The 72,089-nt window shown below is 33.1% G+C and overlaps 2 protein-coding genes and 2 long non-coding RNA genes across 4 annotated transcripts in view; 3 read left to right on the forward strand and 1 right to left on the reverse strand.

Moving 5' to 3' along the window:
- Positions 1–19,339: 19,339 nt before the first annotated feature.
- On the reverse strand, positions 19,340–25,150 carry LOC139492426 (uncharacterized). The gene is made up of 3 exons (XR_011656832.1): positions 24,979–25,150; positions 20,765–20,852; positions 19,340–19,462 (listed from the first exon to the last, which is right to left on the reverse strand). It is a non-coding gene; the product is annotated as an uncharacterized lncRNA (long non-coding RNA).
- A 20,351-nt stretch (positions 25,151–45,501) lies between these two features.
- On the forward strand, positions 45,502–48,432 carry LOC139492767 (uncharacterized). Its single transcript, XM_071280917.1, has one exon. It carries the CDS (start codon positions 45,502–45,504, stop codon positions 48,430–48,432), a length of 2,931 nt encoding a protein of 976 aa, XP_071137018.1.
- Positions 48,433–65,154: 16,722 nt separating this feature from the next.
- On the forward strand, positions 65,155–70,424 carry LOC139491162 (uncharacterized). Its single transcript, XM_071278582.1, has 2 exons — positions 65,155–65,202; positions 68,872–70,424. The coding sequence occupies exon 2, from the start codon at positions 68,876–68,878 to the stop codon at positions 69,872–69,874; it is 999 nt and encodes a 332-aa protein (XP_071134683.1). The 5' UTR covers positions 65,155–65,202; positions 68,872–68,875; the 3' UTR covers positions 69,875–70,424.
- Positions 70,425–71,470: 1,046 nt separating this feature from the next.
- LOC139491163 (uncharacterized) overlaps positions 71,471–72,089 on the forward strand; it is a 932-nt gene continuing 313 nt past the window's right edge. The window contains exon 1 of the long non-coding RNA XR_011656471.1: positions 71,471–71,656. This is a non-coding gene — a long non-coding RNA (uncharacterized lncRNA). The remainder of the gene's footprint in view (positions 71,657–72,089) is intronic.

Consider the following 72,089-nt stretch of genomic DNA (forward strand, 5'->3'; position numbering starts at 1 on the left):
AAATACAATACAAACAGGCTATGTTTTTATAGATAGGTTGCTGAAGCATTGTAGTATCTAGTATAAAATATCTGTATAGAAAAACCTAACAACGTTCTTTAATGAAATTAACGAAAGTCATTTGAATCATGATACTGTTTCACAATTTTTTTATAAACTTCTTTATAACACGCATAGGTCAACCCGTCTGTTTTGCTGATATATTGTTTACCTAAAAGCTTCCTTTATGTGATTAACTATAATTAATGACATGCGTTTTGATCAGCTATCACACATATACCAATTATAAACATATTAGGCACTTTTATTGAGTAAGCTTCCTGATCACAGCTTAATACGCCTTGTTACTACAGGAACTTGTCTCAGAAAAGCAATAACCATGATAAAGTTAACACATATAATACATTTTAAAGGGACAAGTGCCTATGCAATACTCCCCGTCATTTTCTGAACTCTTCTCCAAAATGTAAGACACGAGTTTAATATTAGTTGAATAGGTTACGTTCAGCCTGTATTCGGTACCTAGTTATTTTAACCCGACAATCTAGTTATTAAATATAGATTATTTCCTCTAACTAACAAATTTAAACTTGCCGTGTGTCATTCCGTTTACTTGAACTACAGGCCTTTTTGACACAGGACACCCTTATTGTTTGCCATACACCTCCTATTGTGTCAATGAGTTTACCAATCCATGGCTTTCAAATTTCGGGTAGATAGATTGAAGACGCGTGCTTGTCAAATATTTGAAAGCAGTTAAGTTGGATAGGTTTTTTTGGCGAAACCTTAAGCTAATTCAGCTTGAATAACTACATAATGTAGCTTAGATATATTTATTATGTATGCTAATGCTCTTTATTTTTTAATACTATTGGGTCGAGAATACTGCTACATAGCACATGTATTGCAATTGGGACAACATCCCATCGTCAAAAGTCACGTGTAAAGAAAAAATCTCTGTGTAGTGATATTGGACATGTTTCTTTTTTTTACAAATGATTAAACTTTTTGGTGATTAGGAAAGTAGAGGAACATAGAATAAATGTGTAAAAACTATGGAGCTATTAAATGTGTTCAAAGCATTAAATTTTCAAAGAACTTATTGTGTTAAAAAGGGGATATTTTACCACAAGGAGCCGCATCACAAAAGGATGTTCGGGGTATGCTAATTTACGGAAAATTAATCTCACTTCGTCATTTATTTGGCCTTTTTTAACTTTTTTGGATTCGAGCGTCACCGATTAGTCTTTTGTAGACGAAACGCGCGTCTGGCGTATATACTAAATTTAGTCCTGGTATCTATGATGAGTTTATTTCGTACCCCGAAAATTTAACCACATATGTGAAAATGTCACAGCTTCGAAACGAGCTATCATACATATCCAAGTTTACGATATGGACTGAGCTACAGGAAAAAACGTTACCATTACCGCCTATGTAAAAACAATTAAAGATATTGACCCAATTAATTTCATTCCTACTTTTTCATGTTCTTTTCTGGCTATGTTTAGGTTCTTGGAGACCCGAACGATTTGATTCTTATACAATACCTTTATAACCAGAAACTAAAAACATTTCAAAATCAAATCATGAAATTTACAAATAATACAAATAATAATCGAACCTTTCAAAAAAGATTTGAGTGTTCGCATTATCATGAATTGACGTCAACGTATGTTCATGTCAATAGGTAACATAAGAAAAAACCGATCTCCGAGATTCAAAAGGGAAAGTCCCTAAGCAAATGCCAAAATCAAAATTAAGCTCAAACACATCAAACGAATAGATTCCAACTGTCATATTTCTTACTTGTTACAAACATATTCTTATGTAGAAAATGGTCAATTAAACCTGGTCTTATACAATGTTATAGCTAGCCAAACTTGTTACTTGTAGGACAGTTGCTTAAAATTACATTATATTGACAACAATTTGTGAACAAAACAAAGAGACATACTAGGTAAAAAATGTCAAAAAAGGAGTACCGCAGTGAACATTGTGTAAAATCTAAAAAAAAAATGTTTTCAGAAGAAATAACAGTAGTTATATTTTTTAAGAAGTATTAATGATTTCGATATCATCTGATACTCATATTTGGAATTCCGTTTCGTTATGATTAGTAAAATGTAGTAATTAGATAACGTGCAGAGTGTGTGGCACTCTCTTTTCACGAGGTTTAGTATTTGACTTTAACGTTTCGGACGCAAGAAATTATTAAACGTGTTGTTTTCAATTGTTTACATCACTGGATCGATACCTCTGCTGGTGGACCCGAGGGTATCATCAGCTCAGTAGTCAGTGTTTCGGTACTGACATGATTTAACAAACTTTACTAAAATTCTCCGTTTATAAATTTATAAATTATTCAGAAACTAAGGTTTCAGTTCACTCAGGCAAAGTTGGCTTTAGATGAATTTGGCGATTTATTTTAGGTATTTTTGGCATATAGCTCTTCAACAGTTTCGGTACTTATACATCTTCGGATTTAAAATGTTTGGTTTTGAGCGTTCTTGATGAAGGTAAATCCAGAAAAGATTTGTAGTCAAGATAAACAGTATCAAGTCATTACTCAATGCTTGGGCTTATAGAGAACTTACATATGTTGGAAGGGTTGTAGTTACTGAACTTTATCACTTCCCATTTTAGTTCAAGTTCTGACTGTCCCTCCTAACCCCCAAGAAGAGGTTTTGTAGGAGATTCAGGATATATATTTCAACTTTTTATGGAAAGGTAAACCGCATACGGTGAAAAAGACAGTGATAATGTCCGAACACTGTGATGGTGGTCTAAAGATGCCTAATATTTATTATTTTTGCTAAAGTGTAATATGCCTTGGCTGTATAAATTGTTAGACCCCCAAAATTACTCTTCTTGGAAAGTCTTGCTACTTAGTTATATACAACAATTTGGGGGGGGGGGGGGGGTAAAATTTTACACTTAAGTCAAGAAGAATTGCTTTATTTAGCAGACAAAGTTAATCTATTTTGGCATGATGTCCTGGTAAACATGTCCAAGTAAAAAAATAAACTTCAAGCTGAAAAAAATGCTGAAATTCTGGCCCAGTCCAATTGGCTGAACCCGAACATCAAAATGGATGGCAAGGGGATTTTGAGGTTTAATTATATTGAAAATAGTATATTCTTCATTAATGATCTGATGTCAGATAATAATACATTATTCACATATGATGAATTTAAAACAAAAGTATGATATTAATATTAATTTTGTAGAGTTTTATGTTTTTTTAAGTGCGATTCCGAACAGATGGAAAAGTATAATAAAAGGTAGTTGAAAACTGGAAATCATTGAAAATAAATTAATAGATAAAGTTAAAAAGGAACCAAAATCGTGTAAATTTTTCTATACATTATTTTTGGAGGATATCTCTATCTTCCCGTGAAAAATGGGAAAGAGATTTAAATATACAGATTGAAGATTGGAATGCTATTTATTCCATGCCCTTCATTATAACCAGAAATTCTTTTTTACAAAACTTTCAATTTAAGATTGTTCATAGGATTCTACCATGTAATTCATTTTTATTGAAATGTAAATTAAAAGAAATTGAACTACATACATTTTGTTCAAAAATTAAAGAAAATATTTTTCACATATTTTGGGAATGTAATGTATCACAAAACTTCTGGCTATCCGTTATAGATTGGATTAAAATTTATGGCATTCTCCTGCCTTTCAGTGCAAAAGAAGTCATTTTAGGTGTGTCGGAAGATTTTGTCAACAGTTATTTGTTGTTATTCAAATATTATATATACAAATATAGATATAAGAATATGACCCCCATAAAATATGGTGGAATAGAATATTTAAAGTATTAGATTAATATAGAAAAATACTCTGTATGTTTCTTAACCCCTGTACAAAAAGTAAAAATGGATCAGAAAGGGAATTTGTTAGAAGCAGCTTTTATTTAATTAATTAACAAAATCATTTGTAGTATTTATATTTATATCTTATTATATCCTTATGACTTAATTAATTTTTCAAATTTTTCAAGTATTACTTATTTTTTTATAATGTGTATCGAATATTGTATGTAATATCATATGTTTCATGAAAAATAAAATAATTATAAAAAAAAATACAGAAAAGCGCTTGGGACGCAAGAAATTATAAAACGTGTTGTTTTCAATTTTTTAACAAGTTTTACTTTTCACGTTTGTTTTTGTTACCCTACAGTGTTCCTGTTGTTCCTTTGTTTTCTTCTTATAGCTGATGTGTTTCCCACGGTTTTATATATTTTAGTATTTAACCTGAATTTGTTTTTTTTTTCTTAATCAATTGATGTCTTTTAAACACCGATATACTACTGTTTTATTTACTTTATGAACGGGAGTAGTATTCTCTACTCCAGGCAGTGGGGTATATCTTTTTAATATATAAAAAGTGTGTCTAAGAATAAAAAAAAGAATAAGTAATGGATGCTGTGAACTTTGAAAATAATGTAACCAATTCTTCAATAATTCCTTAAATCAGAAGGATGTTTCAATGAATTAACCAATAATTAATATCCCTATTACTTACTATCTTCAAATGTGCAATTTCACGCATGTGTACAGGTATAGCAGTGTTGTCTTAAGTTTAGATAGAGTGGCTATCGTAACATACAAAAAAAAACTTATCTGACGGGGCTGAAGCATTCAACATATTCTAAATTGCATGTTTGAGCGCGCTGTTTTCCTGGAAGCTAGTGACGATAGTACCAGTGATTGGTTGGTTGTTGTTTGTTATAAATCCTGTTGGTGCAATTTCACGTGTTAAAGACTCTTGCAAGTCAAAATAATTAAAAACCGATCTCTCATCGGTCCCGTTTTCTGATATGTCGCGTGGGAGCGACACATCAGAAAGCGGGACCGATGAGAGATCCGTTTTTAATTAGATTGCTTGCAAGTCACAACTACTATCTGAGGGGCCCGCAACAATCAACCAATCATTCGTATTATTATCAGATTAACTATCGCAAATTGAAAGTCTGATCTAGTACAGTACGGTTGCAATAACGGGTTTGGGAGACAACATACTTTTGAAAATGTAGAATGCAATTAAATTTATGACATAAAAGACAATTTGAGGATTTAAAGAAATTAAGATTTGAAATTTTAGAAATAGTTTAAAATAATTTCGATTGGTTCAGCAGCTGATTCTGTGTATCGACATTGAACAATTAATTCTGTATAAATAAATAAAATGTATAAGTTTTAGAAGGATTTACAATTTAAATTTTTTTTTTCATAAAATGATTGAGTAGTACGAAACAAAACGAACTTCAAAGGCCATGTAAATAAATAAATAAAAATAGCATGTCTCGAAAATCTAAACTTTAAATGAAAGAAAAAACTAAGAAAATGTACGAGACTTACCTTAACTTCAGTCTGGGAACAAGCGATATGTTTGCTTCTATTTTATACGTTTTTTTCTTAATATGATATATTTGCATCTCCTGACCAATAGAATGCATAGATATTTTTGTGAATGGGATCGTGAACAGGTGGCTATTTTGTATTAACGCATGGAAATCGACGGGATTTTAATGATACTTAATGATGCATTAAATAATGTTCTTTTCTTCTGTGTACTGAATACGTTTAGTAATAGTCTTAAATACAAAAGATAGCAAATCATTAAAATAGCCTTTTGTTCTATGCCAATAAGAGATAATTATTATGTTGGGGTTTTTTTTATCTAATTTTCTTTTATAGGGTATGGATTGGGTTTCCAGAATAGAGAAAAATGAACATTAAATACAGAATAAAAGATAACGAAAATATCAAAAATAAGAAATTAGAGATAAATAGAAAAAACAAATAAATTTAATATAAAGAATACAGAAAAATGGGTACAATAAAACATCAATAGAACATTACATAATGACATTGATTCAGACCCTCATTTGAAGATACAGGGCAACATTTATTTATACCAATTTTAACACTCTTAGAGTTAACATAGAAGGCATTGAGGGAAATCAAGCATAATGTTTTTGTTACTTTTTTATCCTCGTAAGTTACTGTCTCATTTTTTTGAAGCTTCACATCATTCAGCTTAAAATGCTTTAGTACGAAACATAACTATTAACAAATTCTTTTTCTAAACATATCCGACTTGTTTAAGTGACTTTGTGTTGAGAATTATAAGCAAAACGTGTAAAATATGAAAACAACTCGTTATAAATAGAACACATCGTATGCGTTTTTTCTGGATTTATGGAGCTACCATTTGTTTTTTAGGGGGTGTGTCTATAAGTAGACGAATGGTATACTTCTATAACTAAGCCAGCCAGTTTATTTCTGTTCCCTTAATTTCACTCTACAAGACTGAATGATAATAGTATGGCGAACATGAGATAATTTTATTGGAAATTTTTCAACACGTGACTGAATAACACATTTATTCGCGAGTTCGCAAAGCGCATGAGTTATTGTCAATGTTTCTGGTACATGTATTTTTTTTTTAATGTAATGTAAAAGTTTTATTTATTCATTTGTAAATGATTGTTAGAGTAAGTTTTAAAGCAGAAGTGTCTCATAAGTCAGTGATGGCTGGATACCGATATTTTAACTTCGATTTAATTTTCTATTTGTATTTTTATACTTACAAAATGTATATTATGATTAATTACACCTTATGTAAGAATCCGGGGTTTTCATTGGTTAATAGCCAGTGTATTTTTCACCAATTTACTGTTATCAAATGAATATCGTTCATTTTTAACGCCGTCGGGGTATTTGCTAAAAGGATATGCCTTTTTTTTCCCTCACTGCCGTGGTATTCGCCAAAAAATACTCTATCCGACTGGACGCTTGTAACGTCACGATCATCAATGCGTTTTAGTACATTAACATTCGGTGTAATTAAACAGATATATCATGTTATTGAGGGGTATTTGCGAAAAATACCAGTCTTGAGAATGAATTTCCCTCGCCTTACGGCTCGTGAAATTTAACATTCTCTCGACTGGTATTTTTCGCAAATACCCCTCCTTAACATGATATATCTGTTCAGTATGATATTGTTCTGTATTGATATGTGACACTATAATAAAATATTATGTCTGTCTGTCTGTATACTATTATGTATTTAAATGGACATTTTGAACTGGTAGATAATTTGTATTTTAGTACATAGCAAAATTGAGAATGGTAATGGGGAATATGTCAAAGACCCAACAACTCGACCAAAGAGCAGACAACAGCCGAAGGTTTCAATGGGTCTTCAATAGCAATGTATCAAAAACGTATTTTGGTGTGTTTTTTTTGGTGTATTTTTCAAATATGTTTTAAGATAGATATATTTAAATGTTAAACCCCAAATGAAATGTACGAAAAACGTTTCAGGCTGACCCATTTGTCGTCCAACTGAGGGGTACAACTACATATAAAAAAGAAGATGTGGTATGATTGCCAATGAGACAACTGTCCACAAGAGACCAAAATAACACAGAAAAATTAACAACTATTATAATAGTTTACAGTACGCCCTTCAACAATGAGCAAAGCCCTTACCGCATAGTCAGCTATACAAGGCCCCAATATGACAATGTGAAACAATTCAAAGAAGAAAACTAATGTATGTTTAATATATGTTTGACGAACACTGTACTAGGTATGGACCGCGTCAGGAATATGACAGTTGGTGTCCATTCGTTTGATGTGTTTGACCTTTTAAGTTTGGCCATTTGACTAGGGACTCTCCGTTTTGAATAATCCTCGGAGTTCAGTATTTTACTCCTTTTTTTTATTCCCACGGAATCCCGCAATAAAATAATGAAATGACTTTTTCAAAGAGATACTTTCATTTTTGACTCTATCGTTTACTGATGATATCTGATGCGCCATATCGTGTATTTATATTGCCATATCAACGTCTTAATTATTTTCATGTACTCGAATCATATAAACTCATCAATAAAAATACGTTGAATGTTTATTAACTGATACCTCTTTATCACTAAATTATCAAAGTTATGATCATATTAATAATCTTTATTGTCATATAAACAAATTCAACAATGTCATGTTTGTAACAAAAAAACATAGAGTCATGTAATTATCTTACCTCCTATAGATTTATGGGGATATGACTTGGTAAAGGACTATACGTTTTCCACTTTTTTCTCATGATATCACTATTTAATTCTCTCTGATACCCGCTTCTCTCCCCTGACTCCCATTCTCTATACTATGACTTTTGCTACCCGCCCTATCATTTCCGTGTTCCCTTACCCCTCTATGCCTTTATGTTTGAGTCACAAAATATGTGCATCTGCAATATAGTTTAGTGAAACTATTTCATGAATGGACAATGAATACTATCACGTTATTTGTTTCAGAAGGTAACATAAATGCATGTTTTAAGGATATACAAATGTAAGCAATCAAAATAAAAGCACTCATTTCGTATTATTAGTGCAGAAATTATACGGTCATTTTCTTTTTTCAATTGATCTTCACTATCTAAATATCGAATATTGTTAAACAAATGTTTACATCAAACATTTTGGGTTGATTTAGTTGTCGAATTTTCATTATCGTCTTTCCAGTGAAAGTTATGTAGAAAACAAGAATGTGTTCAAAGTACACGGATGTCCCATGCGCCCTATCATTTTCTATGTTGAATGGATCGTGAAAATGTGGAAAATTTGGCATAAAATCAGTAAGATCATATCACAGGGAACATGTGTTCTAAGTTTCAAGTAGAGTGGACTTCAACTTCATCAAAAACTACCTTAAACAAAAACTTTAACCTGAAGCGGGACAGACGGACGGACTAACGAATGGAAAAACGAACGGACGAACGGACGAACATACGGACGCACAGACCAGAAAACATAGTGCCCATAAATGGGGCATAAAAATAATCTCATGGATGAATTTGAGAATGGAAATGGGGAATATGTCAAAAAGACAATAACCCGAAAAAAGAGCAGACGTTTACAAACTATTGAAGTTATTAACAATATAAATACACTGTTCAGAATTTACATGTTCATGATTATTATTTTTACGTAGATAATCACTGGAATTTTTAATTATGAGAAGAGCTGATAATAGAATTCTAAGTAAAATGAAAATGTAATTTGAAAGTAGATAATATGTAAACCACAAGTAAAAAATGTGATGTTATGCCTAGCAGACGAAGACCTTGGTTATATCATATGAAAATTAGAAGAAATATAAGTACAAGACAGCATTAATCTTTTTGTTTTGTTTTTATTTTCTAGTCCATATGTGTTATAAAGATTTTTCGAGAGCACTTGTTAATTTTTATCTTCAGCCTCGAACTGGTATTTCCTTTTAGCTTTATTATTCGAGCATCACTGATGAGTCGATCATTTGTAAAAGAAACACGCATCTAGCATACAAAATTATCAGCATGGTATATTTAATGCTTTTTTACCGGTTTTTAAATTTTATAAATCGATAAAAAGACAAATTAAGTTAGCACACAAACACTAAAGAAATCATGTGATTTCCTAAATGACCACGACTGAATTCATCGAAAGGTTAAAGGTTGAGCGTCTCATGTCATGCATGCTTAAATAGGAAAAACACGGGAAACTTGCAGATAAGATATGTTTCTGGTTTATAAAGATCAGAGACTAAAAACAAATGTCGTTAGGGAGTTCAGATATGGACACGCCATATCGGTCAAATAATTGGTGATGGTGACCGTTAAACAAACTTTAAAAAAAGAATTAACAAACTTTCCTAAAATTGTCCGTTTATAAATTTTGAAATTATTAAGAAACTAAGATTTCAACTCCCTCAGGCAAAGTTGACTTTAGGTGAATTTGGCTATCAATTTTAGGTATTTTTGTCATATAGTTTTTAAACGGTTTCGGTACTTATACATACTCGAATTTAAAATGTTTGGCTTTGAGCGTTCCTGATGAAGGTAAATCTAGAAAAGCGCTTCGGACGCATTGAAATTATTTAACGTGTTGTTTTCAATTTTTTAAACTTATGCAGTGTCTATTTCAGTCGTTACTCCTCAGTTAAAACAATTTTTGTGTAAGGGATCTATTCCTGTAAATGAAATGCACGAGCATGACCTATATCAAGTGTAATATGTAGACACCATTAGATGGGGTAGAGGGTATGTTACTGCTGTGAAATGAGAAGTTGACTATTGGAAAGTTAAAATCATAACTTTTTTTGGGTTAATTGCAATCCGACACGACAGGATCTGCTTACCCTTCCGGAGCACCCCCAGTTTTTGGTGGGGTTCGTGTTGCTCAGTTTTTAGTTTTTTGTGTTGTGTCTTGTGTACTATTATTTGTCTGTCTGTCTTTCTTTTAATGTTAAGCCATGGCGTTGTCAGTTTATTTTCGATTTATGAGTTTGACTGTTCTTCTGGTATCGTTCACCCCTATTTTGTCAAATATTCTAATCTAAAGTCGTCCATCCATGTCAATATCGGGAAGGGAAAAACAATACATGAAACAAACCTTTTATATTCGGTAGTATTCTTTATCTTTTTGTCCTCAATGCGCTTCAACTTCGTACTTTATTTGGCCTTTTTATCATTTTTGATTCGAGCGTCACTGATGAGTCTTTTGTAGACGAAACGCACGTCTTGCATATATGAAATTTCAATCCTGGTACCTTTGATGAGTTTATTTATCCGAGGTTCACTGAGTTATAAGAGATATAAGCTCTCGTGGAAATGTGATTATTTTTTAACTGTATTTGGTTACATCGAACGCCTCTTGAGTTTTTTTTATGTATGTGTTTTTATCATTTAAAGATGATGTTGCTAATGAAAAATATTTTGCTTGCTTCTGTTGATTTTTTTTACCAACATTTGTAGACCTGTAATTGACATAATAGTACACTGACACCATCTTTTATTTCGGAATAATTAATAATGGAGTTAATGCATTTCCAAATGACTCCAAGTACATAATATTACTGTCAAAAGTCATTCATCTTTTAGAGATTATCTTTATTATCGTCTGTAAGCAATTAAAGGTAGTCTTTATTACTGTCTGTAAGCTTTTAAAGGTAGTGTTGATTATTGTCTGTAAGCAATTAAAGGTAACCGTACGGCCTCCTTGATTAATTAGAAAACCCCACAAGCTGTAGCATAAACCTAGTGTAGGTAATAATTATACAAAAGTACAAGCCAGAATAGAAATTCGTTCAACTATCGAACAAAGACGCTAAAAACATCTGCCAACAACAAAAATATGTGATTTTTTAACGTTCAGTCACATTATCTATGATGAGTTTATTATATGACCTGTTTTAAAAATAAGAATATAATTCATGGAAGCCGTATATATGTTTGAAATTTACACATGGCCTAGGCTGTAATATTCGAATTTTATCCTGAGTCTTATATCCTGAGTAAATTTACAACAAATATATGGCTTCAATGAATTATTTCGATTACAATAGGACAAATACAGTCTCTTAAAAAACTGAAGCGATGTTGAGTATACCATGGCGATGGGTGTTGCTGTTTTATTTTACTCATGGTTAGATAAAGCTACTAATAAATATGTGGCGTGCATGAATTATTTCTTAAATAACAGCTACATTGTAGAAAAATGTGTTTAATTCTTTTAATTCTCAAATCAAACATTTTCCATTTTTAATTTTAATTTTTATTTCATAAGCTACCGTCAAATCCACATTTCGTAACTGGGAAATTTTGACATATAGACATGCTGAAATCAGTGAACTTGCGAATAATGCAATATAATAAAGAGAGAAAAAAACACCTATCCCAGAAATCTATTTTAATGCAATGTAATCTGAAATTCGATGGTTCACGTAACTGAATAACCATCAACTTTAGCGTTTTTATTTGTATAACGCTTGGGATAAAATAATCGAATATACAAGTAAATGCCAAACCCATAGTTAAATTAAGAAATATATATACGCCTGCCATGAATTAATATTATTTCTTAAATATCTTATTTGCATATGCCAAGTCAATCATCACGAATAGTAAGGAGTGTATACTTTGTATTGCATTCTTAGTTTGTTTCTTGTGTAAATTAACTGACTCAGACAAGTGAAGTTGTGATGTGCTGTTTATGGCCTACAACGTATCTTTTTTTATATATATTTTTCCCTTACCGATTTGTATCTTGATGGTTTTATTTTAAAGTGTAATTCCATTAATAATAGAAAAATTATGCCATTGGTCACTTTTTCTTGAATGTCGAAATATAATATGAATTGTTTGGGTTATGTTTTATATCTCTTCTGTACAAATGAAATACTTTTTCAGTATTAGTATTAATTTGGAGAAACCACAGAAGAACATTGATAACCAAACAAAGTAAAAAAAACTTATTCTGTATCGTTTAGTCTCTTATGCATGGTTGTTTTTCTTATATTAAATAATACAAATAATAAATCTACCTCCACTCAGCTACTATAAGTTTTGGGTTGTTTTTTAAATAACTTTGGAATTTACGTAATTTTATAAACAAACCCCTTTTGCGTCAGCATATTGAGAACCATAATTCGCATGAGTAATTCTAAGTTTAAAACTAATTTGTTGAATCAACCAAAAGCACATATATACAAGTTTCAAATGCACATACACATTCGTACAATCATTGGGATAGTGCAATGAACTTTTCTCTGTAAACGAGATAGAAAATCCAGTCATTTGTACTGCTCTTAATTTAATATTATAAAGTTTCAATTCTGAAAAGTCGTCTGAACTCTTGTCAAATTTCTGGTATTCTCCAATCATATATAAAAGGATTTGAAAAAGAGTTAATCAGAAATTGGACCGTAAGTAGGAGTCATGTTTGTAATGTTCATTCTACACCGAAAACATCTCTATCCAATAAGACGCCACAAACGTTCTTGTCAATGTTATTGTTTGGAAATCAATAATGATAGGTGTTAAAAATGCTCTGATCTCCCATGTTTTCATCATGTTTTCATCATGTGAGTATGACATGATGAAGCAGCAGAATTTTTAGCATAAAACGATGTAGCACAAGTATAAGTTTTGCGCGGCATATTAGTCGCATCAATGTTCCTGTTTTCTATTGTTATGCTGCCATTTTTTCAACGTCTGAATTCCTATGAAATGTTTCCTGCACGTCCGACACACAGCTTGGTGTTACTCTTTGACCAAAGCAGTCACTGTTGCCAATTGGTGATGGCTTCTTAGTTGTATTGATAGTCGTACATTGAAGGCAATTCGAGACATTGTGATCTTGACTCCATATAGTCCGACATGTAAGTTCTTTTTCGGGGATGTCACCGGTATTTATATTGACCTCCACGTGATGAATTTGTATACTGTATTGAAATGGTTTCTACCTCTTCTTCTCCTGCTCTGTTGTGACATGTAACTTTCTGAGAGCCTTGCTCTGTTGTAACGATAGTTGAATCCATACAATTAGTATTTTAATTTTCCTCGCTTAATATTTGCAACGGTGCAACTGTTCCCATTAAATGTATTTTCCATAATCGAAAACTAGTAACTATACAACGTTACGGGTATTAGAAAAATCAACAAAAAGTGAAGTAAATAGACAATAATCGTGCTTTGACTTGACATATCAACGATTTAAAGATTCGGCCCTAAACAAAAATAGTTAATTGTTGTAATTGTGTAGTTGTTATTTGTTTGATTTAAATTTTTGGGGAAATCCCCTTATTAAAAGGCCTCATACCTGGCGGAGAAATATACATCACAATGAACATGACACGGCTGGTAATCTACACACGCAGAACAATTGGTTCTGCAATGAAAACCGTGAGAGGATTTTCCGGTTGTGCTTGAGTGGAGTAATGGACCGTATACGTATACTCGTACGATCCGACCATACGCGTATGGTCGGACCGTATGAGTATACGCGTACGGTCCAGCTGAGCAGACATCTTTTGGGATCATATGGGTTAAATTTAAACAAACATTTATCAAAATCTTTATTTTTAGTTATACAAATTGTTATTATTACAAATAGATGAATAAAGTGTATAAGCGAACAATTGACATTAAATATTTGTTTAATTGTATATCTGAATCCTATTTTGTTACTCTGCACCAAGGTGACACTTGCTACAAATGTACCACAAGGAACGTCATATTTTCTTTTACATTAACATGGTTTGTTCATGCAAGTTCCTTTGTCTTTTTTTGTAAAGGTCCTAAATATTCTATAACAATTTTCTCCCCACATTATGTTTACTTCCGATAACTTCAATTTCAATGAGCATAATGGGCTGCATGCAGTTAACGAATTACTGACATGCTAAATACAGGAGATTAACAGATTAAATAAGCGTGATTATTTTAAATAGTTAAAATATTAAGTTTTTATTTCCATTACTATTAAAATTTGTATATTAATTTGAGACATAAGTTCTGTTGATATGTTATATCTGTACATTTGTATCTAATAAACTTGACTAACTTCTTAATGTTAATCAGACCGTACGCGTACGGTCCGACCGTATGCGTATTTGGAAAAAAACGCATACGGTCCAGACCGTACGCGTACGGTCCAAATACTCATACGGTCTGAAACATATATACCTATCTATTTTAATTTTTGTATCAAATTAGGCAAAACGACCAAAAAATTGAAAATCGTGATTAAAAGATAATTACTCCAATAATGAGTTTTCCGGAATTTGTCTTCTATGATATTGTCCTGCTGTACATGTTTGCCATAATGATTATTAGTTTCTCTTTATCTATTACGATTTTCAAAAAGTAAGGAAAAAAACGAAAAAAAATCGTTATTTCAATAATTCAAATAATGAGTCAACTGATGATTTCAATCATTTTTATAATTTGTCTTTCTGACAATTTTTGCAATTTAAAGTTTCTCTCTATCTATTATAGTTTTAAAGATAATAGGCTAAAATGATAAAGTTTGTCATTTAAAGGCAATAACTCTAAAAGGAAATCGTCAGTTTTAACGTATTTTAAAAATTGTTAGAACTCAACATTCTAAATAAATTATCCTATCAGATTTTCTCTATTGATATATGTAACGGTTTTCAGAATAATAGACAAAACTTGCATTTTATCCCTATGGTCTATTTTCAGCTACGTCCTAGTGTTATCCAATTTAGATCTTTGTTTAGGGGCCAGCTGAAGGACGTGTGCGGGAGTTTCTCGCTGCATTGAAGACCTATTGGTGACCTTCTGCTGTTGTCTGTTCTTTGGTCGGGTTGCTGTTTCTTTGGCACATTCCCCATTTCCATTTTCAATTTTATTGGACCTGGACTTGGACTTCTTTTAAACTGAATTTCACTTTGCGTATTGCTATGTGTTTAGCTAGAAGTATAGGGAAGGGTTGATAACTAACAAAAACGGAATTAAGTGTGACGTCCTTTTTTCTGAACCTATACACATTTTTGTTTAGGACTTGCTGTAGCCCGCCTCTGGGTGAGAGATTTTCCCGCGAAGTTACTATAATCCAGCAGCAATGCGTTAAGAAAACACAAATATACCCCAAACCCCTTTTATAAAAAAAAAATCGAGCTTATACTTGAATTTATTTTCATCGCATGGTTTTAAAATCTTCCTATCATGTGTTTGCCTACAATAATAATTATATAAGTATAACTTTTTTATGTTTCTGTCAACGTCGATTTTTAGCCAAGAAATTGAATAAACGAAAAACAATTGTGTGTCTTGCCAGTCTCAGCCAAAATGGATGGCAAAATATTGTATTTATAACATTGTTATCATTTAGGCCGTGTTCACACCAAACGCCATGTACAGTAAACTTGTTTACAATTAGTTTAATGTACTGGACATTGGTTTCACATTAAATTTGTTCACGTCTATACACCTTGTTTAATTACCTGTACATAAGATTTGTTCACACTTGTAAACTCTATCAATGCATTACATCGGTACAGAGATTGAAGGAGAAGAAGGAATGATATATATTAGGGATCACTATATTCCTATCTTTTCTGTTTTTTCAAATGGTAATACTTCTCCAAGGAGTATTTGGCAAAGGGAGGGGGTAATGTTTTTTTTAGTTTTAAGGGTAATTTAACGGATCCGAGATACATGTACTAGACAAACAATACATTTACCTCACACTTTTTAAGTAATGCATTTATGAGTGAATCTTTGTTTGAGTAAAGACCAGTGGCAAACATTTCTGTGCAAGTCAAGTCGATTCGGAAAGACCTTAATTTTCAAATGAATTATGTGTTCGGCAATGGTGCTGCTTTGAGTCTTGATAAGGGCTTAATAAAGCTACGTTAAGTTTAAAAAATATATAAATATATATATATATATATATCAAGTTTAGAAAAATATTTCTGGAAAGAACTTTATTAATAATTGTTATAAATATCAATTTTATTCAAAAATTGTTTCTTCCTTAAATATACACGGTGAAACTAATGTTTTAAATGCCTAGTTTTGTGTACACTTAATCTACACCAGGCCTACATCGAGTATCGACTGCATGTAGACAAAACAGTTTTTACACTACATGGAAACATTGAATTTTATCAATGGGAACGTAAAACAGTCTCCGGGACAATTTTGCAATTCCGCTGAGTGCAAAAGTTGTCACCTTAATTTTTGGAGTAAAGTCAAAATGCAGTTGATAACTTGGTTGGTATTGGTTCCCTGATATTTGTCCTAAAATTGTTTGGCTCTAGCACCACTGTTGAAAAAGTTATGCCCCTTTTTTCAACAATTTCCTCAGAGGAAAAGTAGTTTTCCTCAAGGGAAATCAAATTTCCCTAAAGGAAAAAGATTTTTCCTCAAGGGAAATTGTTTTTTCCTCGAGGGAAAAAGATTTCCCTTAGGGAATTTGCTGCATAAATATTTCCTTTGAGGAAATTCTATTTCCTTAGGCCACACCAATTTAATTTCTTGTTCTACGGATTTTTGGACTCCAAAATTTGGGGCGAGCGAGCGATTTGAAAATTTTAATAAAAAAATATTTAATTTGCAAATTTTTGAGGTGAAGCTTGAAAAGTAAAGGCGAGCGATTTAATTTTTTTTGTAAACATAAAATAGTAGGTTTTGACAATATTAAAGCTTGATTTATCACTTGTACTTTGACATTTCTTTAATTTCTGAAGTATTTTTTCCCTGTTCACCAAGAAATAATTAAATCTGGTCTATGTATGTGTGACTGACAATGAGACAATTCTCCATCCAAGCAAGGATTTGTATAGTTAGTGTATTTGTTACTATACAAATCCTTGATCCAAGTCATAATCAGTTTGGGACAACCCCTTAATGTTATAAATATCCCTTTTACATGTTTTATGAGGGATCAATATAAGTTATAACATATTTGTTTGTACAAAAGGGCTCATATTTTCTCAAAGAACTATATATCTATCTGTTATTAAATGGTCAAAACATGTCCAAGAATTTTGTAATATTCCTGGACTTTAACCATGTTAACACATTTACTTTAACAGTTTAATATTATTCAAAATAAGTGGACCCCTCTTTTAGAAAAAGTTGTTTAAAATATGATGTAACTCTCCTCTTTTTGAGTACAAAATTCTAAGTTTTCAAAGGTTTTGTATAGAAGAACTATACAAATCCTTGGTATTTCTATTTTCTTTTCTACATCAGTAAAATGACCCCTTGTCTGAGGGAAGGTTGTTCTCAACCTGATAATAACAAACACAGGTCAAAGTACGGCCTTTTACACGGGGCTTTGATACAGACCAAACAGCAGGCTATAAAGGACCCCAAAATTATTAGCGTACACAATTCGAACAGGAAAACCAACGATCTAATTTATATATCATGTATATCCAAACGGGAAAATACCAATGAACAACATCAACAAACGATAACTGCTGAACGACAGGCCCCTTAATCAATCAGGACTGGTGCATAAACATGCAGCGGCTATGGATAGTTTTGTTTCGCCAGCATACAATATAATTGCAGTTGAAGGAAAATCCTTCAGAAGTTCTTTGTACTTTATTCTAACAACGAACATTTTTTGATAGGGAATATAAGTAAGGGGGAAAGTAACCAAGTTTTTGTTCTTTACAGGTATATAAATTTATAACGGAGCACTCCCGCTTTGGATAAATAAGTTTCATGCTGAAACAAATATTCTCACAGATATTTACAAGTGTGGTGGGGTGCTTTTATGTTTAAAAATCGTTATATACAGGTAACACTGTGATTTTAAAAACAAATGTTGATATCTTTTTATAATATTTACAAAAAAAACGGTGCGGGAAATGGACATGATTACATTTCCGGATGCGGGAAGCGGGAATATAAAAAAAATAAAAAAATTCTGTTTTGAAAAACATAGGTGCGGGAGGGTCCGTCGAACAAGGACTCAAATTGGTGTGGCCTTAGAGGAATTTCTTTTTCCTTTGAGGAAATTCTTTTTCCTTTGAGGAAATTTGCGGCTTCAAATTTTCCTTTGAGGAAATTCTATTTCCTTAGAGGAAATTTGCGGCTTCAAATCTTTCCTTGAGGAAATACTTTTTCCTGTGAGGAAATTTGTAGCTTCAAATTTTCCTTGGAGGAAATACTTTTTCCTGTGAGGAAATTGTTGACAAACACTTTTCCTTAAGGGAAAATTCAAGACAACAAATTTCCTCTAAGGAAATCATTGTTCTTCAAATTTCCTCGAAGGAAATTTCGGAACATCAAATTTCCCTTATTTTTAAATTGTTAAACATTTCTTCACTATACCATGTATACAAACAGTATGAATATAATTTTTACAAGACTGAATAATTGATACAAATGATATTTAAAACTTTAATAAATGTTTGACTCAACATTTTAATGACATTGAAAATTAATACAGTCTGACTGTTAAGGTCTAGGTATTCAATGTTCATACTTTTTATATAACTTTAACTTTGATTTATAAAAAAAAAATTGTAGCAAAGGATTCTGTTTTCTTTGTAATTGTATCAACGCACTACATTAATAAGTAACCAATTTGAATGTCATACCATTTGTAGTGTTCTAGAGAATTTGTTTATATTTGCAGATTAAATAATAAAATAAACACTTTTCCTGTTATTTTAAATTAAAATTTTCTTCTGTTTCAGCTTGTGTACAGTTATTCAATCCACTAGTAAGAATTCAGTGAATACATTATTCCACTCACTAAACATTTTCCTTCAACTCTAAGAGAAACATTTTTGCAAATTGTTCTTCAATGATCTTCTTCTATATATATTTGATATGAGGGAGCAATGTAACTGAGTGGATAAAACTGGTGTTCCTTTTTTCAACAACAAAATAGTACTTTTTCTGCATTTCTCCTTTATTTCGACTAATATATAAATTATATTGTTGCTTTTATACAATAGTGTTTTTGTGTACTATGATAGAACTCCATTTTATTTAAGGCCATTATCATGTGATTATGATGAAATTTCCTATTTCTTTTTTTGCAGGAAAGCACACATTCCAGTTCAATTTCCTCTTCAGTATTGACCTATTGATCATGAAAACAAAGATGTCTGATCACCTATAAATACACAAAATAAACAAATAAAATGTTATAAATGGAGAGAGAAACAGCAATAAAAGTTTATTTTGTCATGTTTATTAACATTTTAAATATATTTCCTTTCTTACTTCTGAATGCTTTTGTCTATAGTTCTTATATTAGTTGATTTTGTGCATTTGTCAATCTTTCAAGTTGACGCAGTTTGTTTGTGTCTTTTCAATTTAGGGAAATGTATAAATTTCTTGCTAACTGTAAACCAACTTATTTTCGCGAGCGATTTATTTTCACAAGCAATTTATTTTCGCATTTAGAAATATAATGTGCATATAACTCGTCGCCAATGTTTTTCATATGTATCTTCCCTTATTAAAATACATTAAGCAGAGAGCCGTGGTGTAGTGGTTAGTGCATCGGACTTTTAACACAAAGGTTCCTGGTTCGATTCCCGTCTGGGATGAAAATTTCAGGAACTGAATTTTCGTCTCTCCCTTGACACCATTTGCGAGTATGGTCTCGAGGAGACGATGATAGTCCGTCGAAGGGGACGATAAATCGCTGATCCGTGTTAAGAGAGATCCATATCTCTTGCACGTTAAAGACACCCTTGTAGATTTCGAAAAAGAGCAGGCTAATGCCGCTACAAGGCAGCACTCGCACCCGCAAAGTGGAAAGGGATTAATATAAGTTGCAAAACTTGTTTCCCAATCCACTATAAATAAATATGTTTAAACTAATACATTAAGCAAACTTAAAAATTGCGAAAAATAAATAGCTTCGATGTAGACTAGAAAGTATAAAACACAAAAATAAAGTATTTGCAAAAAATTAGTTGGTTTACAGTAGTCCAGTCTGTGTTTGCAGGAAATTTACATCATTAGTTGTCTGGTGGAGAGTTGTCTTATTGGCAATCATGCCACATCTTATTTTTATATAATCCTATAGTGCCTGTCCAAAGTTCAGAGCCTGTAGATTTTGTCAGTTTTTTTTACTCAGACACTTAAATTTAGTGGTTGTTGTTGTTGTTTCATACCGGTCATATTTATATTTTGTATTTTATTTTATTATAAACTAGGCAATTAGTTTTACAGTTTGGATTGTTCCAATTTTTCATCTGAGGGTCTTTGATAGCTGCCTACTTTGACTATAGGGTATGGATTTTCTCATTATTGAAGGTTGTCACAGGCCAATATTGCTTTCTCAAAACCATGATCAATAGTTTTCATATCTAATATACCACATCTTTTAACTTTTATAGTAATCATGAAAATCATCTTTCAAGTTCAATAACTTTAAAAAAAAAAATAAAAGTGGCGCCCTTACCATTTACGTTTAGTTGGCTTCTGCAAATTTTAAATTGTCTATCATTTCTGCTGTTTATAATTTCTCTGTATCTTCTATAGTTCTTGTCCTATACATAAAAGAGTAAAAGTTATTATTGAATGACATCTTGCATCAATATTTTTTTGCTGTTTAATGTACATGATGTATATTAATGTGTGTTTAATAAAAATCTGTACCATGTGTGCTTGATAAGCTTGTTGCCCTTTTTGCTGGTCTTTATGCTTTAAATGAATTTTAATAATCAACCAGAAAAACTATGAGCACTGCGCAAATAAGACCCGCCCCCCCCCCCCCCCCCCCCCCCCTCAAAAAAAAAGGACATGCACACACAGTGGTATTCATTGACATAAAACATGAAGATAATTTGGCTCCATTTAGAGATATCTTGTGACTACAATTTTAAGGCTGTGTTTTTTTAACAAATATTAATTATTCAAAGTTTTAAAGGAACATAACTGAAGAACGTAAAAGATTTACTACCAAAATTTGAAATTGATCTGATTTTGTGGTAAAAAGTATTGTTTTAAAGTTTAATAAAATTTGGTTGAGGTAAACTTAAGTTAGAGGACGTAAACGAAAAATTTATTATTTTTCCATTTTTAAAGAATATAACTCTAGAATAGTAAAAGAGACACTACCAAAATTCAAACTTAATCTGTATTTTGTAGTGATAGGCATTGTGTATAAGTTTCATAACATTAATGGTTGAGACAAACTAAAGTTTAGAGAACAGGAAACCAAAAATTCAACATTTTTTCCCCATTTGTAAAGGGGCATAACTCTAGTACAGTAATATTGATATCACCAAAATTCAAACTTGGTCCGAGTATTGTGATAACAAGCTTTTGTAAAAGTTTAATTAAATTTGGTTTAGGCAAACTGTACTGTAAGAGAACAAAAAACAACTTTGGGACAGACGGACAGATGATCAAGTGTTAAACTAAAACTGAATGCCCCCTCCACTTTGGGTTATGAAAATGAAAAGGGAGTTTATGTCAAGATATAAAAACAATTCACCAAAGTTTCATAAAAATTTGTGAAAGCATTCTTGAGACTATCCAAATCCCAATAGTACAATGACATAAATCAGAATTTTTTAAAATTGAAAGGAAAATCATCATGATTATGTTATACAAAAATAATTCACCAAGTTTCATGAAAATTGCTCAAAGCATTATTAATAGTATACTGGGAAAATCCCCCCTTTTATGAATAAAATTCCTAACTTTAAATTGCCAAATTTAAAATCTTTAAAAATTAAAAAGGAGCTTAATAGACAACTTTCGAGTTCGATGCATTTCCGTCAAAAACTCTGGTTTTAGTGAACGTCATTTGTGCGTTTAGGGGCGTCGTCACTTCCATTCCAATGTTGAGCGAGTGGTTGGAAAACTATAATTCTATATTGTACGAATTATACGACAAATTGAATTCTCAAAATTGACAATTAGCATTGATGTCATTAGGGAATTGTCATTAAGTACCTACAGAACAACCATTATTTCTAGTTTATCCTGCACAATGACGATCACCAAGACGCTTGATGAACGTAAATAGTGCAGGGATACAGGCGACCCCCTCTATCTGGTAAATGACGTCATAAAGGCGCGTATAATTGACGAGTTTTTTCCAGTGACGGATGAACTCGAAAGTGGTCTATTATATCAATAGATAATTCACCAAAGTATTATGAAAATTTTATGATTAATGTATTCTAATTCCAAGACTACCTAAGACGTGGTTTGTTTGAATTAAAAAGTTGGAATAAAGTACCTGCTAGAATTCAGGAGAATTAAGCAAATCAGGCTATCTTCTAGAAAAGGAATGTTCTTTTTCTTATTTAGCTATTTGTTTTCTCTGTCCTTAATATCTACTGAACTGTGCCAATTTTTTCACATATTTTTTTTGTCTTTTCTCTAAAAATGTTATTTAACATAACAAAAACAAAAACAAAGAGAAACTGACAATGCCAAGGCAAAACACAAGATGCAGAAAAGAAAACAAAACAAAACACTAAGCAAAACCAACATCACCAAAAAAGTAGTGTTGAATTCATGTGCTCAGTCAGTCAGTTAGAGTTGGCAGATCCTGACCCACTATATTTATGCTTAAAAACCTAAATATCATAGAGTACTAGACATATTTTGTAAATACTTGATTAAAATGTTATCATAAATAGCATAGATAGCTCTTAGTCATGTTAGTCTTGAGAACCACATGTGTTAATTGTGTGAGTATAATCATGATGATAATCATGTACAAGATTTGACTTCTAAAAGCCTGTATATTAAAATTTTCTGAAGATCTTGCACGCATTTATTAATATGACCAATTTTAAGAAATGCACAAAGATGTGAGATGATTTATATAATTGCAATTTCAGGAATTTACAGAAAAGGCTTTTAACCCCACTGCATTTTGCACTTTTCTACATGTCAGGAGCCAGAAGTTATGGCCATTGTGACCTTTGTATGATTTTTATTTTAGTTTCTTACTTTATATTGAGGAGCATGACGTCCATTATCATTATCACTCAACTAGTATACATTTTTGTTTAATGGCAAGCTTTCAATGACAAGCTAAAGCTAGCTCACAGACACGGATCCAGGGGGTATGACGGTTGGAACCCTCTTTTATTTTTGACGATCAATGCATTTGAATGGGGAATGTTGTTCGAACCTTAGACTTCTTGTTGATTTCGTTTCACATTTCGACTTCGTCGTGGGAAAGCGTCCCAGTAATAAAAGCTTTCGTATCGATCCGGCCCAACGTCGATACGGCCCAAGTCGATCCGTCCCACATCGATCCGGCCCCACGTCGATCCGGCCCATATGTAAAGTCGATCCGGCCCCAATAAAAAAAAAATATTTTTAAGGAATAAAAATAAATATATATTAATTGTAATTCATAAATGTTTATTATTTTTATTATAATGTTAAATTAAAGGTGTACGGTAAAAAAAGTAAAAAAGGCCTTTGAAAAATATTTTCTTTAGATCAGTATAAAACAACTAGGTTGATTATGTCTTTATTACAAGTTTTCAAGATTATTGGGTATAATTATATTAAAACGTATATAAAAGAATTCAGACATCAACATTAATCAGCAGTAATTAGCATTTTCTTTTAATTGACTGTGATCCTAACAAGTCTTTCATCTTGTGTAACATATAATAACAAATAGTTACATACATGAACGGTGCAAGCCAATCCCCAAGCTGATACATATAAACTTTGTTTTTCTTTTTAAGTTCTTAAAAAATTCGAAGCTATACACATGAATGAAAATTCTCACAAAAATTTATGAGAAAAAGTACACTTTAGTCGTGAACATTTCAGTAAAACGTGCAATCATTTTTTATTTTGTCGCATCGACTTATTTAACAAAAAGTTTTCAAATCAGAGAAATACTTGTATGTCATAAACATTTCAGTATATCTACCTAGCAATATGTGTATGAAAAATAAGGTTATTACATTTAGAAGTATTGTGGGAGAATGAATAGTATTTTCTCGAATCTCCAACAGAATTGCCTGGTACATAGGCATGTGATGAAACTAGTATATATATTGCATTGAAACTTTTCTTTTACCATAATTTGAGAAGAACAAAAGAGAGAGAGAGTGAGAAAGTAGTTGTCCGACATATATGATGGATGGCACACAAACATGTAGCAGCTAGCTCCAAGGTATTAATTTACAGACACTCCCCGCTCATTCTAGAAAAAAAATCAACCAATCAATCTGCTGTGTAAAGTAGATCTTTGTTTTATTTTCGCAGAACGCCACAAAACATAGCTTGAATATTAATTTTTACATCGCGATGACAGTGAGAGAAATATTTATATGCATTCAAATCTGCACACGTACAGAAAATTTGTGTTAACGCATACGCAAGAATATCACAAGAAAGTTTTTTGGGAAAATATGAATGTCTACTCAAATCCAATCTATTGGAAAATCGAATTGTTATAGAAAAGTGTCCACCATGCACTTGAACTGAACTTTTATTAGAATCGTAGAATAATATACACCGTAATAAAATAGCCTTGCAAGACTTCATAATTATTTGGACTAGGTTTTCACCACCATCAACATAATTTTTTTGCTAAAGATTGTCGCACTGTTTAAGAAACGAGTTTGGCGCGTTAACAAAAATATAATATGTCTGTGCTGACAGGTTAGCATGTGTGCATACCAATATTTAAATTTTCTAAGCCTTCTTTCTGCATATTTTGTCCATTTCTTGGTAAAATACTGTCAGACCTCGAGTGTTGTTGTTTTACAAAAACGACCAAGTAATGTAGGGGAGAGAAACTAACTTAAAAGACTAAACTAATTAAGCCACAACTTATGGGGGTCTCATTGGGGTTTTGTTCACGGATCCCGCTTAGTTACTTTTTTTTTTTTTAGATTCCCACATCCAGGGCCGTAACTACATTGAGGCAAATGAGGCAAATGCCTCATGTTGGAAATTTGAAAAAAAAATAAAAAAAAGTAAATGAAACAAAAGATTGTCTTCATATCAAATTGTTTTCACGGAAAGTGTCTTGCAAGAAGCAAGTTCTCTTCCCTCTCTGATGTCGCCTTTGCATGTTTTTTGTGATCCATGTTCATTATTTTACTTTTTTTTCGCAGAGTTAATGGTATATTATTTGTACTTCTGTGTCCCAGGTTTGTCTTTCGTTCATTTATTGTCCTACTTATGACTATAGTCTAAGCGTTGATTTTCATCTGTAAACATGTGAAATGTTGCATGTCCACCGATGTCCAGCCATAATCATTGTGCGGGGAAATATTTTAAGAATATACAATGCTACTAGACACAGGAAAAAATGGTCGTTTCTGCATCGAGAATTGAACTTGATATCAAGGAATACAAAACTGTCTTTTTTTGTATATAAAACCACAGGCGCTAGGGTATATGATACAGATATTTTTGTTGATTTAAATATTCAATTTTTTATATTTATAATACCTATCTATCACATCTGTGCATGTCTCATCTAGTTTCAATGATTTAAACGACTCCGAGAAAATACTCAATTTTTCTTAGTATGGATTGCGCCAAGTGCCTGTGGATAAAACTAGATAGCTGACATGGTTCAAATTAAAGTAAGACCACATATTTTCCGGTCTCATATCATTTGAAAAAAAACAGCAATGTATTACCATATAACCTTTTACATTGAAGGGTTAAACCTGCATTAAGTCATGTTCAGACTCTTTAATAGAAAATAAAGGAATATGGAGTATACGTGCACGGGACCTAATCGAACACAGAGTCAAAGCATAGAAAAAATACAAAGGTTTTTATTCCTGTTCTTCATCTTGATAGTTGCTAGAGGGTCTTCAATAACAAAAGAATCATAAAATACCATAAAACAAGGTCAAGATGTTTCCTAGTGTCGACCTAAGCAGTACTAGTACTTAAAGTATATTACTGCACTGTCACTATATTAAAACTTAGTCATAAAAAATCACCAAAGTCAGTACAATACAAGACAAGAACAGACAGACAGATCTGATATTAATTATTATGAGAATTACGATTTTTGCTTTATCCTACCAGAGACATATAATATATAATGTATTATATGTCTCTGATCCTACATACAAGTCTTTTAATGTTGTCCCTAAATCTTTTAAAGTCTTAAATCTATAATACAATGAATCATGTTTTTTGCTTTCAGACCAGAATATTGTCGAAAAAATAGCTAAAAAATATTTGCGTTTCAATGTAAGAAAGAAACTGGGAAACGCTCAGAATGCATGATTTTGCGTTATTTTTCTCAGAGCTGCTGGGGGCCTTGAGCGGCCCCCACACCCCTCGCCATAAAATTTTCGCCTCACTAGGCTCAGCGAATATATTTTGCCTCAATTTTAAAAGAGGCTAGTTACGGCCCTGACATCCCGCTTACACTATGAAAGTAAGCAATTCTGATAGTTTTGTATTGTAATTTCCCGTGTCCCGCAAAACTTCCTTTCCCGTTTTCACGGCACAATAATTTGACTTTCATGTGTCCACTTATCCGCCTGGACAATCCCGCGTCCCGCTCAGACCCCCCCCCCCCCCCCTTATAGGTACATAAATAGTTTACTATGCAGTCAGTAGCCAAATACACATGTTGTCAATGAGCACCTGTAACCCGGTACTGCATTTTTATTTTGCACGCGTCAAGAAACAGTTAAAATTAAGTGTCGGGATCTGACAGAGCTTTGATCGAAAAGCTTATTTTCTCGTATGATCTATGTCTGTTACTGTGAATGTATTATATATATTTATCACAAAAAGCTAGTGCTATTTTCTTTTCTTTTAACATAAATTTAAGCCCACCCCTCCTCCAGCTTATCTAATTAATTTACGATCGCTCTGAATGAAGAAAGTAAGAAAGTCACAATTCTTATATATCAGGTATTTTAAATTCTGGTCGATAGTTGTCTCATTACGAATCATTTAATTATTTACATCTCCTTATTTTTTTAACAAGATAGCTTTATTTAGATGCGGTATAGTGATGAATGTGTATCATGCAGCATATGGTTGTAAATAATTGTTAAATGCAGCACAAAAGATACATCATATATCACACTCAAGTCAATCCGCATGTAAGAAAAAAAATAACCTACCAAATGACTAGTCTATAAAAAAAAATCAACTATAGCATACCAAAATATATAATTTGTAAAGACTTGCATGCAATTAGGCCTATAGCCCTATATTCCTATAGATCTCATAACCATACGGGAAAAAAGGCAGGTTATGTGTGTGTAAGTTTTTCAGAAAATTTCAGAGAGACACTTCCTAATCAGGTGATATCAAAGATCATCAAAATACAAATTTACAAATACAGATCTTCTGCCTGTTTTATATTGCTTACTTTGATTGTATATTGCCAAACTCCCACATTTAACCATCTTCGCTAGCCAAGGGTTACGATCCACTCCCGCTCTCTCTGGAGAGAGCGGGAGTGGATCGTAACCCTTGGCTAGCTCTGGAGAGAGCGGGAGTGGATCGTAACCCTTGGCTAGCGAAGATGACATTTAACAAATTACATCGTAAATATACAAGTCATGTTTGGTGTGGATGGCAGAAATTCAAAATTGATCCTTCAAGAGACAAGTGAATGTTGGAGATACTCGATCATTCCCTATTGTTAAATACTGATTAATGTCGGGTGCGCATAAACAGTACTAAAAAAAAATAATGTACATGTATGTTCAGGAAGAAAACAAATTAACAAAACTAGTATCTCAATTGTTTGTAAAACAATTGAAAGGTCTTTCCTGTAAAAGTGATGTTTTCGTAATGTTTTTTGTACGACCTTTCGTTTGATATACGACAAGCATACCTTCTTAAACTTTTCGTTTTTAACACTTAATGACCTCATCCGCCTATATGTTTGAGATCGGAATTATGATATATGTAACATAAAGTAAATGAGCTTTCATTTGATATGCCACAACGCCATGTTCTAGAAAGTTTGATTTTTGCACTTAATAACCCTATCCAACTTATTTTTGGAGGTCGGGAATTTGATGTTTCAAATGTACACATCATGACCTTTCATTTGATATACAACAACCCTATTAAAAAGAATTTTTTGTTTTTTGCACTGAATAACCCTATCCAACCCATTTTTGGGGGGACGTCAATTTGAAATTTGAAATGTACGCTTTATGTTCTTTCATTTGATATGCGACAACCTTACCATCTGAGAAATTTTAATGTTTGCACTAAATGACCCCACCCGTCCCCCTGGGATGAAAAGGTGGTTTAAAATTTTCATTTTTAAGTAGAGTTTATTAAGACCTTCAATTTGATATATCAGATGACCCCATTTGACAAAGTGCAAATAATGATGCAATATCAACTATATAAATAGAAGTTATGAAACTTACAAAGTCAATGCAAAACTTGAAAATTTCAAATTGAATTCTTGGTGTTTTTTTTCATGGAATGTTTTTGGAATTTGGTCAAACATATAACTATGTTAACCTCTTCAATTTCTAAAACATTTTAAGAGGTAAGCTCTTGTTGATTCAGAAATACATGCCTCCGCTCGCAAAACTTTAAACTGCATTATCTCTAAAACGACAATAGATATTTCAAATCTGTTAAATGATAAATGATCTACAGTTGAAGGACAACATTATAAAAAAAGAAATGGGACAATTTCAAAGTTCACCAAGGTCACAATTAATCATCAAATATTTGATGCAATACCAAACTTAAGAACCGGAAGTCGTAGAGACATGGGACTAGCACCATTCAACTCAGGACCACTTAACCTTTCAACTATCACAAGGTCAAGGTCATTGTATACTGTGAAGGTCAAGGTAAAATTTCATCATGACCTGACATTGACCTCAAATTGAAGGTCTTAAATTACTGATCATCTTTGCAGTTTATAGTAGGTTGATATCTGTTACCTTCAAAAAGATATCCACAAAATACTATACTTTTAAGAATCATCCCGTTGTAACTTTTGAACAGACAGTCGGACATTTTTGGAATTATCATATAAAATGTAGAGCTCGTCGAGAGGAACATTTTATAGGCTGTATGTATGCAGATAAGTCTTGTCGTTTTCCTAATTAAATATTTAAGCTTGAAATTGCAGCGTAATTTTTTTTTGCACTCAGTGACCTTTGACCTTGACTGCATATTAAAGGTCACATCAATTACAGATTATTGGTGAAGGTCCCAAGTCTCTACGACTTCTGGTTCTCGAGATACAATTTTTCAAAAATTGTGTATATTTTTTCAAGGGAAATAACTCCTTATAAGGGTTAACAACAAAATGATTGTATAAGTTTATTAACATTGCCATCTGGTCTTGTACATGTTGCCGTTTTCAAATCGATTCTATCTTGAATACTTTTTGAGAAAAATATAAAAGAAATAGCTTCAAGGGGACATAACTCTCATAGGGAATGACGAAATTCTTAGCAGCCTCATATGGTATTACATCTTGATGTGTTCTAACTATTGTCCTAATAAGGTCATGATATCTTCAAAAACAACGAGAGGGGGCTATGTAGAAAAAAAACCAATAAAAGGGAGATAACTTCTAAAGGGGATGATGAAATCCTACACAGCCTCATCTGGTAATTCCTCATGACAAGGCCTATTGATGATCCATATTTGGTCTTGATGACATCAATAGAAACGGGGGGAGGGCATTTACAAAAAATGTTGGAAAAAAAAACATTAGAAAAACAGTAAGGTCTTTCCCATGTAGGGGAAAGACCTTAATAACAATAAATACGATAGGTAGGTCTTGTAATTGAGACCGCCCGTAATACGGTCGGAATATTTTCGCCGGACTGCCACTGAAAAGGAATGGACAGAAAATTGGCATTATACCAGGCTACTAATACAGCCGGGTTCCGTAGACATACCGCAAAGGACCTTCTTAGTGCACTAAGAACAAAAACGTGCACTAAGGACCTTGACATAACGACCTATAACTAACATACGTCCTTTCTTGACATCAGTAATAAAGTTATCTTTCATAGACGACAGTTATTATTTGTATTCTCTTTTTAACCAACTTGAAATTATACCACGCTAAACCGTTAATTAATCAATTAGTAACGATCAAGAGACAATTGTTTTTTGGATAAGGTTTATTGAACATGATGATTGGGAAATTCCGAATTTGCAATAAGCCGTTGGTCACGCGCAGATTAAAAAGTTATTTAACATCTTTTGATTGACATCAAACTTTAAAAATGTGAGGTATTTATTCATATCCTCTTACATCCATGTTCTTTGGGGTCTTATAACATCATTCAAGAATCAAAAACTGCCAAACAATATTCAGACGAAGTTTCTCAACTTAAATCTAAACTCAGTGATAGTGAAAATTTTGTTAACATAATAACAGGTCTTAACAAGCAAACTCAAACATGGATTACAGAACAGGAAGAAAAACACAAAACCGAAAAGGACCGACTCATTTGGCGTCATGATGAACTTTATAAAACTATTCAAATATTATCGGATGAAAATTATCGCTTAAAATCAATTCAACAACAGACAAATGGTCAATCATCTAATAACAACAAACTTTTTCGAGGAAACAGACATTACCGCAAAAGATAGTTTAATTCAACCACAAAGCGGGGACGCTTTGAATTTCAAAGGGGAGGGAATCTGTGATAGGGATAATTTGTGTAAATTATGCTTCTTCATTCGATACTATTTTAAAATTGTAATCTTCATAAATCTGATACTTTTGAACTTTCACTGACAAACTGTTCGGTCATAAATTGTCATTATATTGTTAAACTATTCATTATTTTATCGTAATCATTTTATTTGCAATGTTTGTCCGTCAAAGTAATTTCATTATGATGTAACGATATTTTCTTTATAAAGCTTTTTGTATTATAAGTAATAATTAAGTGTCAAGTATATTTTCTTAAAGTCAGAAATTTGTTTGAAGATAATTCTTTTTGAAATAATAGATAAAGTCACAGCTTTACATACATTTTTACATGTAGTTCTTAAGTTTTCTTATGTAAAGATTAATTAATACTATAAATAGTCATTTCAATTACGGCGCTATTTAGCCTAAAGCTTAAATGACAGATTTTTGTTATAATCTTTTGTTAATTCTTATCGTATTATTTCATTGTCATTTAGTTATCTCCTTTCTATTATGAAATTGTCACCATGTCATTTCTTGATTTAAATATGTTTTCTGAAGTTTGTAACTTCAGTGAGAGTCGGGCATTCGTACTGACAACATCCGCTCAATTTGTATCAATGTGTATCAATTTGTAAAAGTACATCAATTTGTAAAACTACATGTATTCCATTCTGAATCATTAAATTGTTAACTACTGCACAGGACTTGTGTCTAATTCTACAAGTGGAGTTAAAGCGAGTATTCACATGGAAGTGACTAGATCCTAGTCATTATCTAATGTTGGCATCGCCAACATCTGCAACCGGTCGTGGGTTGCAGCTCGTGATCAGCTTCAAATCAGTAGCCAGTCTCCCGGTTACATATCTCTGATCTCTAGGGATCTTAAGATGTCTACCCATTTCTATTAAAGAGTGTGTTCGCTAATTCTGAATTTTGTAAATAGTTTCTGGAGTCAGAATGATTATGTTTTGGGTAAAGTTCTTGTTTCAAGTTAATCTTAATATTTTTGTATAGGAAACTTTTATTACTTTTTTTTCCAATAGATTATTGAAAAAGACATTGCAATTCGATTTAATTTGTTTTTTTATGTTATTTAATGCTGTACCTTTATTTTGTACAGTTGTTATTATTTCTGGATCAATATCTAGTTCGGTTAAATTATCAGTAAGATAAGTATACCATGTATATAATAATGGACCAATGAATTTGGGAAGAGGAAGAACATATTTTGATTTTTTAAAAAATTCAATGGAGTGGTTCACGTGATTTATTTATTCAGGAAACCGAAAATTGTAGAAAAATATTGATTTCCCCTATATATTCAATGTTATTTAGTACCCTATCGGAACATTTTAAAAATGACTTTTTCTTGAAAACGAAGTCTGTGACATATACTTTTTTTTACATTTTCTGATGTATATTTTCAATATCTAATTGAGTTCTTAATTCGAAAAAAAATCTATGGACTGGTCATTTACTGATCTTTGACCTTAACATACATCTACAGAAAGTACCTAGAGCATTTTATGACAATATCTCTAAACAGGGTCAGCTTCAGATTTAATATTTTTTATATACCTTGGTTTTGGTGAGTTGTTTTTGGTTTTTGACTATTTTGTTGTTTATTCTTCACTAACGGCTGCTTTCAGGGCCAGTTTGGTCAGCTTGGCAGCCCGCTAGCCTCGATGATGGAGTACTGGTAGATGATCTCGGACGTAGTTCGAAAGATGACAGGAAGCATTATCAGGACCAAAGCCGTGAGGCAGTGAAATGAAGGTCGTATCACCCAACAGCCTAGGATACAGCCCTCGGACGTTAATCGGCATAACACTCCCCATAATACAATGGTTTTGGAGTGCATGTTAACGCGGGTACGCCAACCGCTACGTCTATCTGTACGGCATGGATCGGTTTCTGTCATCTTAAGTAGTAAGTCGTTGATATCTAACTGTAAACCCTAATGGCAATCTTAACTATCTATTTATATGAAATATAACCTCTTGCAGAATTTCAAGCGGTCTGTCATACTTGTTGAAAATGGGTTGCCTTGAACCCCAAGGACGCCACATTTTAACTCTTATATTTGAAATAAGTCTGTATAAATTTGTGTCTATTCGTGCAAATATTAAACATGGGGAAGAATAAAAAGAAAGAAATAGACTACAATATACTCCGCTTCGAGTAAAAGCCAATTTCTATTGTTTTTACTATATTTCCGCAAATCTTTTATTTCGAAAAGCGCAAACAAATACTTTTCCAAAAATAAATTTCTCACAAAGCATCACAGAAAACAGACCTTTTATCATTACTAATTAGGAACAAAGAAAATAATTTACTAGTTAAAAGATAATCCCTCAGAATTGATTGGACCAATTAACAAGGTGATCAGACATGCATTACACGTGTAGAGCGCGTGTCACGTTAAAATGTTAATAACTTTTAAATCTCTTTATATCATGGAACCAACTTTTAACATATGTTTTTCAATATAATGATTTATCTTAATTAATGATCTTGGTGCATATTTAACCTTTGCTTCATATCCTTAGTGCAGTATTTATAAATTCGTCAAGCTTCATTGGATTCAATCAACAATATATGACACTGGACACATTACACAAAATCGGCGCGTGCCATATAAAATGTTAATAACTCTTTTATTTCTGAATATATTTACACTAAAATTTAGATATATGCTCTTTATTCAAATCTGTATGGTACTGAATGACCTTGGTGCTTATTTGACTTGTCCGGCATCATGGGCTGAGTGCACTTCCTGGAGCTTAGTGCACCAAGGCGGCCTAGGTGGTGTTTAGACGTACCGTTTGAATGGGAGCATATAGTTGACCCCCCCCCCCCCCCTTTTTTACCCTGGGTTGGGAACCCCCCTTTTTAAAATGGCTGGATCCGCCACTGATAATTTATTTGATATGACATGAATTAAACAATTTTTGTTGAGGGAATTAACTGTTTGTCCATACAACGTGTATGTTAGTAGTATTTCACATGACTTATAATTGTTTTCGCCTTGAAGTGCTGCTCATTATTCAGAGAGTTTCAGACAAGATGATGAAAATAATAACGTGCAAGATACTTTTTTCGATCATCGTGAAGTGATAATTTTAATTCCCATTTCTCCATGCACTCTACCCCTGTTCAATTGTATATTTATAATTCCTCGTGCTTTAATATACCCCCTCTTTGTGATTACCGTTATGCCAACAGAACTCGGGACTTGATTTACATGTAAAATCAGGGGCGGATCCAGCCACAATAAAGGGGGTTCCAACTACATGTCTCCATTAAATAAGGGGTGTCGTAAATTGTCGCTGGGTATCTGTTAGCCCACCGTTTTCATATAATTTAGATTTCAAAAGTGTATAACTTTTCATATATTGTGTAGGTTAAAATATGTTATCTTTTCCTATATTGTTTGCTTTTTGCTTGGTGAGTAATGTAACAGTGCACTGTCAGGGGCGGATCCATTTAAAAAAGGGGTGTACAAATAAATGTCCCCTATTCAAATGCATCGATCGGCCAAAACAAAAGGGGGGTTCCAACCCCCAGAACCACCTCCCCCTCCTTCGACCCGCCACAGAATATAAATATACAGTGTCGGATCCAGCCATTTTAAGAAGGGGGTTCCCAACAAGTAAAAAGGGGGGGGGGGGTTACAACTATATGCTCCCATTCAAATGAATTGATCGGCTCAAAAAGAGGGGGCCCAACCCCCGGACGGACCCCCATGGATCCGCCACTGATATAATTGTTATTTAAAAGTCATTTACTAGTACTAGATCCAAGCACCTGTTTTGGGATATATATATGTCTAATTTACCGTATATAACTGCGAGAAAATGAATAATACACAAGTCGATAATTGTCTCTTCTCTGCTTATTAATGTGCATGCAATATTCACTCTGATTTACTTGTGAGACCACCGACACTAATAATCACCTCAAAGTTAAAGGTGCTCCGTTACTGGGAAGATCATATCGGATCCGACCAATTTATTGGTTCCATTCCCCCAATTATAAGTCAACGTTCGGCTCCTTAGAAAAAATGCATTGCAATGCGTCATAATTATCTGGACTACAAAGTACTTCCACATATATTATATAACTTCGAAAACAGACAATAATTTATTTCACTGGATGAGACTGGGCTGACGGATTTTTTAATGGATTGGTAATTTTTATTTTTTACACAAGTTTACATGGCAAGATTCTTCACCTTTTTCACCCTACAAATCAAATGGTTGCCTTACACACAGGTGCTTGAGGACAGGATCCTGTATGAGCCCCAAATAGTCCCTCCCCCTTTTTTTATATATTTTTTTTTAATCATAAATCTCAGATTTTTCTATATATATCCCTTATTTGTACTTATTTGTACCATATTGTTACGGGACGGGGGTGTCCCATAAGTAAAAGATATTATGATGAGGTTAACACACTGGTTACTATATTTCTGGTAAATTCTGATATAGAACTGTCAACTCTGGTGCCGAGTTAAAAACTCAGTTATACTGGTAGCGTAGCTGGCAAAATGGTTAATACAATGGTAGCGTAGCAGGCAAAACGGTTAAGGCACTGATCTAAATATGGTAGCACAGAAACTTATTAACATTGACTTACTAATTACATGTACAACAGACAATAAGATTAATCAAGCTTCACAATTTATTATATACAAACAATCAATACTATTACAAGCATTAATCCCATGAAAAACCACCAGAGCACTTAATAAAATATACAGAGACCCCCCTTTTTGGTACGTTAATCGTTTGTCAACAACGTAGTAAGCGTAGTAAAACATCTAGGTCAATCATGGTTTGGTCCATTTATCCAACGGGGATGCAAAGGTACATGTATTGCATCGACTGCGGCACTTTTGGTTTGCTTTGCCTTTGGTAAGTTTCCTTGGTATGAGGAGTGACTGCCCTGGTAGCGGGCCGCAGTCTATCTGAAGACTGTTGTGCACTTGCTTTTATATCTCTGTCCCACCAACATCTCGTGCCCCTATGGAGATGGTGGGCAGATTACGTTATGCTGATTGGATGCTGATCTCAGGTCATTAGGTCACTGACGTCAATAAACATAGTGATGCAAATGGCGGCGATCGGAATGTTGACATTCTGTCGAGTCGGGAAATGGACAAACGGGACTTATCTAAGCTTACTCTTAGCATGTATGGACCCCGGTTACAATATATATGCCTAACGCTAATAAAATAACAAGGTAATAAAGCGGGAACGTGTGAAATAAGAGTAAACAGAAGGTGGGAACAGTCATTCAGTCGGGGAACCCCCGTGGTCAACCAGTGAAGACGAACTCTATAGTATTATTCCCAGAGACATAACTAACAATATTTACATACAATAACAATATATAAGTATACACAATGTTCATCAAATGTCTTTGTATACGCGTTGGCTACCAGTAAACGACGAACGCGAAAATAGAATAGAGTGTTTACTGAGTAGCCTGAAACAGTCGTATGTACAAACCTACAGCTTATACCCTAAACCGTAACACTACCCCCAACCCAGGAAAAGAGTTCGTCCTCGAACTTAAAAAAAAAAATAGGACATCTACCTAATAAATACCTACTTATCAACCTACTAAAAAAATAAAACCGGATCTTCTTTGTGTGGTTGCTGGCTCTGTCGACATGGTAAATTAATCACAATAATCATCATTAGTTCTATAGTGTCGATCTCTGGTACTGAGATCAAACATTTGTACTATAATTCTGGTGTCAATAATATGGTGTTAAACATGGTATAATGTTGTTTCTCTGGAATTGAGATACTAGCAACTCTGGATATTAGAATATATCTGGTTTCAATGTAAAGTGTTTGCTCTACTTGGTGTAAACTTCATGGTATAGTTGGTTCAAATAAATAAGTGGCGAAATAAATGGTACTTTAAATTGTGCATGTCACCCGTCACAAAGACACGTCAGTGAATCACAACAATACCATATGAAAATATTCCACAGAACTTCCATCCGTCACACAGACACGTCGATGAGTCACCTGAAACACTGGCAAACTAAAATTGGTAACATAAATACTGCTTGGTATTCCACAGACATTCCACCCGTCACTTAGACACGTCGGTGAGTCACCGGGACAATACCAAATACAAATATTCCACAGACCTTCCATCCGTCACACAGACACGTCGATGAGTCACCGGGAACAGTGGTAAAACAAAATATATAACAAAAAACTGCATAGTATTCCACAGACATTCCACCCGTCACTTAGATACGTCGGTGAGTCACCAGGACAATACCAAATAAATAAATTCCATTGACATCTCATCCGTCACTCAGACCCGTCGATGAGTCAATCAGAATATTTCTGTACACTAGTAAATAATACTGTAGTCATTAAAAGGTCCAACCATACAACTCTGTTTATCATACAATGGTCTATAAAAAGGTTATTCATTGGTAACATGAATGCATACATAACACCACCTCAGCAGTTTCAACTGATAGAACAATAAATATTTAACGAGGTGCAACTCTTTATAAAAATACTGAAATATTTAACGAACTCATTTTCCGGTATCAAAAATTACTACTAGTATTACTGGTAAAAATTTCATTTTCATAACAAATATATATATATAAAAAACATGTTCACATGCTAACATTCATGGTATCTGAATGTAACAAACATTAACGATTAAGTTCTCTTAGGACAGTCTCTAATGGCGTGTCCTTTCTCATTACAGAAATAACAGGTCTGGTTTGCCTTGGCATTTATACAAACAGACGTTTCAAATTTTGGTTGCTGTCTAAACTTTTTCTCTCTAGCCCTAAAAGTTTCACATTTCAGAGCACAGTACAACGCTCCGTCAATTGTTTCTACATTGCTTTGTACAATAGCCAATTCTAAATCATGATCATTTAGTGCTTTTCTAAATGCCCTATAAGTTAAATAGTCTCTGGTATCGAGACTTGCGGATGGGTAAGCCATTCTGACTAGCCTTTTTATATTATCCGCCAGTTCCTGCAATGGTTGACCTGGTTTTCTAACACAAGCATCAATTTGTGACATATATACATCTGTCAGGTTTTCAGGAGCAAACCTTTTGGTTAACATTTTAACTAAATAACAATATGTTGGGATATTATCTATCTCAATATCAGCTAAAGTCGACAAAGCAGCACCATTCATACATGTAATAAGCTTTAAAACTTTTATATCTTCAGACCAATTATTTAATTTTGCAACAGCCTCAAAATGTAACTTGTACTCAAGCCAGTTAGTGGTCCCATCATATTTTGATGGTTTTGTATACCCAATAGTCTCGATGCATACTGGTTCTCGGTTAGACAACTGGTTTGATTCACTTCTCCCGCATACTTTATTGGTAACATTAGAACTTGTTTTCTCACATGAACAATCATTGGTAACTTTTGGTATTTTATCTAAAACACTCATACACAAATTTGCCACCTGGTCTTCTATTTTCGAAATACTACTTAAAAGTGATTCAGAAAGATTTTCAAGCTTTTCTACTTTTTCATTATTAATCTTTAACTGTGTTTCAAATCTATTAATACGGTCCCCTAGGGTATTCAAATTTCTACTGAACTGGTTCACTATATTTGTATATACCTCAACCTTCTTATTCATGGTATTTACTACATCATCTGGCCTTGATGCACAAGATTTATCACTAACTGGGGTAGATGCACGACTGTCAGGAACAAAATTTTCTGACGGGCTAACGCAACTACTCATGTTAATTGTTTAAATTAAATCTGTTGTACAAGTAAGTCAAAACAGTTCATCAATAAAAAATACTGGTTCAAGTCTCTACTCTCGAGGTGTGGTTTTATGCGTATCCCACCGCCGGACACCAAATGTTACGGGACGGGGGTGTCCCATAAGTAAAAGATATTATGATGAGGTTAACACACTGGTTACTATATTTCTGGTAAATTCTGATATAGAACTGTCAACTCTGGTGCCGAGTTAAAAACTCAGTTATACTGGTAGCGTAGCTGGCAAAATGGTTAATACAATGGTAGCGTAGCAGGCAAAACGGTTAAGGCACTGATCTAAATATGGTAGCACAGAAACTTATTAACATTGACTTACTAATTACATGTACAACAGACAATAAGATTAATCAAGCTTCACAATTTATTATATACAAACAATCAATACTATTACAAGCATTAATCCCATGAAAAACCACCAGAGCACTTAATAAAATATACAGAGACCCCCCTTTTTGGTACGTTAATCGTTTGTCAACAACGTAGTAAGCGTAGTAAAACATCTAGGTCAATCATGGTTTGGTCCATTTATCCAACGGGGATGCAAAGGTACATGTATTGCATCGACTGCGGCACTTTTGGTTTGCTTTGCCTTTGGTAAGTTTCCTTGGTATGAGGAGTGACTGCCCTGGTAGCGGGCCGCAGTCTATCTGAAGACTGTTGTGCACTTGCTTTTATATCTCTGTCCCACCAACATCTCGTGCCCCTATGGAGATGGTGGGCAGATTACGTTATGCTGATTGGATGCTGATCTCAGGTCATTAGGTCACTGACGTCAATAAACATAGTGATGCAAATGGCGGCGATCGGAATGTTGACATTCTGTCGAGTCGGGAAATGGACAAACGGGACTTATCTAAGCTTACTCTTAGCATGTATGGACCCCGGTTACAATATATATGCCTAACGCTAATAAAATAACAAGGTAATAAAGCGGGAACGTGTGAAATAAGAGTAAACAGAAGGTGGGAACAGTCATTCAGTCGGGGAACCCCCGTGGTCAACCAGTGAAGACGAACTCTATAGTATTATTCCCAGAGACATAACTAACAATATTTACATACAATAACAATATATAAGTATACACAATGTTCATCAAATGTCTTTGTATACGCGTTGGCTACCAGTAAACGACGAACGCGAAAATAGAATAGAGTGTTTACTGAGTAGCCTGAAACAGTCGTATGTACAAACCTACAGCTTATACCCTAAACCGTAACAATATATATACTAATATACCATATTTATACTCTAAATATGCATGTTTACTATCAACGTGAATCTCGACTATAGAGCGAAGCGAAAGGTTGCCAACTTCGTTTCAAGAAATTGGGGCAATGGTCAGGAAAAATTGTTTTAAAATCTAATAAAATGTCTCTTACCGGTCTAATCAACGAGTACTTGCTGTTCCTACATAATTATCCTTATCGAATATCAATATCCAGACATAATATATTACTGTTTAAACACTTTTAATTATTTTTTTCGCTGGCGGTGTTGCTGTTTTTTGGTCCATTCAACTTCGATCAACGGAAGTTACAAAACAACGACATCTGTGTGGTCTTCAGCTCAAGAAGGATAACTCCACATGAAAACGCGGGAAATTAGATGAGTTCCGGGGTATATGCTGGATAAGAAAACATAAGAGAATTTCGAATGTAAACATTTCGAAAATCTCTGACTTTTTCTACCCCGGAACTCATCTAATTTCCCGCGTTTTCAAGTGGAGTTATCCTTCTTGAGCTGAAGACCACACAGATGTCGTTGTTTTGTAACTTCCGTTGATCGAAGTTGAATGGACCAAAAAACAGCAACACCGCCAGCGAAAAAAATAATTAAAAGTGTTTAAACAGTAATATATTATGTCTGGATATTGATATTCGATAAGGATAATTATGTAGGAACAGCAAGTACTCGTTGATTAGACCGGTAAGAGACATTTTATTAGATTTTAAATCAATTTTTCCTGACCATTGCCCCAATTTCTTGAAACGAAGTTGGCAACCTTTCGCTTCGCTCTATAGTCGAGATTCACGTTGATAGTAAACATGCATATTTAGAGTATAAATATGGTATATTAGTATATATATGGTACAAATAAGTACAAATAAGGGATATATATAGAAAAATCTGAGATTTATGATTAAAAAAAAAAATATAAAAAAAAGGGGGAGGGACTATTTGGGGCTCATACAGGATCCTGTCCTCAAGCACCTGTGGCCTTACACATTGTTACACCTACACGACCTAAAACATATTCATGTAAACATTTGTTTGGTATCATTCATTTTCTGTGACAACTCTTCATCAGTGACCTGAGTGTAAGGATGACAGTGTCGGATCCAGAACTTTTCATTTTTTTTGGGGGGGGGGGGGGAGGGGGAGGGTTGCTTGCTCGCTCCAGTCATGCTTCAGTGATTCTCGATATAATCATGATAATTAACAAACTTTTCACACAAAAGGGGGAGGGGGGCTTTCCCCTTAATTAGAAATCTCTATTTTCAGGCATAGGCTCATATACATTTGCCTATTGAAGAACTGAGATAAAAACATGAGACGGCTAATGAGTTTTCAGCTGCTTTGCATCATTGTACATTAAAATACATCATGAACATACATTTTGCAATACTTAAATAATGTAGGATCAAATCTGGATATATGTACCGGTAGTTGAAATTGTTAGCCTTAAACATTAAAAAATGAACACCCAAAGTTTAAAAATAAGAATGACCATATAGTCTTTAATGTATGTGCTATTGCTGGTAAACTGTCATCTATTCCCTTAAATCTGAGTTCACAGCCAATTATTAATTAATCAAAATTAGAATTAAAATTAGTCAAGTATATCTACTCTATTAGGTCTCTAGTTTGGATAGTGTATAACTTGCAAATTAAAATCATACTCCTTCCAAATTTATTTCTTAAAATATTATGGATGAAATAGCAAGTAAGGGATGAAATTAAATTGGATGAATGTGGCAACTTTTTTTAGGTAAAGTAGTGGTTTGGTATAGTTTGAAAAGGTAAAATATTAGTATGTCAAACTTAATTATAGACCCTTTAAAGATAAAATTATCCTTATTTTGAGTCATAGCTTATAGATTTTTTTATAATGTTGATCAGAGGCGAATCCAGCCATTTTAAAAGGTGCGGGTCCAAACCAAGAGTAAATGGGGTTACAACTATATGCTCCCATTCAAATGCATTGCTCGGCAAAAGAAAAGGGGTGGTTCCCCCCTCCTTGGATCTGCCAACTCTGTTGTTGTTCGTCGTCGTCTGTCTGGTGTTCTCTTCTAAAACTACCTAACCAATTTCTACCAAACTTAAGCTGAATGATCCTTCATGTTATATCTATGGGTATCTAAAACAGTTTTTGTCGAGCCTGCAACTTTTGTTGCAGAAAGCAAGCTCAACATAGGGATAGTGATCCGGCGGCGGTGTTAGCTAACTTCTTAAAAGCTTTATATTTTAGAAGGTGGAAGACCAGGATGCTTCATACTTTGTATATATGGATGCCTCATGTTACAAAGTTTCCGTCAGTCACATGTCCAAAGTCCTTGACCTCATTTTCATGGTTCAGTGATTACTTGAAAAAAAAGTTAAGATTTTTTGTAATGTTAAATTCTCTCTCATTATAAGTAATAGGATAACTATATTTGGTATGTGTGTACCTTGTAAGGTCCTAATGCCCGTCAGACAGCTTTCACTTGACCTCAACCTCATTTCATGGATCAGTGAACAAGGTTAAGTTTTGGTGGTCAAGTCCATATCTCAGATACTATAAGCAATAGGTCTAGTATATGCGGTGTATGGAAGTAATGTAAGGTGTACATGTCCAACTGGCAGGTGTCATCTGACCTTGACCTCATTTTCATGGTTCAGTGGTTATAGTTAAGTTTTTGTGTTTTGGTCTGTTTTTCTCATACTGTATGCAATAGGTCTACTATAATTGGTGTATGGAATGATTAAAAGATGTACATGTTAAGCTGGCAGGTGTCATCTGACCTTTACCTCATTTTCATGGTTCAGTGGTCAAAGTTAAGATTTTGAGTTTTGGTCTTTTTTTTTCTAATACTATATGCAATAGGTCAACTATATTTGATGTATGGAAATATTTTATAATCTATATATCAGTCACCTAGGTTTTATTTGACCTTGACCTCATTTTCAAGGTTCATTGCTCAGTGTTAAGTTTTTGTGTTTTGGTCTGTTTTCTTAAACTATAAGCAATAGATCAGCTGTATTTGTTGGGGCAGAATCAATTTGCGCCAATTGCAGTTTTGAAAAGGTATTAATTGCCACTCTCTTTTATTTTAATGGTATTAATTGCGCCAATAAATGAAATGAAATTGCGCCACATTTACCTGTAAATATTTTTTACCTATATCATAAACTGTACATGTTTTACCTATATCATACTTGTACTATATTCAACCTTTCCACTTAAGATTTAACTGAACACTCATCAAATTTTAGTAAACTCACCAAAAAAATTAATTGTTTAGTAATAGAATATTTTTTCACGAGTCAATATGTCAAGATGTACAGTTAAGTCGTGTTGTGCTAGTATATTCACAGATGAATCGTGTACAATTATTTTGAATGGAGAATTAGATCATATTCATACAACTTTATTCTATACATGGCTTTAACATGTTTAAGAATGGACATTATATTCCCTTAGTATGTTGTCTGTTGCCGTCAAAATCAGAAGCGTGTTACAAGAAAATGTTTCCCTTACTTCATTTGCAAGAAGATTAATCTGACCTCCAATGATACCACCATTCATCTAGATTTTGAAGATAAAATGCACAAAACAGTCAGAGACCTCTTTCCAGACTTTGTTTTTAAGTCATGTTGATTTGATCTTGCTCATGAAAAGTATCAACAACTAATGAGTGGATAAGTAAGCAGAAGGGAATATATGTATTTTCAGCTACAAATACCAGCCTTTAATTCAATGATGAACAGAGACATTTTTATGGTTTTTAAAAACTATATATGTACGAGTGAAAGTTTTAATTCAGCATATGTTTTGTTATTAAAATGGCTTTAACCCGCCAGTCGGTAAACTGCCGGTCCAAGCCCGTATAAAAGAGTCGGGAAGTCAATCATTACGTTGTTATATATAAATAAAAATAAATAAAATTGGCGAAATAAGATGATTATTTTATTGGCGCAAATGATACCTATAGTTTTGAAAATAAGGTGGTGCAAAAGAAGTATTGGCGCAATTAAGTTGTGGAGCAAATGAGTTACTTTTTGGCGCAAGAAGATATCACCCATATGTTGTATGGAAGGATTATTAGGTGCACATGCCTGCCTGGCATGGCTCATCTAACCTTGACCTATTTTTCAGGGTTCATTGGTCAATGTTTAGTTTTCTTGGTTAATGTTAAATTTAAGTGACAGTTGTAATAAACAATGATAAAGCTTTATATTTAGGACTATCAACATAATATCAATGATTAGTAAAGAAGGCGCGACATTTCAACGTGTGCACTCTTGTTGTTTTGTTTTCTTTTTCGTCAGAAAACATTGTGATCATGGCTAAACATATTAAATAAAAACATAGGAGGAAAGGTAGTTTTGGCTTTTATCTCAAACCCAAATTAAAGGATTAAGAGCAAATCTGACACAGAGTTAGTTGTTTATTATAGGTGAATTTCTATCAACATTAAATTTTCAGACAAGTTGTAACAACCCATTGTTGGGTTGCTGCCACTAGATTGGTGATTTTAAGGAAATATTGCAGTGTTTATACGACCGCAAAAAGTTTTTTGTGATCATATATCATGGTATATTGGTATCGTGTAGTCGTTGTCCGAAGCCATTTGGTTTTCGCATAATTACTTTAGGATAAGTTAATAGAAATCTATGAAATTCAAATAAAAAGGAAGGTTGGGATTTATTTTGGGAGTTTTTGTCCAGAGTTTAGGAATTATGCATTTTACATGTTTTTAGGGACCAAAAGGTTCCAAAATTAAACATTTTTTGATTTTATAGAAATTGAATTATGGGGGTTCTTTGATATGCCAAAACTAAGGCCACGGTTTTTTAATTTGATGGTTTACGGATTTTCCCCATGAAAAAGTCGGGTCGGTCGGTCGGGGAAAAAAAAAAAAAAATCTTCTTTGAAGACAGAAAAATATGCAAAATCAATATATATTTCACCTTTCTAACAATATGTTTGTTGTGCTATTTTATCATCATTTCTTCAATTTTAGTTCGATGAAATAATATTGCTCAACTGTTATAAACATCGCATGACATTGTCTAATAAAAAAAAAGGGGGGGTGCACGGACAAAGACGAAATTAAATCGTCATTTCAGAAACAAGAAAAATAAATTCGCGTAGCTCTTTATCAATCCAGAAAACTTGGTGAATAATGATCTTCAAGCACGAAAACTGATAAAGAAAAAAATGTAAAAACGTCGTACGAAAATAAGTTTCAACACACGTGTCAAAAACCTAATAGACTCGTCCATATGGCAACTTAACAAGGTAGATTGGGAAGAGTGGAAACGTGTCACAGAAGAAAGGTTTGGTGAATGGTTGGAAAACAGGCCAGCAAATAACAACTCAGTTGACCATATTTACCAGTCATTTGCTGACATCATAAATGCAACACAAAAAGAAATGATCCCATATAAAGAAATTAAACCAAGAAAACACCAAAAGCCATGCTGGTGGAGTAGCTCAGTAACATCTGCCAAAAAACACCTAAATCACTGCCAGAAACAATACAGAATGAGGAACATTCCACAAAACAAACAAAGACTCATCATTGCAGAAGACAACTTTGACAAGGCAAAGGAAGATGCACAAGAAGAATGGAGTAATAACCTCGTAAACCAACTAAATCAGGCTAAAAACTCAAAAGACTTCTGGAACACGTACAAAAAGATGTCCAGGAAAACAGAAGATAACTCAGTACTCCCATTAATTGTTGAAAATAAAGATCCAATATTTGACAACAAAAGTAAAGTTGAACTTCTACAAAAAATTTTCTTTGGAGGTAGCCACCTAAAGGATGAGTCATTTGATAAAGAATTTTATGATAGTATCAACAAAGAATACAAAGAACTAAATAACATGTATCAGGCAGCAAATGAAACAGATCAACATAGAGAAGGCTTTGATAGAGAAATAGACAAAGACGAGGTAGAAGCAGCGATATACCGCCTTCGCACGGGGACTGCCCCAGGACCAGATCAGCAGTTTGCTGAATTCTATAAGCATGCAGGTGACAAATTTACAGAAGCCTTAGTAACAATGATGAACATCATATGGCAAAAAGGGGAATTACCAACAGAATGGAAAATGGCAGATGTAAAATTTCTAAGAAAACCAGGAAAAACCAGCTATTACTCATCCTCTTCTTACAGACCAATCAGCCTAACTTGCATTATATGCAAACTAATGGAGAGAGTCATCCTAGAACGCATTGTGGCATATATTGAGGGTCACAGATTGATTGATTTAACTCAAGAAGGGTTCAGAAAGAATCACTCAACCACCAATGCTCTACTTCGGTTAGTCCAAACAATAGCTGATGGTTTCAATGAGGATGAATCAACTCTTGCATGGCTAGTGGACCTTGAAAAGGCATATGACTCAATATGGCGTGAGGGGTTAATGATCAAGCTGCATAAACTTGGGATAAAGGGAAAAACCTGGTTATGGATAAACAGCTTTCTCACAAATCGAACAGCCAGATGTATGCTGAATAACTTCTTTGGAGAACAATTTGATACCAAAATCGGCTTGCCACAAGGGTCAGTACTATCACCCACCTTGTTTAACATATTCATAGCTGATATAATGGATAACACAAAAGGAGAAAATTGCAAGTTTGCAGATGATGGCACTTTATGGCATAAGGGGAAAGACATAAAGGAAATGAAAGAAAGAACTTCAGAGGATGTCAAAACTATTTTAAAATGGACAGAAAAATGGAGAATTAATGTAAACCTGGAAAAGTGTGAAGTATGCCTATTCTCAAAAGGCAACACAGATGCAGAGCAGAAAACATTAAAAGTCAACTCCTTCTCCTATAGATATAGTCCAACACCGAAGCTACTTGGAGTAACTCTAGACGAGAAGCTTAAATTTGACACCCACATCAATCTGATGCAGAAGAGGGCAAATAATGCAATATATGTAATTAGAGATATTAAGGGCATGGGAGGAATATCAAGATCAAAACTACTCCAAATATACAACAGCATGGTTAGATCTATCATGGAGTATGCATGCCCAGTCTGGCAAATAACATCTGCAGAGAATATGAAGAAATTAGAAGCTGTACAAAGAAAAGGCTTGTCAATATGCCTAGGACTACCAGGAACATCAGGTAGAGAGGCAATGGAAGTTGAAGCCAACATACAACCCATAGACCTCAGAATAGAGGAAATATCAGTACGTGAACTGGCAAAAATACAATCAAAGAACATAGCAGAACCAATTAAACAACAACTAGAACAGTATTTAACAAACAACGCAACCTATGAACAACAGGATTCTCCATTTGGTAAAGCTATAAACCAATCCATAGACATGTTCAAAGCCACGAAAGTTGACATCAAACTTATAGAACCAGAATTCACATACAAAGCTGGTGTAGATGTCATGCTAAGGAGATCACCAAGTTATTGGAGTCGTCTAGGTAGCTCAAAGAACAGAACAGCCGAACAAACTGTTGAAAGTAAACAGGTTGTAAAGGACCTATTAGGAGACAGCACAGACTCAACAGTAGTGGCATTCACTGATGGTTCATGTCAAGGTAACCCGGGACCATGTGGGGCAGGAGCAGTAGTATATTCTGGAAATAGCCAAGGCATAAGTCTAAAGAGGCCAGTAGCTAATAGAGGATCGATACTTCTTGCTGAACTAGTAGCCATACTAATGGTCCTGGAGCACTGTATAACGACTATAAAGGACCAGTTTTCTGAGCTTAAAATACTGTCAGATAGCCAGACTGCTGTAGGCATCTTGACTCTGAACTGGAAATCTTCTAACTACATCGACACAATTACTGATATCAAAGAATGCATGGGAACGCTCTTAAGACACGGCATACTAACAACCCTATCTTGGATCCCAGGCCATGCTAATATAGCCGGGGACGAGATAGCGGACCAGTTGGCAAAAGACGCTGCAAAAGAGGCCTCATCACTAAATGATCAGTATAATGTCATAACCATGTCAGATGTAAGATGTGCAGTCAAGATGTCTACAAAACTCAAATGGCAAAGCAGATGGACAATTAGTGAAACTGGAAGACAGCTTTTCAACCTAATTCCTATCGTTGGTAAGGACGCACAACTAGACAAGCCTAACAACCAAATAGGAAGAATATTGTCAGAAATAAGAACGGGCTACAGCAGACTTAACAAATACAGAAACCAAATCGGTCTATCCCTCACGCCATATTGTGAATGCGGAGAAGAAGAAACATCAGAACACTTCCTGCTATACTGCCCAAGATACCAACAAGAAAGAGAGGACATGCGAAGACAAATGGAACTACTTAACATCGATCCAACAAATATACAGTCAATACTAGCACCACCAAAAAGAGAAACTTACGAAGCAACATCGCAAATTGTAGGGGAATATATTACAAAATCAGGGAGATTCCAAGAACTTGCAATCCCTGATTCCCGATCCTGCGCCTAAACAAGTATACCAAAGTACCGCGAGATATTACCTCGAGCAACGGTGTACCATAAGAGGAGGAAGATAGCACACAGAGAACAGTAGTGTCAATTATTGACCTTAGGATCAGGATCAGGAAAACGAGATTATCGGGTTAATCTGTTGTCTCGCATTCCCGTTTTTTTATCCAAATGGACGATAATTTTTTTATTATCTATGAAACAAGAAAATTCCAAATGATTTGTTAATATTCAGTACTTCAACTTGACGCCTTTACCCTGTCCACATTTGGACAAGTCTATTTTTATGAGATGATGCATCTTACGGACTGATGACAAATAAGGGAAACGAACTTATTGTGTAATTGGTTTTAAACACAAGTTTCGTTCCGCAATATTATTTGCGCAAACGACAATTCAAGGTCAGTTATAATTGATTTGTCTATTTTTAGAAACGTAAACTGGAAGTTTTATTTTTTCACAACAGAAAGTGTTATCAATTTTGTTAGTGATTAATGCATTTCATTTCATAAAAAACAAAAATTTAATTATTTTTCAGGGATAATTCATTTGTTAGGGTCGGCGGGAATAAAAAAGCATGAAAAGTCAATTTTATTTTTATTCTGGAAATCGGAAAAATCGGGTCGGCGGATCCGTAAACCAACAAATTAAAAAATCCTGGCCTAACTGTGTATTTAGATTCTTAATTTTTTGGTCCTGTTTAAATTGGTCCAAAAGGTCCAAAGGGTCCAAAATTTAACTTATTTTGATTTTAACAATATTTAAATTCTTAGTGTTCTTTAATATCATGAATATGCTGAATCTGAATATTTACTTAGATTTTTTATTATGGACCCAGTTATCAAGTTGGTCCAAACAGGGGTTCAAAATAAATTTTACTTTGTTTAATTTCAACAAAAATTGAATATATGGGGTTCTTTGATATGGGGAACATGCTGAATCTAACCATTCATTTAGATTTTTGATAATTTGGCCCGTTATCAAATTGCATGGTCCACATGGAGGTCTGAAGAGTCCAAACTTGAACTTTATTTGATTTCATCAAAAAATGAATTATTGGGGTTCTTTGATCATGGTGATATGCTGCATCTAACCATGTATTAAGATTTTGAATATTGGACCATATTAGAGGTTAATTGTTAATTTAAAATTTTTAATTACTTGGACCACATTCATTCTGTGTCAGAAACCTATGCTGTGTCAAATATTGAATCACAATCCAAATTCAAAATTCAGAGCTGTATCAAGCTTAAATGTTGTGTCCATACTTGCCCCAACTGTACAGGGTTCAACCTGCACAGTCATATCAAGCTGAGCCATGCGTAGCATTTTTATTGGTTATTATCTTGAATCTTATTTCTAATAAAGATATACTGTAAACAACAAATATAATTCGGAAAGTAAAGTCTACAAATATGATATTAATACACCAAAAATTGTCAATTGACCCCATAAGGAGTTATTGCCTTTTAAAGACAATTTTTCACAATTTGTTCATCTAGTTTACTCAATACTCTAAAGAATCTCCTCCTTTGAAGTGACATTGCAGAATATATTACAGCCAAACTTGGACTGAATGAGTTTCAGAGTAACTAGTTTAAAGTTTGTATTTTATTTCCTTTTAGGTCAAGAAACATAGTCACTTTATAGTTACATGGCTAAAATGGAACATTGGGATTTAAAATGATCACAAATGGAAGATTGATGCAGAAAATTTCAAGTGAGCACTTCAGGCTCTTGAGAGCCTCTTGTTTAATTGCTTCTGTAAGTAATATATATTAATTTGAAATTCTGACAAGTGAGACACATGCAGATTATACTGTAAACAATATTTCAGAGTTAAATGTAGTCAAGCAAACATATCATATTAGAATATGCGAATCATGTCTTTGATGTCCAATGAAAAATTAGTACAAACACGAAGAAAACGAAGAAAACGTATGGGAATGTTTGTTTTTAAACTATTGACCAGGGTGAAAGTCTTTGAAAATGATAACTGGCAAAAAGTCTGTAAAATGAAATAGCACAAATATTCCATTCTTTCAAAATATTATTGTATATAAAGAAAAACACATACTGATGTTTAATAATAGTCTTTACCCTTTTTAGGTTTAGGACAACATGGACAAGAAATATAGAAAAATAATGAAAAATATAAACAGTTACAATAAAAATGAGTGGCAAAACAAGATAAACAGAATACAACAAGGCCTAAACGGTAAGACCACTTCTATATACATGTAAATTCAGAAATTATTGCTTGCATTTATTATTGTGATTTTTCACGAATGGACAACTTTATTGTGATTACAAAAAAAATCTGCATAAAGATCAATATATATCATGTATATATATATATATGTTTCTGTTATCAAAACATGAGTTCTTATTTTTTTAATACTCACCAGTCACATTATTCGCATTACTAAAAACCTCTTGATAATTTCTGAATTACAGAAATAAAAGTATTTGCCTTTGAATGATGACTTATATAAAAATAAGAAGATGTGGTATACATGGTAAACGAGTGACTTATCCACCAGAGTTCAATAAAGTGGATGCAAGAAATTAAAGGCCAATGATTGACCGGCCTTCAATAATGAGAAAACACTTCCTTTATAGGTCAGCTAATAAAGATCCCAATATGAAAAGATTTAAACAATCCAATTTAGTTCAACATGTTCAAAGTCAATAACAAACAAAAAAAAATCATGTCTGTGAGCACTCAACTTTACCATAAAATTTGACACTGGTTCAAATTACACAACATATGAACATTCTATAACAACTATTGCAAGTGGCTCAACTTTAAATATCACTGCAAGGCACTAAACAACGAATATTAAATTTGGACACAAAGCACTGAAATAAGAGAACTCATAAGTACGAAGATCAAATGAAAGTTTCTCAAAATGTTCATTAAACATGATAAAATAAGCTTATTTATATTGCTGTTTTTTTTGTCCATTTAAACATTTTTTTAAATTTTTTTTATTTATAGGTCAGATATCTTGGTTTTTATGATCATCAACAGGTCCTGCAGGGTCTATACTGAAGAAACTTAATTGTTAATACTTTTCTACATAATGTGCTAATTGTATTAAATAATGTGAAATGAACTGTGTGTTTTTCTGGAAAAAGAAATAGAAAAACTTCTACAAAATTGCTATTATCAAATTGGAGTACTAACAAAGATGCACAGGAACACAATTGTGTAAAATGTAACAACCTACATATTCACTGATGGATTATGGAGAAATAAAAAAAAAATAGTATCTTTGTCATGTTTGTTGTCGAAATAAACAACTGCCTTATCCATTCATGTACATGGCTCCATCATATCAAATATACGGAGAAGATGTTTGAAGAACAAGTTGCCAAAATTTATCCAACCAATTGAAGGAAGATGTCTTGTGGATGGAATTATTTATGCACTGAACTGTTATGTAGGGGGTCGAATAATTGTACACAGCAGCTGAAACAGAAGACAAGTTAATTTAACATGAAAAGTGTTTATTTTATTTAATATGCAAATATGAGCACAATATTAATAACATCACAAGTGGTATGATATTCATAGCGTTTTGCTTATAATTGTATTGTCTTAAACATGCTAAACAGTCAGCCTTTTGTTAAATACTCACCATGAAAATTTGTATTAAATTTTTAATTATCTTTTGTATCAATAATTCAGTCTAGGAAAAATTATATTTATACCGTCATGAATTTTCCATAGAGGAAAAATAGGGGAAAACATTTCCTTAAGGGAAATTTGATGTTTAGAAATTTCCTTAGAGGAAATTTAAAGAACAATAATTTCCTTAGAGGAAATTTAATGTCTTGAATTTTCCCTCAAGGAAAAGTGTTTGTCAACAATTTCCTCACATGAAAAAGTTTTTCCTTCAAGGAAAATTTGAAGCTACAAATTTCCTCACAGGAAAAAGTATTTCCTCAAAGGAAAATTTGAAGCCGCAAATTTCCTCAAAGGAAAAAGAATTTCCTCCAAGGAAATAGAATTTCCTCTAAGGAAATAGAATTTCCTCAAAGGAAATGTTTATGCAGCAAATTCCCTCGAGGAAAAAACAATTTCCCTTGAGGAAAAATCTTTTTCCTTCAGGGAAATTTGATTTCCCTTGAGGAAAACTACTTTTCCTCTGAGGAAATTGTTGAAAAAAGGAGCATAACTTTTTCAACAGTGGTGCTAGAGACAAAATTTTTTAGGACAAATATCAGGGAACCAATGCCAACCAAGTTATCAACTTCATTTTGACTTAACTCTAAAAATAAAGGTGACAACTTTTGCACTCAGCGGAATTGCAAACTTGTCCCGGAGACTGTTGTAATTTTGTTTAGTTTACGTGTGAGTTACATTTACACAACACCGAGTTTAGGGCAATGTGAACACAGCCTTAGTATACTAGGCAAAAAAAGAAACGTTACATTGGTTTATAATTTGAAAATATATTAATTTCAAATATTTTTTTTATATGATTAAAACTAGTAACCTGAATGATTTATCTCTGTATGGATATGGAATCGAGTTGTCCTTTTGGTCATTAATGGTGTCGAACACGATTGTTAACAAAAGGTCGCATTAAAAAATGAAAAAGTTACACGTAAGTTAATGCCCCGTCTACGCCAAAATGAGAGAGAACGAGCTATTAGGATGTTGTCAGCAGGAATGACTCAAGTGCTGAAGTGCAGGTTGTAAATCATTTCAATGTCTCTAGAATGACTATTGCAAGGCTTAAGACTCGTCTTAAAGATACTGGCACAACAAATGATCGCCCCCGTAGTGGCAGGCCACGTGAAACGACGTTACGTCAAGACAGGCACATCCGCATCATTCATCTCCGGAATCAAATCCGTATTCAAATGGCGTTAAAAAACCTTCTTCGTCATCGTCTCTTTTACAATACTATAAAACATTTAAAAAAAATAGGCTTTTGATAAACTACATGTATTGTGATTGACAAATACCTCCATTGTTCAATTAATTATACATTAATATTTTCGCTTTTCAATTTAGCGACGGCAGAGCCAGGGTCTGCTGGAGGCGCAATGAACGATTTTCTGATGCGTGCGTGCAGGAACCAGATCGGTGCTGGCAAAATCAATGTATGGGACGGAATAACCTACCTGGGACGCACCGAGCTCAAAATCATCGTTGGTAACCTTAATGCAACAAGGTATAGGGACGCAATTCTTGCTCCAGTTGTTCTCCCGTTTTTCCGAAGACATCGTTTTAACCACGTTTTTCAGCAGGACAACGTCCGTTGTCACGTGGCACATATTTCGATGACTTTTTGGAGAATAACCATATTCGTGTGTTGTCTCGGCCAGCAATATCTCGAACTTGGAGGTACCGAACTTGGACGACGTATCAGAAATAGCCAAAATCCACTGGAAACGCTCGCCCAGCTCCGAACAGAACTTTAATTTTCAGGGAATGGAACAACATCCCATGACATGAGCTTTATTCGACATCTTGTTGATTCCATGCGACGGAGGTGTCAGGCGTTCATAAATGCAAGAGGTGGTCATACTAGGTATTGATATGTTAACCAGAATTCTGTATTCGTCCTGTTGAAATGTCGAAAATGTGCAATATTGTTTTCAATAGAGAAAACTTGTTATTGTTCTCTTTAACATTATGTTAGCTAACTATTTTATTAATTGTTGTTATAAAAAAATTAAACGATCTTACAAGCATGTAACGTTTCTTTTTTGCCTAGTATATTAATGTATAATTAATTGAACAATGGAGGTATTTGTCAATCACAATACATGTAGTTTATCAAAAGCCTATTTTTTTTAAATGTTTTATAGTATTGTAAAAGAGACGATGACGAAGAAGGTTTTTTAACGCCATTTGAATACCCAAGAGGGTCTAGCACGGTCTGGTATTCAAGCAAAAACAATACAAACAGGCTACAAAAATATGTGATATATTTAGAAAAAAATCAAAAGAAAGACGCTCCTGTAAGATGTTTTCGTAATAGTTAACTTAAGTTAAATTAAGTTTATCCGACATTTTTTTTTTTATTAAATAAAATATCTGCATAGAACAACCTACCAAAATGGGGAAAAAATGCTGAACTCCATATGCTATAAAGAAAAGTAAAAAAAAAAATGAACGTTCGAATCACGATTATGAATAATACGCTCTGTGAATAAACTTCTCCGTACATGCGTACAGTACAGTATTGCACCTGTCCTCATATCTTATTAACCGAAAAGCTTCGTTTGTGTTATTACAAAAAGTTAATGAAATTCGTATTGATTTGTTATCTAAAATGTACTAGTTTAATCCAGGATAAGTATAGTAATGAGGCATTCTTCCTAAATCCTTGATTTAATCAAGATGTACCGCCTTTATTGAATAAACTTCCTAATTATACGTCACTCGCCTGTTTTCAAATATCTAAGCGTAATATTTTTAACGCGTTTTACAATTAAGTTAAATGATCAATAAAATTCAGAATTGAAATGGTGAATGTGTCAAAGAGACAACAAACTGACCAAAGATCAGACAGTTTTAGTCCACCAATGGGTCTTCAATACAGCGAGAAAATCCCGAATCCCGGAAATGCCCATATTAGCACAAGATTTTAAATCCCCTAGGTTAAGTTTAGCGAAAATCGAAATTATTAATGCCCATTTTAGCGACATTAATTATTTATAAAAATTTAGATAGAATCAATAAAGCGCAATAAAAAAAAGGATTATGTCAATTCCAATACAACACTAAAAGTCTAAAAGGTTATAACTCAAGTGTTACAGGTCCGTTCTGGCCTACAATGCATATCATAGAGAACGTATGTACTTGAAGGACTCTTGGTATACTCCTATGTGCAATACTGTTCAACAAATTGTAGTAGAAACCTTTTATTTGATTTAAAATACGTAGAAATTGTATGTATTTTAAATAGTACTTTATTTTACTCCGTAATACAAAAGTGTATTAGTGCCACACATTTTTGTGTTCTTCATTTCTTTCTATGTTATAACGCAAATCTTAAACAAAGTTTGCGAAATTACGCAAACCTGTTGCTGTATAATGCAAACATGTTGCCTGATAATCCAACTAGTTGCGTTATAGCGCAAACACTTGTTTTAGCTTTTATTTCTTTTATCAAAAATTTTCACATCAAAACTCATTTTTTTTTCTTTAAAACAATTCATTAAATTAAGCCGACAGATCATGAAAGAATCTTTATCATGTTATCATACATTGAGATTTCAACAAACGATTTTTTACATCAAAACTCTTTTTTTTTTCTTTTTAAAACAATTCATTTTTAAGCCGACAGATCATTAAAGAATCTTTATCATATTATCATACATTGAGATTTCAACAAACGATTTTTTACATCAAAACTCTTTTTTTTCTTTTTAAATAATTAATTTTAAAGCCGAAAGCCATTTTGTATACTTGACTTCATAGTTTCCAATTGTGTGAACTATTTTTGTTTTGGAAAGCTGCCAACGTACGTCAGCATCTTTATTTGTTTCAAGCTCTATAGCGCACAAAGTAACTACCATAGTTACTTTTAATTGAGATATAAAGTAACATTTATAATGTTCTTTTTAAGTTGTATATTGTTTTGTATTATAGTTAGGAAAATGTAAATAAATATATTTGAAACATAATTTGGTAATTTTAAATTAAGAAATTAAAGAAAAAACATTTTTATGTAACTTGTAGTTTTGGCCTGGTTTTGGACCATAACTACATTTATGCATTATAATTTTTGTTAATAACTTATAAATTTTTTCGTTATCATGGTTTTTTCATCCTGTTTATTTTTGTAATCCTGTTTGCTGAAGTCAATAATGGGTTACTAGGACGTTCAGAAATTAGAATATAAACTGATCAAGCCGCTATAGAATTAATAGCGAGTTTCTTGATATTCTAGGTGTCAGTCGATCCCGGCCTGCCTCTATATCGACAGCAATGCCATGTACCATCCTAGGCATTGTCACAGATAGTTTCCCCCATCATGTAAAGACTCAGAACCAGCTCTCACAATTGTAGTTCGTCTGTTGAGAGTCTGTCGGGAATCAACACAACAGCCAACTTCACAATATATAATCTATATACCATACACATGGCTTACAATGCCGTCCTTTATTTATGTTATAATAATTGCTATACAAGTTTTTTCATATTGCTATATGTATATTTGTTATAATGATTTGGACTTAACTGAATTACTATCAAATTTTACTGGCAGACTTACATGTAAATGCCGGGTATTTACAAAACACTGCTTTCAAATGATACAATAAACATAAAATGTAAATTTAATATAAAAGTTTTTGAATTTTAAATAGTCAAAACTTAATATATGATTAAAATCATAAGGTTTCCGTTATTTCACAAAGTTTTGCGTTATAACCATGATAACCCAAACATAGGGAGAAATATAAAGAAATAATTGTGTTGAGCTAATACATAATAAGAATTTTAAAAAACATATATAATATACTATTACATCCAAAAAAATCAACATCAAAACAAAAAAAAGGTCATATTCCCACGAACAAAACTAACATCTACAAACTTAACTGACCATTCAATACAAATAAATAGGTTAACTCCTGGTTTGCCCACTTGGTTTACTCCTGGTATGCCCACTTTTAATTCTACCAATTATCTCTTAGTAAAGAAATCAAAAAAGACAAAAGGTTTAATGATAAAATTGAGAATGAAATGGGGAATGTGCCAAAGAGACAACAACCCGACCATAGAAAAAAACAACATACAATTGTATAGTCTGTTCCAACTTGGGTTTATAGTATGTAAGTGTTTTCTATATATTCAGGTTGTCTAGAAAAATGAAAAAAAAATAAAAAAATTCTCAATTATTAAATATAAACATACATACATGTTTAAAAACCATTCTTCAATTAAAAGTGAGAAATGTATTGAAAAATAACACCTCACGGTCCTTGTTAATGGAATAATGGTGTGACAACAAAACGATTAGCGGCAATAAATACGTGTTTAATCAACGCTAAAAAGTTGTCTTTTTTATGTTTTAATTTTAATTTTTACACAATGACATACATTCATGATGTTAGTCACACCCATGATCTATATCCAATTGTTTTCAGCAGAATACAAATATCGTGATTGTTTCATTGACACTCATACCACAACTTCTTACTGAGCTACCATTTGATTTGTATGGCAGATTTGTATAGGATAAAGAAAAAAGGACGGGATGACAATTTTTTATAACAAAAAAAAAGTCAGAAGAAGCTAATAGAAAAGGCAGGACAGAGATTACAGCATAAAAAATACAGGACAACACTTTTCATCCTAGCCTCCCTTTAAATCATAAGGTTGTTAGTTCCGTTTTATCTATTTTGGCCTTATGTGTATGGTCATCACCTAATGCTTATATACTCACATGCATTGACCATACACGGATGTGGTCTGAGTTATTAATCCGATGAAACTAAAGTTACTTGTACTGCACATTGCATAAATTATGATTATCCTTCAAGGAGTCATAAATTACGTATAAAACATGCACTTATATGCAGCCATTCATAAGAACATACGTACCGTACAAGAAAGTAGTATAACATGTACATATCTTAAGCAAAATTGTTCCTATACATACATGTAGCTTTAACTTTGTCAATATGTACAATATTGGGTATCCAATATAAGCTCATTTCTCGGAATCACTGTAGAACCCATGATAAAAGTTTCCCCTAGCTGAATGAATAAAAGATGTGGGCCATGTTGCTCAGTTGAGATAACCTGTTCTACGCAACTTTCGAAAACCAGTGCACTTGTACTTGTATGAAATTCAAGATAATTATGTTTATTTTGGCATACATACCACTACAAAACTTCATTGGCAAACATTACTATAATAGAACAATAAAATATATGGGGAATCCCCCGATAACGCAAAATCAGTACATGCACAGCAGCAAAATCAGTGCATACACAGCAGCAAAATCAGTACATGCACAGCAGCAAAATCAGTACATACACAGCAGCAAAATCAGTACATGCACAGCAGCAAAAACACACAAAAAGCATAGAAACAGTGGTTTCATTGATGCTCTTATTCTAATGTTGTGACGGAGGTTTTATGGTTTTTGTTGGAGCAGGCTTCACATGGAGATCACTTGTTTTTGTTGGTATTATGATTGTCTTTGATGGTTTCGAAATTGATTTCATGGTGTTGATTGGTCTCCTTTCGTTTGCTTATTTCTCCTACGGTTCTTGTAGGTAGAACGATGTCTGGACATCTGGGGACTACATGTCGTTGTTATGGACTAGCTTGGCAGCGAGAGTGGGATTCACGTCTTCTTATCCTTTTAGTTAATGAAATAGAAAAAGACAACTCAATTTGCTGGTAGGAACAAGGATTGTAATGTAATGTAATTCTTTTCTTTTCTTATCATAAAATATCACAGTGCATAACAGTAAATAACATTATCATTTGACTATAACACATGTATTACTATTTCAAATATTGCTTACATTAACTTTTGAACTACGTTCATCCTATTTGTTATACATGGAGTGAATAACCCCATGAAACGCATTTACTAAACTTTATATATATTTACATTTATATTTATTGAATTATTTCCTATTAATTTGCAATTAATTTCTTTCTTTAAATAACTTTAAGTAACAGTATATAACTTACCCTTTTAATGAAATAAAAAATACAATTCAATTTGCTGGTAGGAACAAGCTTAAGGATTATAATGTACGGGCAGTAGACTTATATTTGCTTTTGTAGTCACTATTCATTACCCGACATTCCTGTTCCCAACCGAAATTGAGCTTCTTTTACAAACGATGGAAATTGTTGCCAGACATTAATTGCTTCATAATATGCAATATGTTTTTATTTGTTTTTGAAAAGCATTTGGACTATTATTTCTAAAATTAAATAGAATAATATTTTTGGAAGAATTTCAATTTCTGACCTTTATTATAATTGATAATTAAATATTTGTTAAATTTTAATTAGTATCTTGTGTACGTCAATATTCGTATCTAAACCTTTTGATTGGTTTTAAATAACATTCTCGTGTGCCTTAATGTTTTACTAAATATTCATGATGCTGCACTATCTACAAATTCTGTGAATATGGTTATAACCTTGGATTTAATAGCAATTCATCATAGCTCTGTCCGACAATTTACTGACCTCATAACTTTCATTTAGCGTGCCAAATAACTTATTTAATGAGGTACTTGACTTGAACTATTATTGACCATCTTGCATCTAAGATAAAGTTCGTTATTCTTACGAATCTGTACTTATTTTACTTGTGTTTTTCTTCTGATTTATTTGAAATTTATATCCAATTTACTTTTAATTATCTTAATAAACTATAAACATATACTATTGTTTTACTAAGATCTAATTTATTTCAATTTCTAATCATGTCTAAAAACGTCCAACATCCTTTCATAACACTAATCTCAAACTGAATTTTTGTCCCCTTAGCGTAAGATTGTCAATATTTTGAGTTAGAACTGGTAGACTTTTCAATTATTTTCACATTATATTGTCCAACTAACAGTACACTACATTTTCAAACTCTTTGAGATGGAGCAAGTGATATTTTTATAACTTGAATGTAGTGCCTAAAGGAATGCAATGCGAAAAAAACTGTGTTCTCGGATTTGTTTCCAAGAGATCACAACACAGTCATGTATACAGGCGTTATACCATTTTTTTTTTATTGTTTTTTTTTTAATTCATAAATTAGGCTGTAGGTTGAATATTTGAATGAATGGGTAAATCGAAAAGTTGGTTGTAAGATAATTCACACATAACGTTAGTTATAACGCAAAGATAGGAAGTAAAATTATAAAAAAAAATGTGTGGCGCTAATACGCTTCCGTACTCTTAAGTGTGTGTATATGTTTATTTGAACATATTACATTGTAATCTTAAATGCATTTTTAAGACTCTAACATTATTTGAATTGTCTTCCTTTGACCAAAAAAATATCATCACGTCACCAGAGTTTGTTTAAATATTATACTAATGAATTCACTAAAAGAGCAACAGGAATGCTTTTATGAGACTCGCACACTATTTGAATTGTCTTCTTTTTTTTTTACCAGAAAGTATCTAGAACTAATATCGTACAATATCCGAAACTAAAATTTTGCATTTTTGTTCTTCAGAATTCTAGTATACTGTAGCATTTTAACCTTTTCATGAATGTGACCTACCGAATTAGACTATTTACCGGGTTTGCAATAATATGAGCAACACGACGGGTGCGGCGTGCCACATGTGGAGCAGGATCTGCTCACCCTTCCGGAGCACCCGAAATCACCCCCAGTTTTTGGTGGGGTTCGTGTTGCTCAGTCTTTAGTTTTCTATGTTGTTTCGTGTTTACTATTAAACCCCGTTCACACTAGCTTGTTTTTTAATTTATCTAATTTGAATCGATCAAAATAAAACCAGTTATTGTTCACATTATCTTTAATCATAACGATCTCTATCGGTCTAATCTAAAAAGAACTGATTTATGAAATTCATGTGTCTATGCACTATTACTGATACACAAACTTGAAAAAAATATGGATAAAGTTATTGTTACTCTTCAATCACAATTTAAAATTTTGATACAGGTTTTATTGCAGTTTTCTTTAATTTTGAAAAAAAAGCTACAAAGTTTCAACATACAGAAATGCTGCGATTCCTGAAAAGAAAAAAAAATCAACATAAGAAAAAAAGACAAAAAATTCGCAAATTTCGGCTACGGCGAAGACAACATGTTGCCAGTTTGTTTTAAAGGTCTGTTAACAACGCAATAATGGTAAAACAACGAACCTCTGATATAGTTTTGCCGCTATTCATGCGCATACGTTATTTTCGATTCAATCGTACTGGTTTAAACCGATATGTGCGTTCACATTTAACGTAAGAACGGTTTACTTTAGATCGATTCAAATAAAACCACCTCTTTTGGTGTTTTAGTTTAGACCGATTGAAGAGTCGATGCAAAGCGTTTACATTAGCCCTTAAACCGATCTAAAGTGAATCGGTCTAGTTTAATAAAATGTCCTAGTGTGAACGTGGTCTCATTTTTCTGTTTGTCTTTTTATATAAAAATGTCCTAGTGTGAACGTGGTCTCATTTTTCTGTTTGTCTTTTTATTTTTAGCCGTGACGTTGTCAGTTTATTTCCGATTTATGAGTTTGACTGTTCCGCTGACATCTTTCACCCTCTTTTAACAAAACGTCGAAACTGTCGTTCAAAATACTTACTGCAACAATATAAATAAACAGATTTATCGCTTTAGAATACAGCATTTTTAAATTTTAAACTTTTACCTGATAAGATAAAAAAAAAAACCGTCTGATTACATTTTTTCTTCGTAAAATCACATATCATAGAGAAATTAGAGTCTATGATATTGAGTCAGAAACCCAACCACATAAAACAACTTGGCAACGCTTTCTAAAATTTAAACATTTTGATTGTGTTTCTGTATGAAATACGAATCATTTGCATCTCGATAGACTTAGTGCTCCAGTAATTTTGATGGAAGAATTGAAGTCTAAAATCCAGTGCCACAAACAACATGTATAAAGAATGAGCATCTGAAAATTTGATATGAATATAAGATACCCAATTTTGTTTAAGACCAACACACTTTTCAAATGTTTAAAACCTCTAGATCACCATGCAACAGTACACAGGAAGACATGCCCCTTTAACGTGTCATCGAGCCGACCAGTCTTTACACTTACTTAGTACTCACATAATGCCGCGTGCATAACGTAGTCAATGCAATAAATTGCAGCGCAGTCTGGATACTGCAAGCTCGGTAGTAAGAGGTTTTATGCCAGAATTAATGTGCATTCTATTTTGAAAATTAAGATTTTAGAAAGTGCCAGATGAAAAAAAAAGAAAATCCTGATGACGGCAAATCTGTACACGGTCTTTGGACGCATGACGTGTTGTTTTCATTGTTTATAGTTACCTCGAGTTTACACCGCATAAACTACACGAAGAGTGAAAATTGTGAATGAAATGCTCATAGAGTCCTGTCTTTCCTGAACTACGTAAATTACCCGACCTAGCATGATTTGCATAGAGAGTCGGTCCTCCGTGAATTGCACCAAAAAATAGACCTCGCATGAACATCTTATAGAGTCGGACCTCGCATAAACTGCACACATTGTCGGAAGATTTTAACTCTGACTTACATCTATGTTGTAGTGGTTACATCACTGCCCAAGGTTAGGGGAGGGTTGGCACCTACTATTTTTTTGTTTCAGTCTGGTTTATTTTTGAGAATTGACTCATTGGCAATCATACCACATCTTTTTACTTTTACATTACACATGTTATTGAGAATAAGAAATATGAAAAATGTTTTGAATAATCTAAAACTGTCATGGTCTATTGTTGGTGTTATTTATCTGTGTCAGCGTAAAAATGTCACTTGTATGCTTAAAAAAATAGACATAACAAAATTATAATCATTAAACATTTTCAGTGGCGTAGTTTCCTTCAATAAGAGCAATCTAATTAAAAACGGATCTCTCATCGCTCCTGTTTCTGATATGTCGCGTGGGAGATCTAACGAAACCGGCTTTGAGGTCACATGTGAGTGAACTAAAAGTCATGAATTTATAAAGATATGCAAATGAGTTGACGACCTATTAATAAGCCAATCAAAAAAGTTTATGAATTATTATGACTGACGATTTCGTCGTAAATAAAATGAGTTACATCCCTTTGCCTTACGTTAAACTTCCAAGATCGTGGAAGACTCAATTTCATTGGTCGAAAAAGACACACCTACGAGGTCACTCACATGTGACCTCAAAGCGGGTTTCGTTAGATCTCCCACGCGACATATCAGAAACAGGAGCGATGAGAGATCGGTTTTTAATTAGATTGCAATAAGAGGCAACTTGAATGATGAAACTGCCTCGTATACATGTAAGTATTTGACCAAGAAAAAAATTAGGAAGATAAATAGTAAATCTTCAATGCGTATTTGAAAAATACGGTGGTTTAAATTTTAACATTTGGCTTTCTTCTGTAACACAAGGAATTCTACCCATAAACGTAAGTCTAATAACTCATATCAAGTGAGGACAATTGGAACCGACCCTGATATAAGATTTATCAACAATGACACGTATGAACTTTTTTGTAAATCTTGATTAGTACTCAGCGGTACGACTTTTCCACCTCCAAAGACAAGCATTTTGGCAATATTTTCTTTCAAATAATTTATTCTGCACCGACAATGCATATTTTGTTAGGGAGGGGACAAGTTTTTTTATAAACCAACAATTTTTAACCGTAGATTTTTTGTTTAACCTCAATGTCGTTTTTATCATAGTGTTCTAAGTTTCATTGCCATCCCCCCCCCCCCCCCCCCCCGCACCCCACCCCATTCCTTCCCCCACATCCCATTTTCCTCTCTCTTTATTTTTTTAACTTATCAACAATCAACTATATAAAAAAAACATTCCCACCTTAAAAACAAGTCCTGGTTTTTTATGATATTTTTATGGTTTATTGCGCTTAATTACCAGCAATGAAGATGAATAATTCAAATTTAACCGCGTATATACCTCTACATTGTTACCATTGTATATTATTATTGTATTTTAAAAATAGATGAACTACATACATGTATAGTGCCTAACAAGATTTTGTGAGGTAGACGAAATTGACTTTAAAACGATCATATTGACTTTTGATGTGCAGAAATAGGCAGATCGGACATATTTTGACTTTAGTTACTTAATTCTTAAGTTTGGGATTAATTGTAATCAACATATTCCAATGAGACTGAAAAATGCTTTTTTTTATTATGATAAATAATAATTTTACCTGCCGTAGTCGTGCGTAAAATATATTTCGGTATTTCTCTTACGAAAATGACTTGATTAATGGAACAAAACGTATTATTTGTAAACTTTCTCTTTACTCTTCACAATAGGCTTTTAAAAAATAACCTTTCAACTGTATATTCCGAAAATTTTGTGAAAATCGAATAAGTGGCAATTCTCACCTTTCATACCTTAACTTTCATTGATAAAACATAATATTGAATCGTCCAGTGTCCAGTTTGAAGGTCATTTTAGTTACCGTACACATTCATGCACGTTCTAATTAATCAATAGTCATGTATGAAAAGCATAAACAAGTTTGAAGGTAAACTAATAACAACTTAATCCAATCAAATTGCATACGATTCAATAACAATGACCAGTCCACATCATAAAAATGTATAGGGGTAAACTGGGTAGTGAGAAAATGTCAGATATTTTAAGTTCATTATTTTGCAATAACGAGTTTAAATTTGTTAACCAATAGATTTGTTATAATTTCATAAACATGTCGTTATGTATTGGTATAGTTTTTGGATCTTTCATTAGCGTATTTAAGGCTGTAGAAAGTTTAGCCTTCAAAAGTCAACATAATCATTGACTTTATAAAGAAAATTCGCCTTTTTAAAACATTGAATGTTTCACAAATAATACGCGACAACAAAGCAAAATCATTTCTTAAAACACTGCAAAAAAAATAATTCTGATTGATGCAGTGGTATTGTCATAAATTGCACTGGAGTGAACAGTGGTACATCAAACGTCGAATTCCCTCACACAATGTTATCACACACTATAGTATATGCGTGCGCATATTTAAATGTGACTTTGTTGTAAAGGTATATATATATTTAGGAGTAGCCTATATTCTGTATATTTGTACTTCCGCATATATTACAGGTTAGACTAGTTTTATTGTGACAGATATTGAAATGTATGTTGAAAAATATGTTCGATACAAAATATCCATCGATATTCTACTTCCATCACTAGTCTACACTACGGAAGTTCAGACAGTTATCATGGTTATGGAAGTATGACGATCGTTGTAGCGTAGATGTAATATGGTTGTTATGAGCTCTTTTTACTTTTAGTTTACAGCCCCTCAATATTTGGTCAGTTAATTAGTGTGTGTGTGTGTGTATGTGTATATGTATGTCGTTATAAAGAAGATGTGCTTCACTTGTATCAAGTATTCTACAGGAGATTTTGTATGTTCATGCTACAACTTGATAATTTGATAAGCCGATTTTTGGAAATACGAAATGAAAGTGGGGCGCAATCACCATGATCACTCAGCAATATTATGTTATTCATTAATCATGTTAATGATTTCGTGCAGATTTCTGAAAAGCATGAAGCATAAATAGTTCTTATATATTCACATCTCCGAAATGAAAACATTGAAGAAATATTATTTTAAAAATGAAAGTAAAATAATTTTACTGCTAAAACTGTGCCCTTTTTACTACGAAGTTTCGAAAATAATTAATCAAAAAGATTTATATCATAATGAAACGTGAATAAAAGTTCTATATTTTTTTATTTGATTTTTTGATTTTTTTTGTGTTTTAACGCCACTGTTAAGCACCGCATTTAGGCTATTTCGTGGCGGCCCGTTTTTATTGGTAGAGGAAGCCGGAGTGCCCGGAGAAAACCACCGACCTTCGATAGGAAAACTGACAATCCTAGTCAATTAAGATTGGAGTCGAGTGCACCTGCACGAGCGGGGTTCGAACTCACAACCTCGGTGTTGACTGACTAGTGATAACAGTAGTAACTATTTAGACCACTCTGCCATCGAGGTTCCAACTATATTTTTTTTATTTTTTTTTTATAATTTGAGATAAAATTTATTTATTACCATTAGTAGTTGTTACTTTATCATATGGGATAAAAATCATTCAAAAAAATCAATTCGTGTTGGCCCCAGATGACTTTTAAATTGTAGATATCATTGAAAAAGCTCCAAATTATCTGCCTTTGGTGCAAAAATGCTATTTTTTGGCATTAAAATTGAAAAATCTTTTTGTTAACTCATCGGTGAACTATACTTTTTATTATAACTTTTCAAATAAGCTGTACTTAAACTAAACTATTGTAAAATTTGAGCGATTTCTGTAATCAAGTTCTTTTTTTATTTCGATATTACCTCTATTTCTCCCATTAGTTCAATAGAAAAAAAAGTACCTTTACAAAAATGTATGCCTCTTTCGATAGCAGATTGTGAGCGTAAATGAACAGTCCCACCATTTTTTTATTTTATTTTTCTATTAAGTATAAAATAAGTTTCATTTACAGAAAAATAAAGCGAAATCTTATATTAAATTTAAAAAAAAAATGATTTAGACCCGCAAACCCCCTTTTAAAAGTGTGAAAAGTACAAAGGTCTATCATATGCATTTAGAATATATACAAATGCATGTTTAACCCCGCCATATTATGTATGTGTCTGTCCCAAGTCAGGAGCCTGTAATTCAATGGTTGTCGTTTGTTTATATGTTACATATTTTTTTTTTCGTTCATTTTTTTTATATAAATAAGGCCGATAGTTTTTTTCGTTTGAATTGTTTTACATTGTCATTTCGGGACCTTTTATAGCTGACTATGCGGTATGGGCTTTGCTCATTGTTGAAGGCTGTACGGTGACCTATAGTTGTTAATTTCTGTGTCATTTTGGTCTCTTGCGGAGAGTTGTCTCATTGGCAATCATACCACATCGTCTTTTTTATATAAAAATGTACTTAGCACCATAACACATGCATATACACACACACATCGCAATCGGATTATAAAGGATTTCTTTTTTTTATGCCACCGCCGTAGCGGAGGAGGCTTTTAATTTAACTATTTTATCCTTATCCGTCTGTACGTCCGAACGACGTCCATCTGTACGTCCCAAAGTTGTTTCCGTTCTCTAACATGAGTTTTGTCTCAAGCAAATGAAATGAGACTTATACATAATACAAAGTACTACAAAACACAGATGAAGATTGAATATTGGGGGCATCAATTAACCCGATCTAGAGTTATGTCCCTTTATAAGCAAAACTAAAGATGCTGAATTTTTCGTTTCCCTTCTCCAACTTTAGTTTACCTCGAACAAATGTTATGAACCTTATACACGATGCTTATTACCGCAAAATACATGTTGGTGGTATTACTTTAACCGTTCTAGAGATATGCCTGCTTACAAATTGAAAAATGGCTTAATTTTTCGTTGCTGTTCTCTTTCTTAAGTTTGCTCAGCCAAATGTTATGAAACGTACTCACAATTCTTAACACTACAAAACTCAGATCAAGTACAAATAAGGGTAGGGTCACTTTTACTGTTCTTCAGTTGTGATATGCAGACGAGGGAGGGGGGGGGGGGGGTTCATCTGTTTCCCAATTTCCTTTTTTTTTTATTATTTTCACATTCTTTTTGCATGTTTAGAGTAAAACTTAGACATTCTAGTATATAAAACATATTCAACTTATTTTGTTAAATTTGAAGTTTTGTCAATGGAAAAAGAGGTTATATTGGTTATTGGTGTACGATCAGTGGCAAATATTTCATGTATCTAAAGTGCGTTGTCAATTATTATGGCGGCACGCCCACTCTTTCGTTGTGTATTCATACGCCAACATGTGTGTAAGTTGTTATTGTAAATATAAATAATATAAAAAGTTCTTTGAGCCTTATTTTTGATAGAAATTTGTTTATAATGAATGGCAACAATTTATTTTGAATTTATTGAACCATAAAAATATTTTTTTACTCCACAGTTTACATAATCCGCTTCGCGGATTGTTCGATGTGAAGAGTGAAGATTTTATGGGTCAATACATTCAAAATAAATAACAGCCATTCATTAAATAACATAAAATACTGTTAATTCATTAATTTTCGTGGGTACTTATTTTGCTGAATTTAGGAAATATTTTATTTTCTTGAATACATGATTTCGTTGTTTTTCTAAAGTTTGTATTCAAGCTGATAGGAAATGTGGACTTCATTGAACACTTAAATTTGTGGTTCATCTATTACAATGAATTTCCAAGAAAATTGTTACTCAAATAATAGGGAAAAAAAGTAAAATAAACATTCAAACTCCAAGGAAAATTCGAGACGGAAAGTCCCTTATCAGATGACAATATCAAAAGCTCAAATACAATTCAAACAAATGGAAAACAACTATCATCTTACTGAGATTGTAAAGACATTTCCTTGTGTAGAAAACGATGGATTTAACATGGTTTTATAGTTAGCTAAACCACTCACGTGTAGTTAAATACACAATAAGATGGTACATAATAGCAGATAAGGACCAAGTATATAGTCCTACAAATTGGAATTAAACAGATTTAGGCGTATAAAAGTAGCTCCATGTTGTAGGTATGAAACGCGGAATACCAATAGAATCGATGTGTCCTTAATACCGTTATATTTTCTATGCATGTGAAATGAATTTGTTTAATTGATCGATACCACATATCGTTTCCTGTTTTTATATAATTCCTGCACTTTGTGCATTTATAATAGTATTTTGTACTATTAATGCAATATTTAACATTTATTTGTTTCAGGAGAATGGCGACTAATTCGACTACTAATATTTGTAGTATATGTGATTTTCGTCAGGTGACTAATCCATCGGTAATTTGGTGTTCCGAATGTGATGAAGGCCTTTGTAAAGAATGTACCGAACATCACAGCATCTCAAAGGCAACTAGGGGACATAGTACAGTTTCTATCGATACATACAAGAAATTACCGCCATCAATTCTAGCTATTAAACAAACTTGCGAAAGACACAACGAAAAGTTTCATATATACTGTTATAAGCACGATAGTCCATGCTGTAAAAAGTGCATCGTTGAGACCCACAACGAGTGCAAAGAACTTTTTGATATTGACGATGCGGTAAAAGATGTAAAATCTTCAAATGCTTTCATAGAAATAGAACTCACCTTGGCAGAAATTTCTGAAAATCTTAAAAGAATTCGAAAAGACCGTGAAGAGAATTTGACCTCAATCAGGGAAAAAAGAGATAAAATCGAGTCAGCAATAAATATGTCTAAATTAAAGATTGTTAGTAAACTTGATGAATTGCAAGATAAACTATTGAAAGAACTCAACAAAACAGAGAAATCGGAGAGCAAACAAATTCACAAATTGTTAACATCAGTGCAACAAGCAGAAAAAGACGTAACGGTATTCCAAAATAACATAGCGAACATAAAGCAACATGCATCAGACCTACAGGCATTCATTGCGCTAAAACAAATCGATCGTGATGTAGACGAAAAAGATAAATTTGTTCAAACATTAGTTAACAGCAAAGATTTAAATCACACTGTTTTGTCTTGGAAGATTAGCTCTGATTTGAATAATTTCAATACCGCTATCACAACGTTTGGAAAAGTTGTTGTTGAGTCTAAATCAAGTGACATTACTATTACAAGGAGAAAAAACCAGCAAGCTCAGACCATGGTTAACAACCCGGTATCGAGAACTGTCAACACTAGCATTAACGATGTATTAATGGATTCGATGAGAGTCAATCATAACGACTGCAAACAATCTTAGCGATAGAGGAGTATGCGACCTTATTAGTCAACAAAACTTCACCAGAACCGTTTGAAGAGGAACGATCGTTGTCATTGCTCAGTTCAAACCGACAACCTCAAATAAACTTAGAATCTCCGCCCAGGAAATGGCACATGTGCGTGTAAAATACAGATACAAAACACGAAAATTGATCTTCATCAACGGTCTTATTATGTTCACGGATATTTACATTAATATCATGTGGTAATTTTATCGTATATGCATGTATTAATTCATTTATAAAATTCTGTTAAAGGATAAAGGTGCTTAATCTGGAATCCTTTTTTGAAAATTATATTCGTTACACCTGTATACATGCATTTTCAGTTCAGCAGCAGCATAATGTGCATCCTTTATTTTTATTTTGTCTGCTTTAAAGTATATTCAAAGGAGGGCGCACAAACATAGTTTCTATTTGAACCAATCGTGAAACAAATTTTTCAACTATGACACGCCTGAACGTTTTCGTAATCTTATATTGTACCCAGCTGTGAAACGACTTTTAACCTTTTCAATCTCTAAAGACATACATTTGAAAGCTGTTTAAATTCAAATCTGACGATCAACCCAACAAAATATTTCAAACCAATCTATGAACATGTGTTAATTTTGTTAAATATCTTTTAGTCATTGGACAATCAAATCTTTATTGTTTCTTGCACGGGTAAATAATGGCATAGTAACCCAGTGGGCACTCAACGTTGTGACAACGTTGAAATTTGGTTGAAATATGGTCGTGACGTTGATCGACCTAAATTCAACGTTGATGTAACGTCATGGTATTCAACGTTGACTTCACAACGTTGTTTCAACGTTGAATTTACGTCGTTAAAATCAACGTTTAAACAACAACGTTAATTCAACGTTGGGTTAACGTCAGTCAATCGCGACAGAAAAATCTTATTGTCAAACTTGAAGGGTACAGATATATTGGATGAGCAGATCGAACAAGGAGCAGTATTATAAACGATTGGATAATAAGTGTCTAATTTAGAATTTATTATACTTATAAGGGGGTCCACTGACTGCCATAAGCGTGAGGGGGTTTCCTCCTGTCATGCTTCCATGATCCCTATATAATCAATCATTTTTCCCATAAAAAAGGGGGTAGAACGAATTGCATTGTTTATGCATGGAAAGGAGTTTTGGACAAGAACAAGTGGTCAGGACTCTGGAGACATCACCAATAACAAATCGGCTTTTTCAAATTAATTTTGTTTTGTGTTTATTTTTTAAGTGTCTTTAAAAAAATCAATTCTAACCAATTATTAAGAAGATCTAATTTTGGTTTATTAATTATCTATATTTTGGGAGATCTCAAAACCTGTTCATGCTATTTTAATTATATGTATATCTGTATAAATATGATATATTCTTAGTTTATATTTTTTTCAAATCAAATCGATTTTTTTAATTGCTTTCATTCAATTAAATAAATTGGTGAAATTATTCGGTATATTTATTTAATTATTTTTACCGATTGATATTTAAAATATAAACTTAAAATATCATCGATGTACAATGTAATCATAATAATTGAGAAGTTTTTAAATTTTCGCGGTTTTTCAACTGGAGTTCCGAATATTTACATTTGGATGCGCACGCAAGCATGCGCACCTCTTTTTAACATCCGTTTAGAAAATTTTGAAAATCATCCTTGAGAAATTATCGCACCAGACTGATGAACAAATAGTGAACAACTGCGTCTAAGGAATATAAAGAAGATAGAAGACTTTTCTGTATAAACCTCTTGATATTAGCGTAAGTCTTTTTTACAGTTAAATTAACGAAGAATCATAATATAAACAAACACATTCAAATTATTTATCAGATTATCTGCATGTTTACCTTCACAGAAATTATGAGAAGATCTTTTCTTACTGAATCTAATTCAGTTTCATGTCGAAACATGATTGCATATATCCTCTAATTAGCAAACTAACATAAAACATATCTAGCCATGCACAGAGTCAGTAATATTAGAAAAAGGGGGAGGGGTGTCATTGAAAACTAGCCATTCATTCCAATACAACTCGATATGGTGTGTCTGACGCATATAGAAATGGTCTGCTCTTAAACACTGTTTTGGTCTTTTATATTTTTTCGTTAAATATCTCTCATCTTTGATAGTTTGATCTGTATATGAACATCATGGTTATTGCAAAACACAGATCTGGTTTAAAGGGTCTTGTTA

Source organism: Mytilus edulis, chromosome 10, assembly GCF_963676685.1.
Source record: "Mytilus edulis chromosome 10, xbMytEdul2.2, whole genome shotgun sequence".
NCBI lineage: Eukaryota > Metazoa > Mollusca > Bivalvia > Mytilida > Mytilidae > Mytilus > Mytilus edulis.

Excerpts from the sequence above, each read along its gene's own strand:
- LOC139492767 (XM_071280917.1), top strand. The coding sequence starts at position 45,502 with ATGAGGAACATTCCACAAAACAAACAAAGACTCATCATTGCAGAAGAC.
- LOC139491162 (XM_071278582.1), top strand. The coding sequence starts at position 68,876 with ATGGCGACTAATTCGACTACTAATATTTGTAGTATATGTGATTTTCGT.